This window comes from Chenopodium album, chromosome 20 (genome assembly GCF_948465745.1).
Source record: "Chenopodium album chromosome 20, dcCheAlbu1.1, whole genome shotgun sequence".
Classification (NCBI taxonomy): Eukaryota; Viridiplantae; Streptophyta; class Magnoliopsida; order Caryophyllales; family Amaranthaceae; genus Chenopodium; species Chenopodium album.
Window position 1 is genome coordinate 26095274 of NC_137853.1, and position 72089 is coordinate 26167362.

Below are 72089 nucleotides of genomic sequence, written 5' to 3' on the forward strand. Positions count from 1 at the left end.
TTTTAATAGACTTGAGGATTTCTTGGATGGTGTTAAGGGTTTTACCAAGGGTGATTATTGTGAAATCATTAATTTGGGATTAAATGAGCATTTTAGAGGAGTGGTTGATAATATGCTAAATGGTGATCTTGAAACTATGTCTTCGGATGAAGCTTGGGATTTCTATTCATGGTTAGCTAGGGATAATTATGATTGGGAGAGGGCCAATCATGAGACTTATGTTCAGGATTCTCATGCTTTTAATGTTGATGCTAATTGTCATGATTTGTCTAATATGAATTCCCACGATGTGCTTGATGCTCCCCATAGTGACTATGTAATGCATGATTTCAACTCCCCTCCCTCTATAGCTCAATGTAATGAGGTACATTCTAATGATGATGAAGTGCATGTTCTTTCTCATATTGCATCCGATTTTTGCATGAATTCTAAAGGTGTGTCCCATAGTTCCTTAGATGATTCCAATGAGCAAGCTCTTGACTCGTCTATCCATGATGATTTGGACTCGTTTAAGATTATGGCCCAAATATTTCTTGCATTTCAAACGAAAGCCCATAACCTTTTGAGTGAGTTCATTGATAATGCTTCATTAGAAAGAGATGAGTTTGAGAAGAATTTGCCCCCATTCACTCTTGGATTTGAGATGGTAGGACTTGAGAAATGTATGGGAGATGTTGTTTAAGATGATGAAGAGGAGGTTGAGGTTGAATCATTTGGAGTTTTTGAGCTTGAGGGAGATGTAGATCGTGAGGGTTCTTCATTTGAGGATTCCATGATTGATTTCCATGCCCTCATTAGTGATGTGAGACCTTGTGGTGAGGGAGTAGCTACCCCTTTTCCCCTTTCTCATACACCTTTCTCTCAAAGGTTTAACCATATCCCCTACTATCCTATGTTCCTCCCTTCTTTTCTCAAAGAACCGCTTAGGAATCCTCCTCCTATCCATGCTTTCGAAGCCCCCAACTCTTTTATTGTTGATGAGGAAAAGAGTTATAATTCCAATCAAAAAGATTTTTGTGAGGATAGTTTGCCTCCATATCTTTCTTTTTCTTCTTATTTTGTTGATTTTTCTTTTGATTCTTTTACTTTTTCTTTTCCCCCTTCTCTCAAACATAAAGTCTCCTTGTACTTTATGTTTGCTTGTCATATGAGCATCGCGTATGCTCTATTTCTTGATATGTTTGCCGGTGCATATGACAAGCTTTTGCGTTCTTTGTCGGGATATTTACTAGATTGGTCTCGCTTGGACGTTAAACAAGCCTTTGCGGGAAGTAACCCGTGTTTTATTGCTTTCATTTTCTTTTGTTTTTAGATTAGATTTTCTCTCATGGATGTGTTTGTGTTCCTTGCTAGGTACACAACTTGATATACTCTTGCGCATTGGTAATGATCAAGAATCAAGGAAATGTGCCTCAACTTACCTATCATGTGGAATTCAAGCCTTATTTGTAGAGATTGTGGCTCATATGAGGTTATTTCGGGTTTTTTGTGTGATTTTGCATTTATCCCATATCCGGTAATATCCTTCTTTTCCCTCTCTCTCTTACTTATTGTGACTTGAAGATCATGTGTTGGTAATGTTGGATTAATTTGTCCTTGTTTTCCCCTCCTTGGTTTCATCGTTTATGATTTGAGAGCTTGGTTTCATTCAAGCTTGGGGGAGGGTATTCTATCATGTTTGGTGGGATGTTGATTCATACATGGCATGCACGTGAGTATATGCATTTCCATGTTTTTCAAGCTTTTGGAAAATCCAAAAAGATTTTTGTTTACTTCAAGGCAAGTTTAGCAAAAATGTGTTTTGTTTGTTCTTATTTTGGACTTTATATCTTTTGGATTTGTTTACTCTTGAATGCCTTTCTTTCTAAGTGGTTAATGTGTGCACGGTTTGAGAGTGTCATTGGTTGACTCTAGGATATTACATGCTAAGGTAGCCGGGTTAAGAACTTTTAGGGCGCCATGAAGCCTTAGTTCACGGGTATGTGGTAAGATGGTGTTGCTCTCTATAGTGGATTTGGCACCCTTAGTTGGTATTTGCTTAGTTATAATCCCGTGTGAGGTAACATTGTTCTAGCCTTCATCACTTTGTTGTGTGGCGCATTTGGATCCTTAGCTATGCATGTCTTGATCCTTGTTTTGACTTATAGCTCCCAATATCGTGGCCGAAGCACTCTAGGGGAGGAAAAGGGCACTTCTTTCTCATTTTTCTTTATCTTCTTTTTATTTTGTTACAAATTTGATTTTCTATTTTGCATAAACCTACTTGCTAACCAATTTTAGCCTTATGTTTCCCGCTCTTGTTTAAACCACATTACAAACCTAATGGCCTATGTTTACCAACCTTTTAGTTAGTGAAGCATTGGCATGTGAGGTTTGAGTTTTGAGTTGTTGATCATAGACAAGATGCACTTTGAGATTTGGTTAGAGTTGAGCTTGTAAAGAAATATGCAAATTTATGAAAATCAAGTGAAGTTTCAAGAAAAAGCCGTCCAAAGTTTAAAAGGCAAGGACAATGAATAAAGTTTTAAAAAGTGAAAAAAAAAAAAAAACAAAAACAAAAACACCAAAAATATTTTAGATGGTTTCATTTTCTTCCTTAGTTTAAGCATTGAGGACAATGCTTTGTTCAAGCTTGGGGGAATTGGAATATTGTGTGTTTGTGTTGAATAAGCTTTGGGGAATGGCATTATTGGTATTTTTGTTTGATATTTAGTGAATTCTTGAGTGTTTTTGAGTGTCGGCCGCACTTTTTGCTTCACTTAGGAAATATCACCAAATTTTAAATTTTTACCTCGCCTTAACCCTTAGCCTTACGTTTCAACCAATAAAAGACCCTTAGACTCTAGTGGGTTAGGTCAAAAGAACGGTGGAGGGAGATAGACTTCAAACCTATGGAAAGAGTATGCATAGTTGAGACGTCGGGATTACCTTCTCAAAGTTTTTCATTTCTTTATCTTTTTTCGGTTCCTTCGTGGAATCTTGAGAAGCTAGCTTAAGGGTTGATTTGAAGCTAGTGGAGAGAACGTGGCCCGATTGGTTGGGGCTAGGGTGGATTGAGTCCTAAGTAGTTCTCTATGCTTAGCATGTGTTATGTTTCAATCAACCATTGACATCTTGGAACGTGCATACATTTGTCCATTTAGAAAGGTTTGCATTCATTAGTACTTGTCCTTATCTCTTGTCCATATATGAGCTTGTGTTTTGCTTTTTCTTTTCGTGTTTCTTTTTCTTTACCTTTGGTTTTGTTGCCTTGCCTTGGTTTTTGTCAAGAGTTGTGGGTTAAGCTCTTGGGAAACCCTCACGAGACCTCACTCGTCCTCATAGGCGACTTTGGGGTTTTAAGGGCTTGTTGTAGCTAAAAACAACCGTGATTCCTACGACAGTGAGTTAGTGTATATTCTTTCTCTTTGTTTCTATTTTTGTTTCTTTTGCTTTCAATAATTCCTTCTCGTTCTCTTTTGTCTTAGCTTTGCTCGAGGACGAGCAAAGGTTTAGCTTGGGGGAATTTGATGAGTGACATTTATGTCACTCCTAAGGAGTTGTTTTAGAGTCTTTTCCGTGTTTATTTTCCCTTATTTTCCTTTTATTCTCTTGTTTTCTCTTTAATAAAGTCTCTAGTTTATTTTGGTAATTTTGGAGTGTTTTTAGTTTATTTTCTTTATTTTATTAGTTTTAGTTTATTTTCGTATTTTATTTTATTCTATTTGCTTGCGTAGTTTTAATTATTTTTAGTTTAGTTTTATGTCTCTTTTATATTTTCTATTTTATTTCATTTTATTTTATTTATTCCTATTTTATTTATTTTATTTTATTTGTCGTGGTTTTGTTTTATTTCGTCCTTTGTTTATTTTCATTTTATTTATTTCTATTTTATTTATTTTATTTTATTTTATGTCCCGATTCTCCAATGTGTATTTTTGGTTGTGTAGGTATGTTTTCGGGTTGAAGCACGGATTTCAAAGTCAAGTGGTTTGCATTGGATGTTCGAGGTCCGAGGTTCAAGGTCCGAGGTTCAAGGCAAATGCACAAGCTGCTGCTCTTCCCTAAGTCTGCTGCCAGCCTAACCATCACCACACCCTTCACTAACCTTCACCACACACACTCTTCACCTCACTTCCCCTGCTCCCTCACCCACACAACAACCCACCAAACTCACAACACCAATAACCCACTACACCAGCCACAATCAGCAGCAACACCACACACACCAGCACCGCTGCTGCCTCCTTCCACCACAATCAGCCACACCCAGCAGTCACGCACCACCAGCTTCACCAATCACAGCCACCACTACCCCCTGTTCTCACGCACACCACAACCAAGCTCCCCTGCTCCAATACACCGAGCTGTTGCGCCCCCTCACAACACCACTCACCAACAACAACCACCAGCACCACCAACCGCAATAGCCGCGCCACCGTTCTCACTCACCAACCCCACAACCACCAGCAACAGCAACAGCAACGAACATAACACCAACAATTGCCACGCCATACACCCACAGCGCCATCCCCATGCAGCCGCACCTAGCAGCGCCACCAAACCACCTCCAATCACCACCATTGAACCACCGTCAGCTAGCAGCGGCCTCCGATCAGTAGCAGCCAACAAATCGCATTTCGCTCCTCCAATCATTCAATTTGCAGTACCCTTCGGAGCGGACGCTCACTCCTCTGAAGCGGCCGCTCCATTCTCGATTCAATTTCACCAATTTGTGGCAGAATATCAGAGCGGACGCTCCGATGAGTATGAGCGGCCGCTCCGAGTTTCGCGTGTAAGATTGTACGGATTAATGAAGTTGAGCGGCTGCGATTCCTTCCATTAATCCAAAGGCCGAGAATTTTGTGATGCTAGATGATGATGATGTTGATGAACGATGCTGATGATGGCTGAAGAAGCGTGATGTCTGATGATGGAAGTAGAGCAGCGAAGCAAATCAAAGCAGGGGAATTTCGAGGGTCTGATGGATTTGGGGGGTTTTGGGTTTTTATTGTTTTCTTTTCTTTTTATTTTTATTTTCCTTTTTCCTTTCTCTTTTATTTTTCTTTTTATTTTCTTTTATTTTCTTTATTTATTTTTCTTTTTATTTTCTTTTATTTTCTTTATTTATTTTTCTTATTTTCTTACCTTAGTATTTATACCCATTTTCTAGGGTAATTAGGAGAACTTTTCAATCACCCATAATTTTATTCCACTCTCTAATTTAGTTTTAGGAGAGCTTCTCTCTCTAGGTTTAGATTAGATTAGAGTAGTTTAGAGAGAGAAAGTAAGGGTTTTTCCATTGATGAACTTGGATATTGAAGAAGGAGCTTGATTGAATCTTTGCAAATCTTCATCTTTAATCAATGAGCAATCTCTTACTCTCTTTCTCTATTTTTGTATTTAGTTTTATTTGCTTATTTTGATTTTTCTTCATTGCTTGTTGATCATGTTGATTCTTGATTATTTGTTGATTAATCTTGTTATTATCATGATTAGTGAGTAATTTTCCCCATTGAGGGGATGGTTGTGGTGTAGTTGGATCTTGAGCATGTTCTAGGTTTAGAGTTGATTTATTTGTGATTAAAGTCTTTATATGCTTGATATTCTTTAATCTACTTGCAAAATGCATGTTGTTAGTTGATTAAAGGTGAAGCTTTGCTAACAAGGAACGGAAGTTGACTTAGTTAAGGTTCATTAGTATCGATTGTTATTTAATAGTACCTCCTAGTATATGGTTCTAATGTGGAAACATAGAGGCTATGTTAGGAGAAGCCAATTGACCCCGGAAGGCGGCTAGATTGGATCTTTTATTTCGATATTTGAGCATGTTTAGTTCATAATTAATTCAACTTCTATGCTTTTGTTTATGTTCAAGTGAATGCTATACCTAAACCATTTCCCTTAATGTTTTATCTCTAGTTTTAGTTTGTTTAGACCCTTAGTTTACCTTCCCTTATTCCGGACTAGCTTAATTGTTGATAGCATTTGGTAGTGTTTAATCGTTCTCTGTGGTTCGACCCCTATGCTTGCCTTATACTCGTATTAGGTTTGTTTAGGTGTATAAATTGTATTTGATCTAGGTGTAGTCGTTTGACGACGCGATTATTTCCTTGTCAATAAAACATCACAAAGACACTAGAGTAGACAGAGGACAAAGAGGCTAAGGAAGAAGAATGCAAAGTAAACCACTAGCATGGAGGGGAACCGAGTAAACCATAACCAACCTAAAACAACTCCCCCAAGCTATAAATGAGCCACCCCTCCCCCAAGCTAAACCCAACCATAGGGCAAACACAAAACATAGTCATAAAGCATGCATACGGAGAGGGGTAGCCAAAATGGCTCACTCGGCACTAAAGTAGGGGGTAGAACTAGTACTCCCCCCACCTGATGAAACAACTTCTTTCCCCTTAGCCCTACCCAACCTTGTAAGGGCATCTGCAGCAAAATAGTCAGACCAATCATCAAAGACAGGGGGCCCTGAACGACCCCATCTCCCCTCTGTCTCAGGGGAAGGGAAAGGAGCAGGGTTTGCTGGATCATAAGTCCAGTCACATCCTCCCGGCCTCCTGTAATCATAATCCCCCTTAGAGGTCCCACGAATGGCACTATGTGCCATATGCGGGCCCTCCCAGTAGGGATAACAAAGACGGGGCCCCACCGCCTTGTCAAAAGGCTCCCACTGTGGGACAGGGCCCTCTTGGACCGGGAGATAAGGATAATTCACATAAGGCTCAATATCCCCCCTTGAAACATGAAAGTCATACACCCTCCTAGCATGATAATCATAACCATCCACAAAGCAAGAATTCCCCATAGAAGAAGAATTAGACAATGCAATAGAAAGGGCATCAATCTTGGCATGCAAACTAGATAAATCATGCAAGGGAGGGGACGGAAGAGGAAGAGGAGAAGGAGAAGAAGGTCGAGGGGTACCTTTCTTTGATGAAGAGGCCTTAGACTTTGGAAGAACGTTACCCGAAGAAGGCACGGCTCCCCGACGAAAAGAAACCGGAATGTCTCTCTTGGGCGGCTTCCAAGGATAGGGCGAACTCTTGTCTCTCACCATCGACCCTTCATAGGGAATGAGGCACCAATCGGTTGTTCGAGATACCTTCCAAATAAACAAATCATCCATAATAGTGCGCTCGATGAATTTTTGATTGATTAAGGCAAATGTCCCCAACAAACAAGACGGAGACTTCTCTCTAGGATGTTTAATCTCCACAAGATCTCCAATCATGGAAGCATATTTCTTGTTAAGTGATAGCAAGATTAGGGTGATCATACCCCCAATTTGAATGCTCCCCGAGAGGAAGAAACCGTCACGAATATCGATGAAGCGGTCAAGCAAATGCCTAGCAAAATCAATCACATCGAAGTCCTCCAACATATCATCCCTATATCGATGAGCCAACCATGGCCAACTTAATTGCTCTTGAGAAATAGCTCCAAGAGATTCCTTGGAGAAAAATGCATAAGTTAGCATGCGGCTAAAATAGCGCATCGCTCCATGGACAATTGAGGCCGACTTGGAAGTTTGGTCACAATAGGTATCTTCAATAGAAATATCATCCCACCAATCGTTCTCATCATACCTATGGTCGCGATGGAGAGCCTCATAAGCCGGATAGATCAATGGCCTTCCATCAATAGGCTCCGGAAAGTTGAACATCTTATTTAGGAATGAAAGAGGGATGGAATAATCCTCATTGAATACTTGGAAGGTAAGTGTTGGACATTCGTTGTCATCACCATCCTCATGTACCTCGAGTGAAGAAAGGAACTCATAAGTGAGCCTTGCATATGTGGGAGCATTAAGATCAATGAAATGCTCAAGACCCAAATTCCGAGCTAACATCCTCACATCTTCATCTATCCCAAGAAGAGTAGTAGTGTCTCTATCATAAAATCTTGTGGAGTACAATTTCCTTGAAAAAAGACTTTCAAATCTAGCCTAATGCTCTTGGATCGTGAATTTGATGCCAAAGGTTTCTTTGATGGAAGAAGGTGGATCAATTGTGTTCCTTGATTTTGTAAATTTAGCACGCTTGGCTTGTCTTGAACCACCCATCTAAAAGATAATGCAACAAGAAAATGATTTCAATAGTAGGAATGGTGTGCTAAAATTAATCATGAACATGGGGAATAAAAGGTCAATATGACATGAGTTTAAGCAAAATTTCAATAGCGTTAAAGAATGCATAATCAAGGCATCACAATTGACACAAGTATTACCCCAAATTACAACAAACAAAAGCAACTATACTCCATACTACCAACAACCACTTTCTTCATTATCACCATCAACATCAACAAAATACCCTAGAACTTAAACATATGTAAATCCAACAAGGTTCATGCCAACATTTGTAAATGCTCAAGTAAAATCAATATCAAAAATAGATTCCACAAAACCATCATCAATAATTCCACATTCATCATCATAAAAACAAGAGGTAGTAATGGTGGAGAGTATGAGGGTAGTACTAGTCATGCTCAAGTATGAAAATTGAAACTTTAGCACATAAAACATGCAATTATACTTTCAATTGATTGAAAATCTCAACAATTAAGCAAGAAAAACACTACTACACATAAACATCTCCAACAATCATACCAACAAGTTTCAATTAACAAGTACCCAAAGTTTTCAAACTAGGAGTGAGAAAATTACCTTAAAGGATGTAGATTGAAGACTTGGGGAGCAAAGTAATGAGAATTATGGAAAATTTGATGAGAGTTTATGAAAAATATTATAAGGAGAATGGAGAGCAACTATGAGCAATCACAATACCTAAGGAAGAAGGAGAATGAAATAGGAGAGAGAGAGGATGGTGAATCGGGTTAAGAGAGGAGGAAAAAGTGCTCCCCCGAATACCCAGCCATGTGCGGCCGCACAAGAGGGGTGTGCGCCCGCACAGGGCTCGTGTGCGGCCGCACAAGGCTTTTGTGCGGGCGCACAAAATCTGGGATTTTTATCCCGATTTCCTTCCTCCCTCATGATGTGCGCACACCCCATGATGGTGATGAGGAACCATATGGGCAGTAGCTACACTTCATATTGGAGAAAGAAAAACATGAAAATCATGAAAATAAACACAAGTATTCACCATTCTCCACACTTACCCACCTTTCAAACTTAAGAATTGGGACAAGTTTACCTCAATATTGGCATCAAAATTGTTGGAATTAAACTCAAACCATCCTACAACATCAAACACAACAAAATTAGATCTCAAAATCATCATCAAAACCAAAAGAAAAACCAAAAGAAAAAGGAAGAAAGAGTTAGAAAACACGGGTTGCCTCCCGTGAAGCGCTTAATTTAGAGTCTTAAGCTAGACATCCTCCACCTCATTCAAAGTGGATCATAGAGAGTCATGTCATGAATGACCCCCACGAACACTCCATCATAATATCTCTTTAATCTATGTCCGTTGACCTTAAAAGTTCTTGAAAAATCCAAAGGAGAAATTTCGATAGAACCATTTGAAAACACCTCTTGAACAACAAAAGGGCCGGTCCAACGAGACATCAATTTTCCGGGAAAGAGTTTCATTTTCGAATTGAAACGAAGCACCTTATCCCCCGGAACAAACTCTTTCTTCTCAATAAGCTTATCATGCACCTCCTTAGTTCTAGCTTTATACAAGCTAAGCTAGCACAATCATAAGCATCCAATCGAAGCTCCTCTAACTCATGAAGATCTAACCAACGTTGCTCACCCGCACTAGCCAAATCAAAGTTGATCTTTTTAATAGTTCAATGAGTGCGGTTCTCAAGTTCAACCGGAAGGTGACAAGATTTCCCATAAACCAAGCGATAAGGAGTGGTGCCAATAGGAGTTTTGAAAGACGTTCTATATGCCCAAAGAGCATCATCAAGCTTGTTTGCCCAATCTTTCCTACTCCTAGCAACCGTCTTCTCAAGAATTAACTTAATTTGACGATTGGATACCTCAACTTGCCCATTAGTTTGAGGATGATAAGGAAGACCAAATCGTTGGTTCACTCCATGCTTCTTCAACATCTTCCGGAAAGCATAGTGCACAAAGTGTGAGCCATTGTCACTTATAACCGCTTTGGGGATGCCAAACCTAGGGAATATTATCTTTTTGAATAATTTCATTACCACTTTATGGTCATTAGTGGGAGAAGCAATGGCTTCCACCCACTTTGACACATAATCAACGGCAACAAGGATATATTGATTCCCATAAGAAGATGGAAAAGGACCCATAAAATCTATACCCCAAACATCAAATAGCTCCAATTCAAGTATTGGTTGTTGGGGCATCTCATTCCTCTTTGAAATATTTCCGGTCCTTTGACATTGATCACAACTTTTGACATACTCCCAAGCATTCTTAAAGAGGTTAGGCCACCATAACCCACATTGAAGCACCTTAGAGGCCGTTCTTGAAACACCCATATGACCACTGCTAGGATCCGAGTGGCACATCTTCAAAACATTAGGTATCTCCTCATTTGGCACACATCGGCGCAACAATCCATCCACACCTCTTTTGTACAAGATTGGCTCATCCCACACATAGTGCCTTGCTTCTCTCTTAAGCTTTCTGTTTTGATTGTTGGAAAAGGAAAGAGGAAACTCCCCACAAGCAAGAAAATTCACCAAATCGGCAAACCATGGGAGCTCTTTCATATTGATAGCATACAAAGAATCATCCAACATCCGGTCCTCTATAGGAGACCCATCGTCTTGAACTTGAAAATCTTCAAGTCTAGACAAATGATCCGCAACAACATTTTCAGCACCTTTTTTATCTCGGATCTCAAGATCAAAAGATTGTAGCTCAAGGACCCAACGAATCAACCTCAGTTTGGATTCTTTTTTTCCAAAGAGATACTTCAAAGTCGCATGATCGGTGAAAACTATAGTCTTAGACCCCAACAAGTAACAACGGAATTTCTCAAAAGAATGAACAATAGCCAAGAATTCCTTTTCCGTTGTTGTGTAATTTCTTTGAGCACCGTTGAGAGTCTTTGACATATAATAGATGACATGGAGCTTTTTGTCAATTCTTTGACCCAACACACCTCCTATAGCCGTATCACTTGCATCACACATGAGCTCAAATGGCAAATCCCATCTAGGGGCTTGGACAATAGGAGTAGAAGTCAAAGCTTTCTTCAATTTATTAAAAGCTTCCAAGCAAGCATCATTAAAGACAAAATCAACATCTTTTTGGAGGAGATCATTTAAGGGCTTAGCAATAAGAGAAAAGTCTTTGATAAACCTTCTATAAAATCCGACATGACCCAAGAATGATCGAACCCCTTTCACATTAACCGGAGGAGGCAACTTCTCAATCACCTCAATCTTAGCCTTGTCAACCTCGATGCCTTTATTGGAAATTTTATGACCTAGAACAATCCCTTCTTCCACCATGAAGTGGCATTTTTCCCAATTAAGCACCAAGTTGACTTTTTCACATCTCTCTAAGCATCTTTCAAGATTTCTGAGGCAATCCTCAAATGAAACACCTCCCACGGAAAAATCATCCATGAAAACTTCCATTTCCTCTTCAAGCATGTCCCCAAAAATGCTCATCATGCACCTTTGAAAGGTCGCCGGAGCATTACACAACCCAAAGGGCATTCTTCTATAAGCAAAAGTACCATAGGGGCATGTGAAGGTTGTCTTTTCTTGATCCTCGGGGTGAATAGGAATTTGAAAGAATCCCGAGTATCCATCAAGAAAGCAATATAATTTGTGCCTAGTCAACCTTTCAAGCATTTGGTCAATAAAAGGGAGAGGGAAATGATCCTTTTTGGTTGATGTGTTTAGACGTCTATAGTCTATACACATCCTCCATCCGGTGACCGTTCGAGTTGGAATGAGTTCACCTTTCTCATTCTCAACTACGGTCATACCCCCCTTCTTAGGAACGACATGCACGGGAGAGACCCACCTTGAGCTTGAAATGGGGAATATAATTCCCGCATCCAAAAGCTTGGTGATCTCTTTCTTAACTACTTCTCCCATTTGGGGGTGTAGTTTCCTTTGTCCTTCAATAGAAGAAAGGGTGCCTTCCTCAAGTGTTATGTGATGTGTACACAAGGCGGGGCTTATGCCTTTAAGATCATCAATTGTGTACCCCAAAGCACCTTGGTGCTTTCTCAAAACACCACATAACGCTTGAGCTTGGCTCTCACTCAAGGATGCACTAACAATGACGGGATATGTAGAATTAGGGCCTAAGAATTCATACCTAAGGTGTGATGGTAGAGGTTTTAGCTCTACCATGGGAACACCTTTACCTTCTTTGGTTGAGGCCACTTGCAAAGCATCTTGACTTGATATCCCCATGCAAGTTTCTTCTCCACTCCCTATATCGCCTTCATTAAGCAAATTTTCATACAATTGCTCTTCCTTAGTTGAGATACCTATCTTTTCCTTGTTCAATAAAACACACTCAAGAGGATCGTTAGATGTGAGCAAGTACTCATGCATGGAATTCACAATATTATCAAGCACTTCAACTCTCATGCAATTTTCTAAAGAAGAAGAAGGATATTTCATTCCTTCATTCAAATCAAACTCAATTTCTTCCTCCCCTATCTTAAGAGATATCTTAGCACTTTTCACATCTATCATAGCCCCCGAGGTAGCAAGGAAAGGTCTACCTAGGATGATAGGTATTGTAGCATCTTCATCCATGTCCAATACTACAAAATCAACCGCAATAACAAATTTTCCAACCCTCAAAGGTACATCTTCTACCTTTCCCTTAGGAATCTTGATTGATCTATCGGCTAATTGCAAGGTAATTTTTGAAGGTAGAAGTTCTCCTAGACCTAACCTTTAACCGAATATGGCATAAGGCTAACACTAGCTCCTAAATCACATAAGGCATTATCAATTTGGGTCTTGTTGATAGCACAAGGGATGGAAAAATTTCCGGGATCCTTCAACTTAGGAGGCATCTTATTCATGATGATTGCACTACAATGCTCGGTAAGGCTAATGGTCTCCGCCACATCACAAGTCCTTTTTCCACTCAAAATTTCCTTGTGGAATTTAGCATAATTTGGCATTTGTTCAACAATATCGGTGAAAGGAAGAGTTAAATGAAGTTTCTTAAGCATCTCTACAAACTTCCCAAATTGCTCATCCAACTTATATCTATTATATCTTTGAGGATAGGGGAGCCTTTGTTTGCAAACCTCTCTCTCTTTCTCTATCACCTTCTCTACTTGTTCCTCACCAACATTTTCGCTCAAAGGGCATTCATCACCTTCAATTTCAATGGAATTCTTACTAGTTCTCTCATTGGCAACACTCTTCTTAGGTACACCTCCCTCAAGGACCCTACCACTTCTAGTAACAATGGCATCCATAGGGTTCCTAGAATCTAGGCTAGGTGGAGTCAAAGAAGAAGAAGAGTTTGCATACTCTTTGAATATACTAGTCAATTGAGAAAGTTTTTCACTCAAATCCTTGTTATAAGCCAACATGTAATTAAATTTCTCCTCATTCAAAACCATACACATTTCCATAGTCTTGGCTTGCTTTTCAATGACACTTTCCAAAAATTCTCTAGAAGAAAATGATTGGTCACGGGAATTATCATTTAAACCTTGAGCATTTGGAAATAAATCTATTGGGGAATCATCTTGAAAACTTGCTTGAAAATATCCCCTAGATTGATTATTCCAATTACCCCTTGTTTCATTTTGGCTCCTTTGTTGACCATAGTTATCATAACCTTGGTTATGATCCCCATGTCTATAGCCATGACCATGACCATCACAACCATGATGGTTATAGTTACCATGAATCTCTTGGCATTCATGATTTCTATAACCTCCATTTTGGTTATAATCATGATGATTCATATGATAATTCCTATTTCCAATATTCCTTTGAACATCATTTCTAAGTTCACAAGCATGATTATTGACATAATTCATGTGTTCCATTTCACTTCCATCACATTCACTACAAGAAACATTTGGGCACATAGAAGCATTATGATCATTCATTCCACATAATTGACATGGCCAACATTCCACAATCATGCAACAAGTAGAAAGATTAGAATTAGAGTGAGAAGATGTACCTCTCCCCTTAATTTGGGAGGGAAGAATTGGAGCTTGGGAAAGAGGCTTCTCAAGCTTTTCCTTGAGGGACTTAACTTCTTTCCCTAAATCCTCAATCAAAGTGGTCAAGTCATTAATGACACTAAGTTGTTCGATTGAGTAACCCTTGCTTGTTGGTTCTCTTTCCACTTCTTGCCAATTCATATAATGACGAGCCACTTCATCAATAGCATCAACCACTTCTTCTTCCGTCTTGTTCATGATTGGGCCTCCGGCTCCGGCATCCAAACTTGCTCTCCCATTAGCACTCAACCCACCATAAAAGATATGTATGATTTGGTAGGTAGGAATCCCATGGTGTGGACACTCCCTTTGATAATCCTTAAACCTTTCCCATGCTTCATAAAAGCTCTCATTAGGCTTTTGCTTGAACCTTTGAATCAAAGCTCTTGCTTCCGCCGTTTTCTTTTGAGGGTAGAAACGGAACAAGAAAGCTTTGGTGACATCATCCCAAGTTTTCAAGGAATTGGGCTTCATCTCTTTATCTAGCCATTCCAAAGATCTTCCTATGAGGGAGAAAGGGAACAACTTAAGGCGGATGAATTCTTGAGGAACTCCATTGATTTTGATTGTGTTACAATATTTTTCGAACTCCTTAAGATGGTTCAATGGGCTCTCGTTCTTTGCCCCCCCATATTGTCTCCTCTCAAGAAGAGTGATCATTGCCGGCTTTATTTCAAAGTCATTCTCCGGATATATAGGTAGAGCTATCGCGCTCTCATGCCTATAAGCCCCGGGAACTCCAAGCTCCTTCAAGGTAACCCTTGAACTACCTCCCATGACTTGGGATCTACACACACACAACTCAAAGACAAAATTAGTAGCACGGCTACAAGTGTAGCCTAAGTGTAAAATCTTTTTGTATTTTTCAAATAGAGTGGAATAGACTCAAAAACAACATGCAAACACAACACCATTCCCCGGCAACGGCGCCATTTTGATGTGGCTAAGAATGGTAGGTCGTTGGGCTACCTCCTTGCCCTATCAAACAATATTTATAGCTTAACCAACCCCTAATAGTCTAGCGGCAAGTCAAGGTCGAACCCTAGAGAATGGAGAATGAATGCATGGTGCCAAGATTAAGCTATTCCGGAATCTAATAGGGGTATTTGGTATGGTAGACACTAAGAATAGACTAGGAAATGAAAAATACTAGTATTAAATGAATGCTAAAACACTAGGGGAATGGATCCACATGCATTAACGATGAAGTTCAAACAACTTGGGGAATTAACCGATTAAATCAAACAATGTGAGGGAAAACCGAAATTGCAACCAAGAGAGTCAATCAAGCTATTCTCCTAGAGGTCTAATTAGCGTCAACTACATCAAACTCTAGCTAGGAAACGTCACAAGATAACTCAATCGAGTAAATGTAAGCCACAAATCAATGGTCCGTATCAATGTGAACCTACAATGCAATCTAGTGTGAATAACAAGGGTGATCAAGCCTAATCAAGCACACACATGCACAAAATCAATCAACCAATTTAATCACATTATCAACTCAATCAATTTCCCCCAAATTAATCTCAATTCATCATCAATACATGCTTCACCACCACCCTAGCAATTAAACTACTCACAATCCATAAAGAACATCAAAATCAAAACTAAACTAATCATCATTACCAAATTCAACAATTGAAATCAACAAATTCAATCAAATCAATTAAACTATCAATTAACCAAATCAAGCAACAACACTAACGAAATCAAGCAATAAAACTAATGAAATCAAACTTTGAATTGCATTAAAGAGTAAAGAATCCTTACAAACTTGATAGAAATCCAATCAAATGAAGCAATCTTCAATCATCATTCATCAAACCCACACTTTCTCTCTCTAAAAATGCTAAGAACTAGTGTTTTTCTCTCTCTAAAAATCTAAACTAATCTAATAATCTCCTTCAAGATCTCTTTTTCTCTCTAAATAAGGAAAGAAATAACTATCAAAAACAAAAGGAAGTTGGGAAAGACGTCCAAAAATAGACCCACGTTGGTGCGGGCGTTCGGAGGAGAGAGAATAGTGTGTGCGGGAGCACACTCAGGGATGTGCGCCCGCACACTCAGGGATGTGCGCCCGCACACACCTGATGTGCGGCCGCACACGACAGATGTGCGGCCGCACATCACTCTTGTGCGCCCGCACACAGCTGTGGCATCCTCCTTTCTTCTTTGCCCTTGCTCACGAGGTGCACGCATCCTAGATGATGATGATGGAGGACAAGATAGGCAGCAACTTCCTTGAATTTCTTGAAGAAAATGAGCCATGAAGAAGGCATAATCAAGACCTTGAAGCATGCTCCTTGAACCCCACATCGACTTGAAACTTCTTGCACGAGCTTAAAGCATGAAAATCAATGGAAAACCATGGAAAGGAGAGCCGGGAATCCTTGGACAATCAATCACAACCTACAAACAAAGGAGAAAACGCAAATAAAAGGGAAAAATAACAAATAAACAAGAAAAAGCACAAAATAGAGAAACTAACTACAAAAAGCATAAAATGAAGAAAACAAGAATAAAACTAAGGAAAACGAAAGAAAATAAATAAAAATCATCCAAAAAGGAACCAAATGAGTGCCAAAAATGTCACTCATCATCATTTTCATCTCCATACACTAAGAATTTTCCTTCACCCTTTCGCAAGGAATTTAGGAATTTCTAATTCATATTCCAACGTTACATTGGATTTCGATTGAAATCTATCATAACTTGTTCTTTAAAACACGTGAATCAAATAGACGAGTTTAGTTCATGGCATGCATGATGCATCTTTTGCGAATTGCATAAGGATCATCACTCAAAATCTTGTTTTCATCAACCTTTCTCACGGTATTGAATCATTAAACAACGTGCCATGTCACATGGGATTGAAAACTCTTTTCAAAAAAATGTTGAACCTTATAAGAATCTTATCAATATAAGCTTCTTAACCAAATCTCAAACATCCTTTGAGACCTATCTATATAGATCTTGAATCCCAAATGTACTCATCTTCTTCTTCAAGATTTTCATACAAAATGCATTACCCACCACTTGACTCTTCAAGCAATGAATTTTTTTTTTTTTTTTTTTTTTGGTGTTTAGAGAGCCACAAGGGCAGGGGTGAGAATCGATCCCAGGATCTCCTGTTATCGGGAGGGAGCTTTAACCACTTGAGCTATCCCTCACTCTCTCAAGCAATGAATAGTAGAACACCAAACGATTTGATTATCTCAGAAAATTAAGAAGACTTCATAGCTCCCACTAAACATCTTGTATACACAAGACCTTTTCTTCATTTTACAAGAACACCAAACGATTTGATTATCTCAGAAAATTAAGAACATTAACTCCCTGATGCTTTCATCAATCCATTATGGATCTTTTATGCATCCCTAGGATTATTGGATCTCCAAACTTTTGATTGTATCATATACAAATCTTATTTCATGAACAATTTCAAGAAAGTGTTTTGAAATCCATCTACTAAATCTTATAAGGTAGAAATCACTAAAGTATCTTTAATAGATCTTTGCAACATGACTAATGTAAAAGTTTCATCGTAATCATAGTTATACTATGAATTAGCTGAATCATTTAACAAGTCTTTGCTTTAGTTAGAAAACATTTTTCTTTCTTGTCTGCTTTGCTTTACAATGGGTTTCATCTAATTTAGGCAAATTATTCAAGTGTCATACCCTTGCTTACAGACTTAGAATCTATTTCAGATTTCCTGGTTTTAAACCACTTGGAGTCATAAGTTGTCAAATCATCTTTATTACTTGCATAATCATCATGCTCCAAAATAAATTTTTTAAAACTCTTAGTCAATATGAAATTAGATTTCTTTGTCTAAGTTTTACATATGCTAGTCATCATTGTGGGTTTTTATGCAACAACTGAAACTCATACAACAACTTTGTTTAGTTTTCAATGAGAAACGACAATTGAGGATGTGCACTTGGAATGTACTACCTTCGACACATGGTTATTAATCCCATTACACTTAATGAGACCACGCGTTGTCATTCGTAACACACTAGTGGAAAAATTCTTATTTGTAACAAGCTATCCGTAACGGGCATATGAAATTCCGTTACAATTACATCATTTGTAACGGGCAAATTTAATGTCCGTTACGAAAAAGTTGTGACGTGTGCCAAAAAAGAGATATTTGTAACGGACAGATTGGTGCCCGTTACGAATAAGTTGTTAATCGTAACGGACGTTATTTCGCCCGTTACGAATAATCAACTAATCGTAACCAACATCTCTGCCCGTTACGAATAAGTTATTATTCGTAACGGACGTTGTCCTGCCCGTTACAAATAACCAACAATTCGTAACTACCTAGTCTTGCCCGTTACGAATAAGGTTTCAAAGTAAACCCTATTTTTCACTTTCCCCTTTCTCACTCTCGATGTCAGTCAAAATTTCCCCCCTTTTCTCTGCTCTCCCGCGTCCTCACCTCCCACCTCCCTGGTCCTCGTCCTCACCTCCACTCCTCCTCCATTGTTGCGCACCTTGAGTTTTCCATTAAAGCGCACTCTTGAGTTTTCCATTGAAGCGCACTCTCACACTCTGAGTTCTCCATTAATGCGCGGTCTGAGTTTTCCATTGAAGCGCGGTTTGATTCTCCATTGAAGCGCACTGAGTTCTCCATTGCAGCGCAATGAGTTCTCCATTGCAGCGCACTGAGTTCTCCATTGAAGCTCGGTCTGAGTTCTCCATTGCAGCGCACTGAGTTCTCCATTGCAGCGCACTGAGTTCTCCATTGAAGCTCGGTCTAAGTTCTCCATTGAAGCTCTGTCTGAGTTCTCCATTGAAGCGCACTGAGTTCTCCATTGAAGGCAGTCGGAGTTCTCCATTGAAGGGTAGTCGGAGTTCTCCATTGAAGGGCAGTCGGAGTTCCCCAATTTCTTAACCCTTGTTTCCTGTAAGTTGCTTAATTGCAATTACTTAGTTATAGGTTTGGGCAATATTGAAGCCTTTTTGGCTTTATATGCTCCCAAAAGGGGGTAAATGGTCCTATTACATTGATTTCAATTCATAGAAACCAAAATATAAGTTATTTATGGATGTTATGTGTTTTATTTCTATAATTTGGACCAATACATGAAAGATGGGAAAGATAGAAACCCCTTAGGCAATATTGAAGCCTTTTTGGCTTTACATGCTCCCAAAAGGGGGTAAATGGTCCTATTACATTGATTTCAATTCATAGAAACCAAAATATAAGTTATTTATGGATGTTATGTGTTTTATTTCTATAATTTGAACCAATACATGAAAAATAGGAAAGATATAAGTCCTTTGGGAAATTTTGAAGCCTTTTTGGCTTTATATGCTCCCAAAAGGGGGTAAATGGTCCTATTACATTGATTTCAATTCATAGAAACCAAAATATAAGTTATTTATGGATGTTATGTGTTTTATTTCTATAATTTGAACCAATACATGAAAAATAGGAAAGATATAAGTCCTTTGGGCAATATTGAAGCCTTTTTGGCTTTACATGCTCCCAAAAGGGGGTAAATGGTCCTATTACATTGATTTCAATTCATAGAAACCAAAATATAAGTTATTTATGGATGTTATGTGTTTTATTTGTATAATTTGGACCAATACATGAAAAATAGGAAAGATATAAGTCCTTTGGGCAATTTTGAAGCCTTTTTGGCTTTAAATGCTCCCAAAAGGGGGTAAATGGTCCTATTACATTGATTTCAATTCGTAGAAACCAAAATATAAGTTATTTATGGATGTTATGTGTTTTATTTCTATAATTTGGACCAATACATGAAATATGGGAAAAATAGAAACCCCTTAGGCAATATTGAAGCCTTTTTGGCTTAATATGGTCCCAAAAGTGAGTTAATGGTCCTACTTTCATTGATTTCAATTCATAGACACCAAAATGTAAGTGGATTATGGATGTTCTGTGTTTTATTTCTATTCCATAATTTAGACCATAACATTTATTCAAGTGATTTTTTCTATTATGGATTGTTTTTATTTCGTAATCTCATTTGTATGCTTTTTTTTTTTTTTTTTTGTGTTAATAGGATTATTGTCCAAGGAAAGCCCCGTATGATATTGAAGATTTGAATGTGGTTCGAGAACAGTGGGCGCACTACTTTAGGACAAAGTATCTAGTGAATGCATGACTATTTGTTTAGGTAGCTCATTAGTAATGTTATTAGTGTTGCTCGTTGTATATATGTGTTGGATAAATATACAAGTTCTTATTTGTAATATTATACTAGAATTTTTATATTATATCGTATTAATTTTTACAAAAGTTGGTATAATTGTTTATCTACAGGAACAGGTTTATTATAACAGGTTTTAATTTTAATATATTAATTATATATAAATAAATGCTGCCGAAATTTAATAAAAAAAAAATATAATTTAATGAATATTTGTAACGAGCATGGAATATGTTAGTTACGAATAACGAGTTATTCGTAACGGGCGTTTATAGTGCCCGTTACAAATAGAGTGTTATTTAAGTTCAAATAAAGAACTATTCGTAACGGGCACCTAAAATGTCCGTTACGAATAATGTGTTATTCGTAACGGGCACCTGAAACGCCCGTTACGAATAACATATTATTCGTAACGGGCAAAATGAAATGCCCGTTACGAATAACCTATTATTCGTAACGGACATTTCATCTGCCCGTTACGAATAACGTGTTATTCGTAACGGACACCGCCCGTTACGAATAATATTGCCCATCCGTAACGGCCGCATACGTAACGGACGCTGCCCGTTACGGATGGGCCCTTTTTGCCCGTTACGGATGATGTTTTTTCCACTAGTGACATGAGGTGAATCATGCTCATATTGTTGCTGTTATTCGATTACTTCTCGAATTTCTTCAAGATTTTCGAAATCATTTTTCTTGAACTCTTTCAAGGCTGTCAAACTTTTCAAGATTCTTATACTCCCACTTGCCTTTTGAGGAGGCACATTTTGCATATGGTGAACCAATCATGGTTTGAACCAGGTTTGTTTGTTGTTTTTCTCGAACTCTTTTGAGATTTACACTACTCCCACTTAACCTTATGGAACAATTTCCATAAGGGCACCTACTTGAGCAACAAACATTTTGTGCTAAGTATGGTTTGTGTAGTAGTACCCCGTGCTCTATATAGGAATCGAACGTGTATTAAACGGTTTAATACATCTTTTATTCCTTGCTTTGTAGAAAGACTTTATAAGAACTTTTCTTATCCATATCACATATGAAGCCTTTGCTACATTATGATTTAACCTATGTAATTTTTGTTTAGTTTTGTAGCTTATCTTAAAAGTATATCCCTTGAACAATGGTTGGAAGATAGGTAATTTACATCCATTATCAAAATATATCTCATATAGATTGATAGCTTCCTTCATAAACACTTCACAAGGTTTACTTTCGGAGTTTGTTGTAAAATGTTTTCACAACTCTTGGATGTTTATCAAGATCTTGGCTTAAATTCTCATTATTACGATCACATCGCAATATTTTGAATGTGTTGCCAAGTACATGTCTCGACTTAAATTTTCACAATTACAATCATATTGTAGTGTAATCATTATCTTGTCAAGTTGATACTGAACTTCATACTGAAAATTTTGAACTTTTCAAAATTTTCACTTCCATGCTTCAACTAAGCATAAGTAATGATCGTATCACAAATGAAGTTTCATTGTCCGTCTCTAGTCTTTAAACCTTTGGTTTTCTTACATCGATATATATTCGACCTTGAGTTCACATCATCATTTCTCTAAATGGTGACTTTGTTAAAATTTCAAATTAGAATGATAATTACATATATCAATGGATTCATAATTCAATGATATGGAAAGTCCATCCCTTTGGATCTTCCGCATGCAATTTTCATTTTCATTCGAATTAATTGACATTTTAGAGACAATTAATATATATAGAAATGGTTTAATTAATTCTATCATATAGAATTTTAAACCTATTTAGCAATTCAAAACACATTATGACTCAATGAAGCATAGAATAACATTTATTCCACGTTTTGAATCTTCGATGTTTAGTCATTACTAACATTGAACGGTGTTTTGATAATGGCAAGAATGAATAACATTTATTTAATTCTAGCCGATTATTAGTGGTGAAATACTGGTTCTACTTGTAAAGTTGCAACTTTTGCTTCCAGACTTGTAGATTCTACTTGTAAAGTAGCAACATTTGCTTCTAAACTTGTAGATTTATTCCTCCTTTAGCTAATTTCTTCCTTTAGTTCAACTACACTGTGCAATGAGTGATCTAAACAAGACATCATATGTCCAAGAAGTAGCAATATGCCAAATCAATTTCTATACTTCTTAAATTGGAACATTTCCATTCTTTTACCTTCCAACTATATGAGGTAGTTTCTAATCAATTGAAATTGGTCCATTTAATTTGAAACATTTGTTGTTCATAACAACTTTTAGCATGTAAATAATTTTAGGTTTGAGAAGTAGAAACTTGTTTGCATTTCTTGGCCTATAACATCTTAATGAAATCCTCATATATTCCTAAACCTTTTCCATTTGAGCCACTTAGAACATTTCTCTTAGGTTCAAAATGATACCTTGCTCAACTACTTTAAGCACTTTTCAGGATTTTGCTAAGTCTATTTATATCATTATTTATTTGAGTTTAATCAAGTATTAAACTCTTTATAAAGTAGATGAAAATTACTATCATTTGATCAGCTTTTGATCATAGAGATTTCCAATCACTTTCTTATATTCAATCATATTGTAGATAAGAGATTTTATTGGACTTCTATACTTGTCTTTTAGAGGGTTTGTACCTCTCATCTCATTATATCCCTTGAAACACTTTTTCAAAATGAAGATGTGTTGATATTTTACTCAAACATTTTGAATAAAATTAAACCAACCTTAGACATGTGACATGGGTTTCTAAAACTTGCCTTTTAGAACCATCTTAACAAAATTAGAATATAGATTTATGGGTAATCTTTTAAACTTTTGAGAACGTTTTTCAACTTTATTTTCAATCGAGGAGATTAATTATAATAATAAAATTAGAACGATATGTTACTTATAAGTAAACGCAAAATTCAATTATGTTTATTAAATTTAAAGTACCATAAGCGAATTAAATTTGGTTACTTTAAAACACTCTATTCAATTTAAGTGATCCCAACTTGAATTAAGTGATTCCAAGATCCTTTATTCGTGCAATAATTGACCGGACTGAGGCCCTACCATCAACCATTACATTTTCAAGGTGAGTAAACTCTTTACTGATTACAACTCTTGTAACTCTTGGTTGAATAATTAATCATCACATGTTTAATTATTACCCTTAGCTTCAAGGTTCTAAACTGATCTTTAGGTAACCTTGTTGAGTATAACCAATTAAAATTGTAGAATGTGATCTACCCCCACTTCCCCAAGATATATTATGACGCTCTGCTGAGGCCGACCCATCATAAACGATCGAAGGTTTCGTAGCGTTTTTAATTGGAAAAGCTGCCTCAATATTGCTGGGATCTAGATTTATTATGTTGTGATTAAATAGTGAACTCTAGCGCATCATCACAAAACATCAATAAAATCTAACATGCATAAAATACTGAATGCATAAATAAGACATAGCATGACCCCTAATCCTAAGAAAATTAATAAAGTAAAAAGCTCCCACTTGAATCTTCATGGATCTCATCCACTTTGCTCCTTTGGGCCTTCACTTCACGGGCTTCTTGGATTAACTACAACGTGTAATTCTACTCTATTCTATCTACTACTTAAATAAAATAAAATAAAATTACAAAATACTTTATCGGAACGTAAACCGTATTAAGATTACAAAAATACATCACGATGTGCAGATCGTATTTAGCAATCTACTGGGCCATACTGGTCATTATATAGAAATAAACAACATCATATATTATAAAATTGCCACATAATAAATCACTCATCATGCTTTCCTAAACTACAACATCGAATGTTCACAATTAAGGAAACATGGCATCTAAATATCTCATATTTTAATTACCGCAATTAGATAATATCATATATTATTCATGATCATCAATAAAATATCATATATTCTAAATAAGTCATGAGATAGAATCAAATCTTATTTTAATCTTAAAAGATAAATCATATTTATCCTCAAAGATTATCCAAACAAAGTTAGGAAATTCTATCCTAATTACTAGCCAATCATAATATTTTAAATCAATTATATCCAAAAATAATTATGGGATAATCACATTATTTAAATCAATCTTTATCTGTTTGGAATATGCTCAGAATATTCTAACAAATTCTATCCAAAATTAACAACTTTAATTAAGGATAATTATCAAAAACCAACTTTTGAAATTTGATTTTATCCAAAATAAAATCATATTTTATTTTGAAATTATTTTTAAAATATAACAATTTTTTTTTTTGAAATCTGCTGCCACGTCAGCCAGGGGTGTACCCCAACCAACGCAGCAACAGGAAGCCGCAATGTGCGTTAGTCAGGGAGAGCCCAACCAACGCACAGCCGCAGCAAGGGGCAGAGCCCAGCCACGGCTCAAACAATCTGACCGAGAAAACGACCGAGATCGGAAGCCTGAGGAAACCACCTGACCAGGGTCAGTTCCCCTCTCAGTCGCCTTCCAGAATTCACCCTCCGCACATCGCGGCTAGGCAGGAGCCCAGCCACCAGCAGCCGCAGGCTGCAGCACGCGGTAGTGCAACGGTTACACTTCGCTGGTGCCGCCTGTCCTCCGCCCTCTTCGCGCACCCTATCGACCTCCTGGGCAGCCGCCATAGCCACCTGATGGTGGTTCATCCACCCAGCCACGGCTGCCCCCTCCCAAAAATTGATTTTTTTTTTTTAGTGTTTAATTTAATTGAACAACATTTGCAAAATTAAATTAATTAGGTCTTTTGAATTAAAACATAACTTTTATGCCTAATTCAATTTTGAAATTAAATTCACAATTCAATTTCAATTTTAGGGTTCTTCACAAAATTAATTAAAATTTAATTTAACTTTTAAATTAAAATATTGATTATACAAAAAAAAAACATATTTTATGTATAAAATCAATTCAATTAAATTTATGAAGCATAAAATTTTCGAAATTCATCAAAATTAAGAACAAAAATCAAAATTATAGGGCTTTATTTCAATCAAAATTTTCGAAAAACTAGGGCTTAATTCGGATTTGTTGAGCAATTAAATCATATTTAATCATATTCCAAAAATTAAATCTCCATTTAATATAAATATTGAACCATAATTAATTATTCTCCTTCCTAATTGAATTAAAATTGTGGATTATCAAAGAATTATTGGCAATATGCGTAAATGCAATAGGCTAACTGATCACTGTAGGGGTTTATAGGTACTACGCAGCGGAAATAAACATGAATCATATTCATAAAGCACCTAAACCAAGGATCATTGCATAACACATAAAGAACACATAATTGTACCTTTGAAGCGTGATTCCACGTGCGATTGAGCAAGAACAAGGGAAGATAAAGAACCTCAAGCGTGATTCCTCTACTTGGTCCATGGGCATAGATTAAGATCTCCACTAATGCTAGTTAGTCGCAATTGAACCCTTCAATTGACCTTCTACGGAGATGAGCGACATACCAACCAAGAACCACCATGAACCACCACACGCGCCACCAAGGGTGGCCGGCCGTACGGACGAGGGGAGGAGAGAGATAGCCGTGAGTTAGAGAGAGGATTAGGGTTTTGGGTATGGTTGCCTTGATGTCAAAATTCACTGTGTGTGAATTATGATTGCTTACTACAAACCCTAGGCATGGATCTTATTTATATATCTCATCTCTAAATAGAAGCCCATGTCAAAAGCCCAAAACCTAATTCCAATCTAACTATGCTAGCCCAATCCAATTCATGATTAGTTAATTGCTCATGAGGCCCATTAATGGGCCTCTAACTTGTTTAACCCATTACCCTTGTGTGTGACCAATATAGGATCCATTCTAAAAGGCTTTGGACTATTTGACTAGTCCAAAGATCATCTCTCATAATCCAGCAACTGAGGATGACGCCCCAATAGAATGAACTTATTATCTTCATAATAGTGATCCTTGATATATCTAGTAATTGCACTTATCGAAGACACAATTCCTTTAGAGTCATCACCAAGTCTAATAATATTTAAAGCAAAGTAAAGTTAAAGAGATTATGCACCAAAACTCTTGGAACGTATATACCTTGAGTATGAACATATGGGGGGAGTTAAGTGACTTTATATTTGACCTTAACTTCTACTAGGGGATATAGGACGCTGTACTTTCCATTTTATTATGCACAGAAATTCCGCCACTTACTAGTGGTTCTTTTATACTGACACAGTTAGCTCCCGTGTTAGTACCCTTTATTGGACCAGGTTAGAGGGAAACCTGTTCGATGCGTAATCAAGATAAATAAATAAATTAGTTATGTATTAGTTGGTCATTGAGTATGTTGTATGCTTGTAAACAGGTGCAACAAGGTAAGTTGTGTGATGATAGGGTGAAAACATGTTAGTGTGTTTTATTTACGCTTATGTACTAAGCATATTGCTGAAGAATGTGTATTTATATGTTTGTTTGGCCTTGTCTTTATCTTGGCCCTACGACGACTCATTCCTAATGGCGATTAGTGAGGACAAGTAGAGATGACTTTTTCTGGTGATGAAGCATATTCATGATGGGCATGGGTAAAGAGCGAACTTAGTTTTCATAAGTTTATGATGTGGTTTATTGCTTTAATTATTATATGATATTATGCTTGTGAGACTAACGCAAATGTTTCAAAGTATTTGCTCGGTTTTAATAAGGGCCTACAATGGTTTCAAGTTGTAGTTTCCTTTGTTTGACTTTAAAGTTGACTTGTTTTGAATGGTTTTACAGAGAATCTTCCGTTATGTGTCTTAGATAAATGTCTTAGTCGTTATCACGTGGCAATAATGCCTTAGAATTTCCTATCTCGTGTTATAAAAAGGATAAAACAGGTATTTTAAAGGAAAGGAATTTATAGGGTGTTACATACGCATCAATGGATTTCAAGTCGAATCAGTGCTAACTCACAAATCATATTCCTTCAGATGAAGTTTTTTTAATAAGGAGATTGTTGATCAAATATGCGATTTATTTAATTTTAAAGTGTTATGTACATTTGTTGGAATTCTTGATTTATTAGAAATTATATATAATTACTGTTTGGCTATAAATTATTAGAGAATTCCCTTTTCTTCTTGTAACAAAAAAAATTAAAAAAATAACCTTTATTTTGACATAGTGACCTTTTTATCAATATAACGACCCTACTTTATAATAATAACATTTAAACATAGGCCATGTTTGGGAGAATGCTTATTGGGGGTATATTAGCTTATTTGACTAACTTTAGCTGATTGACTAGTCAAACAAGCTAATACAAGTGTTTGGTAGTAAGCTTATTAAAAGAGCTTATTCCACTAAATAAGCTCTTTTTGAAAAAGCTCATTTTAGGAGCTTGTTCAATTAGCTTATTCATTAATTAATGTGAAATGACACTTATAACCTCATTTAATTTAAAATTTTATCTAAACTACCTATCCCACAATTAGCTTATTGGTCATTTCACATACTCAATTACCTTTGAGCTATAGCTATTTACCAAACACTTTTATAAAATCAGTTAATACAATAAGTTAGTTAAATCAGTTAATAAAATCAGCTAGTCAAATTAAAATCAGCTAACTCAATCAGCTTCAGGTTTCAGCTTTCAGCTTTCTCCCAAACAATGCCATAGTGATCCTAATAATAGTGGCCCATAATAAAATAAAGTGAAGCAGTTCTATAAGAGCAGTGGTGTGATATGAATCAAAACATGTTTACCATAGCTAAACTCATTTACAACATGCCTATTTCAACCAAAACAAAATATGACCTGCCTTGATTAGAACTCCACCTAAACAATTCAAAATATGATTGAACCAAATCGATCCTCTAGTTTTTAAAATTGACCCAAACTAAGTCATTATCCAAATAAACCATTAACCGTACGCATAATCAAATTGTCAACTCAAATTAGGCACTCGCATTTAGAGGTATCAAAAATTAATTGCTACAACCAAACATAAAAAACCACTCGATATAAATTACGACTTGTATAAATGAAACATTTTATACACACCCGGCTACGTGTACCATGCACCCAACTAATCCAAAGTTATATAGTTTTTGCTCTTTGTTTGATGATTAAATAAAAAACTATTATTAAAATGAGAACAAAATGTTCATGGGTGTCCCGTGCACCGGAGTGAATAGTAGATAACAATCATTTTTGTATAACCACAATAACTCTTTTTTTTTTTAATAGCAAAAATATTTCACTAATTAAAAGTCATACGACATTTACAATAGAGATTCGACGTTAACAAATACATAAGATATTGAATCACATAAAATTTTCCTTCATAACAACTACGATTGTCGAGTAGGTCTTGCATTGTAGAATATCTCCCGCTTATATCGCTGGAAAATACAGTTTGTTGGAGAGACAATCTAACGATTATTTGTAGTCGTGAGGATGTTTTCCAGTTAATTTATCTGTCTGTATTCGAAAACTTGATAACTTTTACCCCAACGAAATAATTTCATGATAATCCATTAGATATAATATCATTGATTCAAAACTAAGAAATTTCTCCCCCGAAAAGAGGAGGTAAACCTTGTCTTTTGAAAGAGGTCGAAAATCCTTTGTCTTTCTAAGAGATGGTAAACCTTTTCTTTCGAGGTAGAAAAGTTCATCCCAAAAGGAGAAAGCATTATTATAAACTTTAAAGAAACAAGGATTAAGGCTTTCACCGGTTAAAACCGATGGAAGCCCCTTCAAAATTTCGTATGGTATAAACACAATAATTTAATATGACTCAAATTTAAACCCACCCGATTCGATTCAACCTAACTGAACCCGACACAGACACCCAAATTGACCCCTCTACTCACATTCGAAATTTGACGCGTTTATCAAACCTTTCAAAATGTCCCTAAGACTCCATATCTCTCTTTTTAAACCGCTCCTTGACTTTGTACCTAATTTAGAAAGTGAAGTCATAGACTCAACGTCAAGATCACTTCCAGTTTCGTTACTTACACCTTGGAAGAAGTTTCGTTATTAAAAATTCACAAGTACAACAAGCAGACATATCTTAATTCAATTAGCCTCCACTTTATTTGACCACAAAAAATCAAAATTAAATGGAGTCAATCAACACCAACCTGCCTTCTGGGGACACCATTTAAAATGTTTGAACAGATAAAATTCAGACCATAAAATCTGCAACTATAAATTTATTGTTATTGTAAATTTATAGTACAAACACAAAAAATTGTTGATCAATTAGAAATGGGAGTACTGTTTTCAAGGCTTCGTGATTGTCTGAAGAAATGGAAGTTTCGTCATGAATCTGCTACTACTACTGCTGCTGAATCTGAAGAGCTTTCTGAGCTGTTTTTTGAGCTTCGTATTCTTCAGGTTGCAACCAATTTCTTCTCGGAAACAAATTTGTTAGGTCATGGTGGTTTTGGACCTGTTTTTAAGGTATTTTCAGGCATCTTCATTAGTAACTATTGTTATCTTTTATTTAATGATTTAGCTTTAGTTAGTTCGATCCAAAACCTAAATCTTCATTATTTTCTCAAGATTTTGATGAGCTATTAAATCATTACAAAATCATAATTTAAATGTCGTAACATATTGCTAAATTGGAGCATCTTGCCGGTAAAACTAACAGAGTAGCTATGTATGTAAATTATTTTTTGAAATATATAAAGGAATTTCCACTCCCGAAAACTGTATCAGAGTCGGAATTGAATTGAGACCTCAGTTTTAATTTTGAATTATTAAATAGTTAAGAGTTGAACTTCTCATTATTTGACTGTTTCATATTTCAAAGCAGTTGACAGGGATTTCTTATCAATTTTTTTTTTTTTTTTTTTTTTTTTTTTTTTTTTTTTACTTTTGATATATTTCAATGGGTTTGTTATATCCATTCAAAGCTTGGGGTTGTTTTATACTTTTGATATTAGGCCAATCAATCAATCAATAAAAGCCTTAATTCCATAAGTGGGGTCGGCTAACATGAATTAAATTTGATTATTCCGTGTAGTTATCGACATAAGTCTTCCTCCTTCATTCCTTACGATCTAATGCTTCATCCTCATATACTTTTGATATTAGAAAAAAAAAAAAGACAGCTAAATCTATACCAAAACTGTAGTCCTACAAATACAATAGGCATTTATCCAATTCACTTAATTTTTCTTATTGCAAATACTTTGAATTAATCTGAATATTTTGAAAATTACTTGTAGTTAAGAAATTGGCTCAATTGCCCTTATGTCAATTTATTGGTCCAAATCTAAATTTATTTGAACTTCCTCTTAGAGATGAATTGATCAAGACCTAATCAATATGGTCCCAAGTTTCATTTAGCATGCTTTTGTTTATACAACATAATTGTAAGGATTCTAAAGAACTAGAATTTTTTAACCAAAAAAGTACATATAATGATGGTTTCATTTGGCATGCTTTTGTTTATGCATTGAATTCCACATTTATGTAAAGCTAGAATTGATCCTAATTTCTAGGATAGAGAATAGTTTGGGTTAATCCGGAGATAATCTAAGAAGAAGAAAGGAAATCTCAAGAGTACATGATGCTAAATCATTATAACAGTGACTCCTAGAGAGAAACATGGAGAGGGTAGAGAATAAGAAGAAGATATAATTTTATCGATCATATCATCACATTACATCTTCTCATTTAGTTATAGCTCTTAAAACCAGTGCTATGATGAAATGTGCCCATATCTAAGCTATGACAAAGGAAAGTAACTTTTTTTGAACAAAGGGAAGTAACTGAATCAAAATGACACATGTAATGGAAAATTTCATGATTAAATCAAAATAAATAGCTGAACAAACGCAAAATTCTTGGCTGTAATCCGTGCATTTGAAAGCATATTTATGGGAATATTGCTGAATAGGTTGCAGCCTTGCCACCTCAGCTCCCCTGCACAACCACCTCTGGCTTAGAGCTTTCCTCATCAGCAGTTGGCAATGATTTACCTTTTCAGCTATCATGCTTAATTCCACCTCAGTACATACCCTTGAATTTGTATCAGTTACTGTAAAACCAAGCACTGTCTGAGTTAGTGGTTACGCACTTAAGATATTCTTATTCTTCTATGCTTTATATGAATTATTTTGCTGCATGTTCTATACTATAGGCTTATATTTTATACATCTATTCCTTGAATTCTAATGCATGTGTGGAACATTATGTTGTAATGTATGAGTAACTTCATAACTCCATTACAGTTTCCGATCTTTCCATCCTTTTGTTTTCCCCAATCCAAACAAGCCTTAAAAATCTTCCTTTAAGGAGTGAATTTGAGCATTATAGGGCAGTTTCTGGACTGATATGTAAAGGAGATGAAGGTGCAGAAATAATTTATGTTGCTTAATAACAAATCATTTTGGAGCAAATGGAAATATATATCAACAGGACTTTATATTCTTTACACTACTTTGCTGACCATGATTTTTATTACCTTTAGTCTGGACTCTGTAGACTATCCACCAGCTGCATTTTTATTTTTTTTTATTAGAGGCCTCTTCTGAATTATGTTGTTTATCAGTCAACAAAATTATTAGATTCCAATACTGCAATTGAAATTATTACAAGCAGACGTACTCTAGAAAATCTTCTATAGTCCTGCTTAAGCATCAACTAAGGCAATGATTGATCTTATTTGCTTAATCAATATATTACTTGCTGGGTCTGAGAAAGACAATTCTCTTATTCAGAAGCGGAAACATTAAACTCATCCGGCTCTGAACTTCAGGGACTGATGCCAAATGGACAAGAAGTAGCAGTGAAAAAGTTGTCAGTAAACTCTAGACAGGGTGTTACAGAATTCACCAATGAAGTGAAGCTACTATTGAAACTTCAGCATAAAAACTTGGTGACATTGTTTGGCTGCTGCATAGAAGGAGCTGAGAAAATGCTTGTGTATGAGTATCTTCCAAATAAGAGCCTTGATTATTTTCTTTTCAGTAAGATGCCTTTCTGACTAGAAAATTCTGCTACAAGTCTCTTCAGTGAGGCTGATTGCACTGTTTTGAGCTAATATAGTGCTAAATTTTTATCAGAGAAAGAAAAGACATCAGTCCTTGATTGGGCTACACGGTACCGAATCATAACTGGTATTGCTAGAGGACTTCTCTACCTCCATGAAGAGGCTCCGGAAAGGATCATTCATAGAGATATTAAAGCCAGCAACATATTGCTTAATGATCAATTAAATCCTAAGATATCAGACTTTGGTTTGGCCAGGTTATTTCCTGGTGAAGGCACCCATTTGGATACACTCAAGATTTCCGGTACTTAGTGAGTAATTAGAAGCATCCTTTCTTCACTTTGAACTACTTTTCCTTTGTATAGCTCATGATGCCCATGCTTTGGCTCTTTATTTGATCCATTCTTATATTTACTTAAATGCTGATTAAGAAACTTTGTCTATGATTGCAGCGGGTATATGGCACCTGAGTATGCAATGCATGGATATTTGTCAGTGAAGTCGGATGTGTTCAGTTTTGGGGTACTGACATTGGAGATTGTAAGCGGAAGAAAGAATTTGGTTGACGACCTTGGTGCAGAGAAGGCAGATCTCTTGACCTATGTAAGTTCTTATTCTGGTTATGATATATCTTGAAAAAGTCAGCATTATGTTGTTTGCACCTTTTTGTAGATTGCATTTCCTCTGTTCACTCTAAGTTACAACATTTGGATAATTGCACTAAACACGTTCTCCCCTCTGACCACTTTTTATTGATTAATATGTTAGATAAAAGATAATCATATGAGTTCTTGTTAAAATGTTAGATTAGTCTCAATAATATTTCACAACATCAAATTTTTATAATTTTAACTTTTCTATTTAGCGATATAAAGGGTCGAAATTATGCATTGACAAACATGAAAGCCAAAACATTACAAGTAAAAGAGAATGAGGTAGTATCATTTATTGCTTGAGAATTAGTGACACACAAATACAAATGTGCTTTAGCGAAGGTGGCCTGTCTATCATTTGATTATATGTAAGAGGTCCAACAAAATACTGATCACAGCGGAAAACGTTTATAGACTTAAAACCTAACATGAAGTTAAATGTGTTGCAGAGGTAAACACTGAATCTGCTAAATAATTCTACTATCAATTTCACAGTGCAAAGTTCTGATTTTGTCTAATCACACCTGATCTTAATAAAGATAGTTTTCTGATGAGGGCATGAGGCATTGTCAGTTACTACTTATTCTCACTATGTGGATCTTGCTCATGGTCTAGTCCTTGTAGGAAATCCGGTCAATGCAAGGCCAAATAAACTAAAGGCCTCTTAATTCTAAAATATGTATTTAAGGAGTATTCATTTATATGTGCAATACTGAATGCAGGTTATAGTTGACTGTTGACATATTGGTTTGTACTTCATACTTTATACTTATAAAACATCCTTAGACAACTATGTTACTGTTAGCTAGCATCAATGAGATACTGTAAGGGAGTATTAGCTGCTTCCGCTTTCTGAATAGATGTGAAATCTTTAGTTCTATATTTGTCTGTGCAGACATGGAAGCTCTTCCAAGAAGGGAGGACCCTGGAGTTAGTTGATGCTAGCCTTGGTAAGTGCAATCCAGATGAGGCGGCAATGTGCATTCAACTTGGGCTGCTATGCTGCCAAGCGACTGTTGCTGAGAGGCCAACCATGAGCTCTGTTCATCTGCTTCTATGCAGTGAGTCATTCAGTTTGCCTCAGCCAGGTAAACCTGGAACTCATGGTCGCCGATGGATTGCACCAATTAGCTCTTCTGCTTTCACCAAAACTAATCCTAGTAGTTCGTCCTCCGGTCTCACTAAGACTACAACAGGGAGCACTGCTGTTGAAGACTTTTCAAGAAATTCTATCTCTCTTTCTTCTATAGATGAAGGTAGATGATTTATTACAATATTTTAGGAATTGTAACAATTTATATGCTTGTAAAGCTTATTTAATATTTGTTTGTTAAAAATTAGCATCACTTTGAGGAAGTCATTATTTAACATCCATTACTGTTACACTCCTTTCCTTAATAACCCGTTTTCATAAATCAAAATTATCATCACTCCTTTCCTTATCTATATCTATAATTATTATATATTAAAAAGCGTTCCTAAAACAGAATATGTTCAACGTGCCACCTTTTTCAAGTTCGACATGTCAGCAATATCTTAGCCATTTTATTAATTGTGTTTTTTTATCCAACAAAATTATAGTTAACTTAGATTAGTTAATTTGTGTCTTATTATACTATTTGTTTCTATTATGTAATGAATTGAGTTTCACAAACAAAAAATGTTTATAGCAAGACTTAAACTCGAAACCAACAAGTCTTACTCTCTAAAGTCTAAACAATCGAATTTGATTAGCAAATTAAACACGTAAAAACAAGCAATTCGGGGCATCACTCGGGCCACACATTAGTTATACTGATTAAAATTTACTTTTACTAAATCGAACTTGCTTTTGCTAAACATAACTCAAGTTTAGTGATATTTGTCAAAAAAAAAAAAAAAAAAAAAACAAATTTTTGTAAGCGGCTGGCCATATGGTGCGGCAGGGGTTACTTGTATGGTGTTAATATAGGTGTTACTTGTTTCTGGGGTTACTTGTATGGGTGTTACTGGTTTTGTCAGGGGTTACTTGTAGGTGTTACCTGTATTCTGGGGTTACTTGTATGGGTGTTACTGGTTTTGGTCAGGGGTTACTTATAGGTATTACTTGTATTATGGGGTTACTTGTATACGTGTTACTAGTTTTGGTCAGGGATTACTTGTAGGGTGTTATTGGTTTGGTACGAGATTTTGATCTGGGGTTACTCAACCCATTCAAGTGTTCCATACAAGTAACCCCATAATACAAGTAACTCCAGAATTGAAACAAGTAACCCAGAATACAATTTTTTTTAGAGTTACTTGTACGATGTTACTGGTTTTGGTCAGGGGTTACTTGTAGGGTGTTACTAATTTTGGTCGGGGTTACTTGTAGGGTGTTACTGGTTTGATATAAGGCATACGTACAAGCAACCCTTGAACAAGTAACTCATACAAGTAACCTTAAATAAGTAACTCATACAAGTAACCCATGCATACAAGTAACCCTTAAATAAGCTAATAACTCATATTAAGTAACCTTTGAATAATTAATCATACAAATAACTCTTGAATTAACTCATACAAGTAACCCCTGAATAAGTAATCCATACAAGTAACTCCTTAAAAAAAACAAGTAACCCTTAAAAAATACAAGTAATCAGTAACTCTTGAAAAAAAATAAAACTAGTAACCCCTGAATAAGTAATCCATACAAATAACTCTTGAAAAAAAAAAATTATAAGTAACCCCTAAATAAGTAATCATACAAGGAACTCCTGAAAAAAAAAAAAAAAAAAAAAAACAAGTAACACCTGAAGAATAAGTAACCTTGACAATACCAGTATCTCCCATTATTTTTGCTGACTTGGCAGCAGGCCACACCATGTGGCATGCTGCACCAAAAAGGCACTGGAAAAAAAAATGTTTAATATTAGCATTAAACCTTTTGATACTCCCTCCGTGTTTTTTAAAATGATACATTTTCCATTTCCGGCCGTGTTTTTTTAAGTGATACATTTTCTTTTTGGGCAAAACAATACATTAAAATATTATATCTCTCTCCTCTCACGGTCCCCAGTTCCCCACCCAAACCCACTACTACTTTTTTATTATATCTTTCCTCTCACATATATTACTTTTTAATAAACTATTAACCCCACTATCTTTCTTTAATACTTTTTTAATACTCCACTATCCCACTTACCTCTTATTTTATTTAAATCAATTAAATTGTCTAAAACTATATACCGGTCAATATGTATCACTTAAAAAAAAGCATTGAGGGAGTACCCTTTTTCCCTCATTTCAGTTTTCCTCATCTCCCGCTAAAGAATGGAGAGAGAAAGAGACATAAACTGATGGGGGAGCAGCCCATCAGCAAACAAATTTGGTTTAAAAAATTCCAAATTTCTCCAATTATTATTTAATAATTCAGAGTATAGTTTTAGTAATCTTATGTCGTCACGAAATTCTATAATCATCAATTCATACATTTGATAACTCCCACCTAAAGCCTTCTTCTCCATCTCGAGGTTCCATTAATATTTTCTATTTCTACTCAACCATCATACAAAAGATTGGAGTAGAAATATTGCTAATTTTTAAAAGAGAGAAAATAAAACCCAAAAAAAAAAAAAAAAAAAAAAAAAAAAAGATGGCAAATTGGGAGTTGAAGAAATGTTGCAATCATGAACAAGTTGTTTTCTTGACTACCACAGCTGTCTGTACTGTTGTCATTCTTGCTGTAAGTTATTAAGTTACCCCTTTTTTCAATCTTTCATTTTTTTCATCTTTGAAATTTCAACTTTTAATCTAATAAATACACCATTTATTTTATCAATGATTCTATATTGATTGTTATGAATGAATTAGCTTTGAATTACTACTTGTGTTTGTTTTTTCTTTTATTTAGTTGAGTTTTATACTTTGATTGATAATAGAATTGTGAATATAGTCAAACAAAATTTAGTATGTACCAGTGTTCAGTACGCTATCATTGTCATTAATGTTATTATAATAGATTATTTTTAGAATGGTGGTTGAATCTTGACGTATAAATTTTGAATTTCAAGTGTCAAAATGTAGCATCTTTGTTTCCTTTTTTATTTTTATTTTTATTTTTATTTTTACATTTCTAATTTGAAGGTGGTGGGGTGGCGGGATGTCGGTTAGTTAAATTAATAAATAGACGTATATAGTCATGTGGTGATTGGTTATGGTCGAGTATTCCATAATCCTTCCTTTATGGAGTATTTAAATTTGACATCGAATTTTGTTTACATTATTGTTCTTATTAACTTTAAAAAGTTCTAGGAGACTTATATATACTCGTACTTGTTACATATTCGATTAATGACTCGATTTGGATTTTAGAGTGGTGCTTTGTGTTAATCATCAAAATCACATCTTTTGTTAAAGTAGTGTTGTCTTATTGAGCTGAATAATTGATGTGGTAAAGTTTAAAGCTTTAGGCCTTTAGCCTTTAGGTAAATACCTCATTTTTTTTTTCAGTGAATGAAATCAGAGAATGACTAATAAAAATACCTCCATTTGACTGATCTGATTAATTAATCAACTTTAATATATACTTCTTCACAATATGATAACTATTAAGTATTAATGTTTGTTCTTCACTATTTTCTTTCATTAATTTCCACTTTCTTTGACTAAAGGTGTGATTAGCAGCATTAATATACGAAACAATTCAGATCAAAACTGTAATAAACTTAAGAATTACTCCGTAAGATGAGCAAGGACATATTACTTTGTTGACTATTACTTTCAATGATAAATGAGGATATATGGAAGTTGATTGGAACAAGAGTTACATGAAAAAAATGTATGGCAATATGTGGTATTGTCTTGATTTGAAACATTAAGGTTTGCAGTTCCGTTGAGGTTTAGGTAGTTTAAGGCTAAAAGCTCATCCATAACGAAATCAGCTTATTTCAGTTTGTGACTGCACTTATTATGTCGTTGTAAGCATTGGAAGTTTTTATATACTTATTCATCTAGGGTGTTATAGTTTGTGATAGTGAGTACCTCGTGTTTGTAACTATTGCAGCTATGGAGAACGGTGCTACTGATGCCTTTTAAGCTCGTGACTGTATTTCTTCATGAAGCAAGCCATGCTATTGCTTGTAAACTCACTTGTGGTCATGTAAGTGAATCACTCGTAGTTGGTCACATTCTTACTATTCTTTAGTCACTGTAAAATATCATAAATCAGCTCGAGTATAAGCTTATGTATGTGTTAACAACTAATATTTGAATGAGAGGTAATCAAGTATGCAGATATCATTAGTTAACTTTTCCGCAGCAACTAAGTATTTGGTTAATTCTATTATAAGGTGGAGGAGATGCAAGTACATGCAAATGAAGGTGGCTCAACGACAACACGTGGTGGTGTTTATTGGTTCATCTTGCCTGCTGGATGTAATAACTACTATGAACTGAAACTTTTGCATTAAATTACAAAGTCATGATCTTCCTTTACTATTGAATTGATATGGGATCTTTTAATGGAATTAGGGTAGCTTTACTGTTATCATATGATTCTCTGCTGTTGAAAGATACACCTGCTGTTTTCAGATCTTGGCTCATCATTCTGGGGAATGGCTTTAATACTTGCATCGACAAATCTCTTGACTGCAAGAATCGCTGCAGGATGTTTAGCCCTTGCTCTATTTATTGTTCTTTTTGTTGCCAAAAATGTAAGCATCATTCAGCTTTGAGTTTCTAGAAATGGTAGATTCTTGTTTCAAATGCCGCCTCTAAAAGTTATTGTGCTGCAGTGTCTGATGCAACCATGAAAGTGAACAAAATGTGAGTGATTTCATTATTAATTTGTGATAGATGGTTCTGCATATTATGTGCTAGATATCCTACATAAGCTTACTTTCTTGTGAGAAAATCACTTTCACATGCTAGGAAAAGGCAAATCCTAACTGGAAAGACTTGATAAATACTAAATAATGACATGACCTTATTATCGACTTTTGTACAGTGTTAAGCTGTTAACTATTATTTGTATGGATACTAATTATTTCTTCTTCTACAGTGGACACTACGAGGACTATGTATTGGTATGCTCAACATTTAAGTAATCTTCATTTATAGCAGTAAACTCATCGAAAAAACGTATGTACAGAGTTACAGGTAGAAATGCCTAATAACAGTATTCTTATCTTGCAGGGTTTATTATTGTTCTTGCTGTAATCTGGGTCCTGCAAGAAACAACAACAATACACATCCTCCGTTATATGATTATGTTCATTGGTATCATTTCATTTTAAGTTGAATAGTTTTCCAGGTTTTTCATCCATTACTGGATGATATAAGTCCTATTAACCTTGGTTTCTCATTCAAGTGTCCTTCAATTTTGCAGGTATAATGAACAGCCTGTTCTCAGTTTACGGTAGGTCCAAGAAACAAATTCTTACTATACTCCTAATGCTACTGCAGATCAATTGTTTTGATCCGATCCAATTCTTGTATAGCTGATGTGCAGCGACTGATAGATCTATAAACTACAGATATATATGGTGATTTAATCTCCCGAAGGGAACACACTAGTGATGCAGAGAAGTTTGCTGAAGAATGTCCTTGCTTCTGCAATGGTGTGGGATGGGGTATAATTTGGTAAAGTTCTTTGTTTCTTGATTAGTAATCTTTACAGAGTTAGTCTGCATTGCAAATTGATTCGTTAACTATGTCTATCTGCAATTGCAGGGGGATAATATCGTTTATGTTTCTATGTATATCCATGTACTTAGGCCTTGTAATCCTCTCTTCAGGTATTCTACTGTACCTTCCATTTGAGCTCAGTTTTCCAATTAGATTAAATTCTGCAACCTTGATCTTTTCCTGACTTCTGCAGCTTAAGAAGAATCAGATTGCGGCAATGCCGCAGCTCACATACCAAATCAACAGCTTTGTGTAAAGGCTTTCATTACATCAGTCTCACTGCACACCTTGAAAGTCTCATTTTTTTTTCAACCCTTCTGTTTTTATTGGGTTGAAGCCTATAATACTTTGGTGGTTATTCTTATACAGCTGATTCGTAATATGAGATCCATATACAGTGCTTCCTAGAGAAGATCAGAATTGTATTAAAAATACTACGTACGATGTATATGCTGAGTTTCAGACCCATAACAGATTGAATATATGGTGCTTCCTAGAGCAGATTCCTATGTATGATAAAATTTGTTTCTAAAATTATTGCTCATATTTTACAGTTTTACACTATTGAGTAATGATTGAATGTTTGTTCAATCAGTTAAATTGCAAATTCAGTTAAAAGTATGATTAATGCTCTTATACAAGAAAGAAATAGAAGGATAACTGAAAGGGCAACTAAAAGAAGAGGAAAAAAAAAAAAAAAAAAAAGGGATAAGACACCAAGATTACGTCCAAGCTTATCAAAGACATGAATAATTACAAGTTTACAACCTCTACATTGAAGAATGAAGATATAGTACTTCCAGACGAGTACAAGAGTTAGCATAACATAATCAAGGAGAAATTTTTTTTAATGGGAATAACAATATCAACTATATTATCCACCTTTCCGACTTTCAACACTTGTAATACAAAAGGGACTTCTGGTTCTCCTCCCAGAAAGATCAACATGTAGCAAAGCAAAACATTTGTACATTCAATGCTTCTTTTTAATTGGATTACCTGCTGTGAATTAAGTAGTTGAATTTGTTTGGATGATTTTCCTAAAAATAGATCTAGTTGCTATAGTAAAGATACAGGAAAACAAAAATACAGCAAAGCACGAAAATGATATTGGAGGAATCAGTTTGCCGCGGTTGCATAATGTGGATGTCATTCCCAAAGTTGTAGATGCAAAACCAGTTCGTGACTGCCTTTCTCTTCTGTAAATAACCATCAAGAGAAAGAAAACAATCAACCAGCCATTTAATTTAGCTGTTAGCCTTAGCAACTTTACATAATTAACGTACGTAGACACAGCTGAACAAGTTGGGCTACCAAACAGAGAATAGATGCAGCAAAAGTTTAGCCTTATCCAATTATGAATGGAGTATTCAAAAGTTAGGAAAATTAACAAAGAATACAACTGAATAGAAGACAATTATAAAAGACAGTCGAAATTAAGAGAACAGTATAATCACCTTTTTAGTTAATAACAAAATAAGTGAAGAAGACAACAAAACGGAGGACAAAACATATAATAACCTTTGTAGTAAACAACAGAATAAGTGAAGAAGAAGAAGAAGGCAACAGAATGGAGGACAATACGAAAGGAGAAAGTTGATATTAAGAAACCACATCTTCCCTCTCAAGGACAAGTAGCATAAAATCATTTTTTTGCAGTAAACAATCTCTTTAGTATATCCTCTTTCTTTCATAGAATGACAGCAACACTTGCCATTTCCATTTGTACCAAACAAACTAATATAATATCTTTAAATGGACTCACTAATTTATAAATAAAAAAGACCTACTAATTTATTGTTGTTATTGTTATTATACTACTCTCTCTGTCCCACATTAGTTTGAACACTTCTCAGTTCTCATCGAACAAAGTTTTAGATGTGGTAGATTATCAATTGTAATTATAATGATATGGTAAATCTGATAAGAGTTAGTGGGATATTTGTATTGTTATTTTCATGAGAAATTAGGAGTGAAAAAATCAAAAAAGGACATAGTGGGCCAAAGGAAAGGTAAGATAAGACCTAGCAAATGGGTCATTCGAGTCACTTTCGGGTCGGCTAACATTCGGATCGGGTTAATTCGGGTTCGAGTCAACTTCAAGTCATGTATCGGGTCGAGTCCAGGTCGGGTATGTTCGGGTCAAGTCCGGGTCGGGTATATTCAGATCAGGTTAAATTTGGTCGGGTCATGTTTGGATGGATCAAGCTCAAATCAATAATTTTTTAGAGAGTATACTTCAATTTATGAGCTTAGCTACGATTGAAAATGAACAATTTGAGTTATTTTTGGCACAAGACATTTTTTGTTCAATTATAAGGTAATTCTAGTTTGGGGCATTTCTGGTATTGGGTCTGTTAGGGTCAATATCAGGTCTGTTCGGGTAACCTTTAGGTATCGGGTCTATTCAGGTTAAACACTTTGGGTCAATTTCGGGTCGGGTCGGGTCAGTTCGGGTGTCGGGTCAAGATCGGGTCAACTTCATTTTTGGGTCGGGTCAAGTTAATGATTTTGGGTTAATTTTGGGTCATGGGCCGGGTCAACAAGTCTGAGTCAGGATTGCCAAGTCTATAATATGAAGTAATACATAACTAGTAGAATCTTACCACCAAAAAAAGTGTTCAAACTATACATGGGTGAGAATAGAAAGAGTTCAAACTATGTTAAGGATGGGTGAGAATGGAAAGTGTTGTAGTATTCGGGAAAGAAGGGAGTATTTCTTAGCTCTCCATTTTGAAACCAATATATCCTTTCATTTCATATTTATTTTCCCATTGAAATAGCAAAATACTCAACTACTTCCATTTCCTTTTGTTTTGACCCCCCCCCCCCCACCCTCTTTTTTTTTTTTTTTTTTTTTTTGGACGTCCCCAAAATGTGTTCACACTTAAGCAACCACAAGGGATCAGCACTTTACTCACACATTCCACATCTGGCCCAACAATTTCTTCGCATTGATTCAGTCAACAAACCCCAATGGGGCAAACAAAAGGGAACAAAGGGAGTAACTCGTACCACACATACTACTAATATAACAAAACTAATGGCGCAGAAGCCAGATCTCTTTAATACTTCCTCTGTTTTCTTTTATTTGCAACACACCTTTATGGCACACACTTTAAGATTGAGATTAGGTAATGTAAACGGACAAATTAATCCAAATAATTTCTACACGTAGTACCTCACCCTTCTCTATTCTTGGGTTAAGATTACAAAGTCGCTGATTACCTACTCTAATCAACTTCTTAAAAAGCATGCCCAAAGGCTGTGTTGCAAAAAAAAAAAAATTAAAAAAAAAAAAAAAAAAAAAAGAGGAAGTATGTGTTAAGATTATTCTAGGACTATCCGGAGTATGTCAACAGATTTACATTGTAAGATTATTTCTCATTTACAGATACACATTAGTACTAAGTTTAATGTTTTACAGAACACCAGTATCCAGATTATTACATATTTTTTACGTTTTTTGTACAGGTTCTTGCACCATGTGTTTCCCTACCCTTGTTTCTACACAATTACAATGACAAAATTTGAAGCCATACAATTTCTAATAATAACAATAATAAATAAAAAAATTAGACAAAGCTACTGTTATTACTACCTTCATTAAGTATTATCTGCAACTTTTGCCAAAAAAGGATACTTCACATTTGCAACTTTAACAAAAGCTCAGTTTAGGTAACCTAAATAGAAAAAGAATACAAAAAATACCAATATTGCAGCTATCATAAAAAGAAATACAGGAATTGTTTTTAATAAACTGAAACTGATGGTAAAAAATCATTTTGTTTTTATTTATTTATTTATTTTTTTTTTAAATCAAGCAAAGATCTAAATGTCGGTCTTAATCCTAGAAAAATAGACTTCATGCCATTAAGAATCTGCGATAACCAACAAACTACAGGTCTGTCACTGTACATCATGCATGAACTGCATTAACTTGAAAAGAAATGGGCACTGAAGCAAACTTACAGCGATAAAGGAAATTTAATGTGATTTACTTCCTCCGTTTCTATTTTACTTGACTTACATTCCTTAAATGGAAATGTCATATTACTTAAATATTGTGCCCAAGGCTATGGGTCAAGTAAATAGAAACGGAGGAAGTAAACAATAACATATGCAAAGCAACAAAGCATATGTGTCACTAGAAAAATAAATAAAACTAAGCAATTACATAGAAAGGGAAAAAATCACAGAACTACAGCCAACAAACTTACCGAAACAATTGTCCTACTGACTTCCATAATGATCTCCCAGGAATCCCTTTCTGGTTTAATTTGTGTACAGTCTGTCTGCTATTATCTATAACACATGGAATAATTTAAGCATACAATCAGTTAAGACAGAAAGAAACAAACACCAACATGTAGTGCAGCATTCACATTAATGAGCTTTTACCATCAATAGAAGTTGAGTATTCTTCAGAAGATGCCTGCAGAGAAGCCAACTCTTCAACCAATTCCCTTTCTCTGTCACTGCCATCAATAATTGCTTGTTTAAGATACAATTTTAACCCTAAGGTTTTAACAGTATAGCACTGAAGACGTCAACTTTCATAACAACAGAAATATCGAGAAGGGAGCATCTAGGGCTACAGTATAGATCAAAGTGTTAGATTGTCTCGATATCTACTTTCAAAAGATTTTTTTTTTTTTAAAAAAAAAAAAATTACTAAAAGATAATTTAAGATATTCACAGTCAAAGTTATGAACTGATAAACATAAAATAGTGTAAGTAAAAAAAGAAGGGAGTACAATACAATGTTGGTCAATGCTAGTATGTTGTCTATCTTCAAAACCTTGAGTGAACTTGTCATATTTGAATTTTTTTTACTAGAGAAACCACCTGTATTATTTTAAATCCCCCCATCTACCTGTCCATACATTCTGACAATTTAGGGAAAGGGAAAAAGGGAAGAAAAAAAGGCCCACAACGGTTGATAAAACCTGATGAAGAGTGTGGTAAGATCCTCACATAAATCTCATAGCTTGAAAACTCCATCAGAAATAAAAATGGAAAGAAAACTTATAAGCGTTATAGGAAAGCAACTAACATATGTTCCTAATAAAATTCTCGTTATCTTTCAATTTAATTATGAAGACATTAAGATAATGCTACCTATATCTACTAACAACTAAAAAACATACAAAAATTAAATAATTAAAAATTTAATTGTTCCCCTGTACTGCTGAACATATAAATAAAATTCAAGGGTTGGGGGAAAAAAGGAAAGCATGGATTACGACAACATCAAACCTGATTCTTTTGGGGATTTGAATGTCCACAATAAACACATGATCACCCCTTCCAGAGCGCTCATTAGGTTTTGGAACTCCTAAAGATTGTAATTTTACAACATCTCCAGGCTGAATTCCAGAGGGAATATAAAGTTCCTTCAAACCCTCAACAGTTTCCACCTGATGTTGGTCAACATATTAGCATTGTAGTGAAAAAATAACATAGCTACATGCCTACTGCAAATCTTTACATCCTTCTAAATATATAAGTTTAAACATGATTCGATAATAAGAAGCAGAGAAAATCTGGAAATGTTTAATAAAGTAAAATTTATACTTCCTCTGTTTTTATTTACTTGCCACATAGCTTTGTGGCACGCATTTTAAAGTCGAGATTATACAATGTAAACGGAAAAATTAATCAAAATAATTTTACCCATGGTACCTAACCCTTCCCTATTCACGGTATTAAAATTATTCTGATAGAATCATTCATTTACCTATCACCTCTTAAAAGTGCGTATCTAAAGACTATATTGCAAGTAAAAGAAAATGGAGGAAGTAGGACATTGCTTTGATGGTGGGAAATAAGAATGATACAAAAAGTTGTATATTGTAAGATGGAAGATTCACTAGTAGTGCAAGTAGAGAGTTGGAAAATAGGGAATTTTATAAAAAAAGCTGAGGGAGGCCAAAGATCACTTAGGTGGAGGGAGGTAAGAATGATATAAAGAAAGTGGGTTTACATGAGCATATAGCATTCGATACAAGGGAATGGATGGAGAAGAAATGCGTCGAACGTTGGAGATAAACTCCTGGTTCATGTAGCCAGTCCCATCACATTGGGATTAAGGGATTAAGCTCCAGTAGTTTCTTTTAGTTTCTATGCCACTTAGTTTGCTTCCAAACCAAACAACTCAATCAGAAAACTTAAATCAGATTAGGCACTCACAGATTTAAAAGAGAGCGCCTTAGGCATTGATGCACTAGGAGATTAGAGCAGAGCGTCATTTTTTCTCTAGGTGAGGCACATTCAAAGAGGCACATCCGAGGCGTAAATGAGGTGCATCTAATGGGCACTACAGTCAAAATTCTTACTTCCTCCGTTCTTTTGTAATTGCATTATATAGATTGGGCACAATGATTTTTTACTTTTTCTCTCTCTTACTAACTAAACTTATATTATATGAAATTCTCTTTTGGTCCCCGCCCGATAATTTTTCTAAAACTATGTGCATACCCTAGTGTTGCAATTTTTATGAAACGAAGGGAGTATATCAGTTTGGATTGCAAAGTGATGATTATCACTTTTATCATGTTATTTCTCTTAAAAAATTCACTTAGAAAAACTTGTTCATGGAGGCTGGTAAAATTGGTGTGCATCTGTTTTATAGAATAGGGTTTTCTATGAGTAAATTAGCATAGTAATGGGGCTAATACTACCCATGGACAAAGTTTAATCTCTTCCTAGTCTTGTTGGTTTTTCCTTGCAATCTGTTTGTTATTCATTTCAGTACTTTTTTTTCCTCAAGCAGTGTAATTTCTAACAAAATTTGTTGACTACTTCATCAACATTTCATAACAATTATTTTTAAAAGAGGAAATGAAATAATTATCCTACATACATAGAAAGATCGAAAAATCAATTACATATGAATTTCCCCCAATCAGATCTTAGCATATATACACAGCCAACACAGGTAGGAAAATATGTACATACCTTGACCACAGTCCCCAATATCGCCTCAGTATAACTTATCTTGACTCTAGAGAAAAGATTGAGACCTTCTCTCCAAATTCCATGTTTTTTTTTAATACGGAGTACCAAGTACAGATCTCCGCGGATACCCCTGCATTAAAGAGCACCAAAACCTTTAAGTCAACCCAGCACTCTCTTTAATTTTCCAGCATTGGCATCAAAATGCCAATCCACTCCCACCCAAAACTTCCCAGTCCCCTGAACATCAGGAATACAAGACCTCATTAGCAAAACTGTTAAGTAAAGCAGAGCACTTGAACAAGAAACTACCAAGTCATATGTCTTCTTTCACCAAAAATACCAATATCAACTACCTTTTTTTCAGTTAAACTCATGAGTTTTGGATCAAAAGAGAATCCCTAAAGATATCATCACAGACTGGGAATACTTGTACCTGAATTATTTTTTCCACATATGAATTGGTGACAGAATATTGTTCCCTTTCTATATTATCATATAGGCAAGTAACATAATTTCCAGGTTCAACACTCACCCGTAATTATATCAAGACTAGACGGAGAAAATAAAATAATTATGATTTAATACAGAAAGGTAATATCGGACCTGTTTCTATCTATGTTACCCTCTCCTCGTAGTTGCATTGTAGCCCCATCATCAACACCTGGTGGGATATCTACATCAAAGGTCCGCTTGGATCTTATGCTCCCTCGACCACCACACTTTGCGCAATTATCTGTCACAACCTTGCCATCTCCTGCACAACTTACACATGTAGACACCTACAAAATGAACATAACATGCCAGCTTCTAGGGGACAAGAACATAATCTCAAATTTGGATGATCTACTGCTTACCAAAATCATACCAAATGCTTGTAAGACACACTCACATTAAAAAACTAACCAACATATAATGATGCGAGAACTGACAATACAGCATAAGCTTTTTGTGCACTTATGTTATGTCCACAAAATAGATACCAAACAATTACATTTAGATGCAAACAATATAGATGCATAAACCCTTAAAACCCCTGGCTACAGGACTCAGTGAAGCAGAGCTGCAGAGGCATTTAAGGCACACAAATCAAGATTATAAGATCATGTCATTACACTAATATAGCCTATGCCATCTGGACAGTAATCTCAAACCATTTACAGCATGTAAGCTTGCATTAATAATAAGGTATTCGTAGACCCAAACATATGATTTTTATACTAGCCATTCAGCTGCCACCAAGTACGATAAATATTCCTAATAAAGAAGAAAAAGGTTCATTTATTTTGGCCATCTCGTTCTGAATTCAATGAAATACATTTAAGTCTTAATATTTTTCAAGAAAATGGGAAATTATCTATGATAGTGCTATTACTTTGAAGTCATTTTTAAATATGACCAAGCTTTACAACAAAAATTCTTTTCCGAGTTACTAGACAGTTTGTTAGAAGCTATAATTACATTCAAGGTTATTCTAGGGAATGTTGTGAGGGTCATTTTGAAGGATGGCCTATAGTTACCATGGATAATTTCCCAATAATAAAATGATTGGAGGGAAATTTCTACATTTGAGACCCTACTTCAACTGCATTATTTGGACATTTGTAGCAGTCATTACCAGCCATTAAAGCATCGTTTCGCAATTTAGCATCATCATATCAACAAATATATATTATATCATACTCTAAATAAATAAATCTAATGCACATGCCTGCTGCTTCAAGTGAATTCTAGGGATGCACATAATATAGCCTTAACTCCAGAGAGGCTGGTTTTAACAGTCCCTTGTTTTAAAATAGCATAACATGAACTGCCTGTAGTAGTCCACAGACCAGAACATAAAAAACAAAAGACAAATCAGATTTTTTGTAGTCCATTAATGCAGAAAGTCACCTACCAGTGAAATCCAAAATATCCAGTCACATATAAATAATAATAAATTAAAATAAAAATAAAAATAAACTAAACATGTGTCCCTTCTTATAAACTCTTAACCCAGATCTCGGCAGCTCAACCCCTCTACTATCTCAAAGAAACAATCAACAGACAAAAGAGAGCATGATGTCAAATAAACTATCTCATAATAGATATAACGGTTTCCTGTAGGTGCAAAATAATTCACCATTAAGTAACAAAGAATATACTAGGTAATTGTAAGTTGTATTTACAAAACACAGATTTGAACCAGCTAACTAATTACCACAAAGTTGTATTGATACCTGAGAAACTACACCAAATGGTGTTCTCTGACTTTTCATAACCCTTCCTCTGCCTCCACATTTGGTACATGATTTGATGCAATTGGTCGATTTAGCTCCTGTACCACCACATACATCACATGTCTCCAAATAAGGAACTTCAATTTCTTGCTTTCCTCCAAACACTGATTCTTCGAAGGTCAAATTAACATCAGACCTACAAAAGAAAAAATAAAATAAAATAAAATAAATTGTAGGGTAGTAAACAGCAGACTCTGATAGAAGGAAAAGACAACCCAAAAAAGAGGTGGACGTTATACTTTGCACCTATATCTGAATCAATCAATTGTCAAATGTGAAGGTCATACTCAAAAAGTCAAAATTCAGAAGAAACCCTGATATCAATAGCCAATTATACAAGCCAAGAAACCATCACCGCAATCAAAGACAATGTCATACATGTCAGAGGCATCTTTTTCTCTATTTTGCCACGGTCCAAAAACTGGGAAGAAAACTGGCCGGGGGAAAAAGAAGATTATAAAAAATAGTAGTAAAAATAAAACCCTCACCTGTACAATATACTGCATTGACCTGTTAGGTCATGACTAAACCCGACAAAAAGTGACTACTTTCCTAAATCTCAACTTATTACGTATTTTGGTTTTCTCAGTTTCCCCATAAAAATCTGTATACCAAGGTCTTCCAGGGTTCCAATCTAATTAGCTTCCCAAATCCCAATTACTACAAACCCTATTTTCTGACTCACTAATCCAACTGTCTAGTCACTATCCTATAGATGGTGAGCTCAACAATCAGCAGAAAATGTCAGAAAGGGATGACAAGACTCCCAGGTGCTCTGTCACATTTTAATCATATTTGGGTCATATAAAGTCAGCATCTCACATCAAGGTGGCTGCTTTACAGTAGATTTCCTTTCATGAAATAATTTAAGTATTTCCCAGGTAGCAAAATTTCTTCAAGAATGATGGCTCACTCTAGCAACTAAGCGCATCATGTTGTTAGAAACAGACTGCAGACAATGTGCTGCTAGATAAATCACAGTGTTCTGATAAATTGGAAAAATGAAGGGTCCCCATTCTTCTCCTCTATTATATTCAAAGACGTTATAGAGGATATTATAATTAAGAAATGATATACAACCATCCACAGACAATAACTTAATATAAAGATCAATATGTTGAAATTCCAAACATAAATCCTGACAAAGGATTACCCTTAAGACTAATTTGAACAATAAGATAAGAGGAGATGAAGCAGTCACATAAACCAAATTGCAGTTAGTCCTAATTTGAACAATATGATAGGAGAAAATAAAGGAAACAAAATTGAACAAAGATAACCATGAAAAGTTGTTCCTTCTAACTAAGAAAAATCTCGGTAGTGTTGTAGTTTTCATATCAAATACAAAGTATTTTTTATCAAAATTTCAAAATGCCTGACATCAAGACTTATATATCAAAAAATAAATGTATAAATAAGTGAATTGCAGTAGTAGTTGAGGAGACAAATTGTAGATAACATTAACAATAAAAAGTTATGTTTTCAACCATGACATTTATAGAGCTAATTAGCTAAAGGCTGAATACAACATTTTTCCCAAATTCGAAAGCATCTCTTAATTGGTGCTTAAAAGGAAATAGCCATGCAGTAATTTGCAACAATTACCAGATATCAAGATTAAGCCTGCTTTTGCTTCTACCCATGCCTCGACCTCCAAAAAATCCATCTGCTTCACCAAATATTGAATCAAAGACTTGAAAAGGGTCCACCTAATTAAGGAACAAGTAAAGGTACATGAAACAAGTAGCACGTATTGATTAGGAAAATTAAAAAACAAAAAAAAAAAATGAGAATTTACATTAAGAGTTTCCTCTAATGTTAGATCACTTTAAGATTTCAATGATATTTTCTTTTTTATACTATATATTCCAGGATTTGACAGAAGTAGTTTCAACAATCCACAACAGTGTACCTGACAAAAAAGTCCATAATGCCTTTAAATGCTGTTTTTAATTTTTATGATTATTTTTTTAAATGGAGCCTACAAAAAATTACCTACAATATCTAATTATCAATATTCACAGGGTTCACACGTATTGATTTTGGTATCCATAATGGGACACATGCGACGGGTAACAAATTTTGGTCTCCGATCATTAGTCATCCCACTCATAGGGGAACCAAGTACAAAAACTTAAGACAAATAACCCATGATGTTTGTTCAAGAAAACTCTAGGGAAGGTTATGGGAATACTGATGAAGAGATTAGAAGTTATAACCTAAGATAATAAAATGAAATAAACTTTTCTGGACACTTTTTCAGGTAGCTGTGCTGTTAGTATCTTCGATTTTATCATCTATGGTTTTAAGCTGACAATGAGTTCAGAATACTCTGGCTGAGGAGGGGGGGGGGGGACAAATTCCAAATAACAATTATAGGATAACTTCCGATGATAACAATTATAGTAATAATGCTACTTCTAAGTTCGGGCCTGTAAATTGTTATGGAACAAGTTTATTTTTCGTAACTGAATTTTTGATATGGATGTGCCAATGTGTTTTAATTGTGAATTTCAAAGGCAGGTATGAAGAACCACATACTGTTTGCTCAAACATTCTTTTTCTTTTTAAAATTGTATGATGCATATTGACTTGCATAAGTTAAAGAGATTGCTTATCCATATAGAATGAAAGCCCCTACATGTAAAGGGTGAACCTAGTAGTGAGTGGATACATAGGTAACTGAATGTGCCTCCTAGTTTGTGCAAAGAACAGGGTTAATGAGTATATCTTCATAATCTTGTTCACTTGAAGGGAAAATTACTATTATCAAATGGTTCATTTATTCACTCTAAGTAATGACTACCAACTATAAATTGAAAGAAAATGACATGTCAACAATATCAAACCACAATATGTGTACAATATCTAGCTAGCTATTGTATCACACTCACAAATCCAATATCCTCTTAAAATAAGTGACCATATCAAGAAAGTGTAGCAAACATAAGCTAAATTATATTACAACTAAATCTTACTTCTTGGGCATCAAAGCTTGGACCCATCGACTCTCCTTGCAAACCTGCTTCACCAAAACGATCGTACAATTCTCTCTTCTCTGCATTTGAGAGTATCTACAAAAAAAAAAAAAAAAAATTTAAGTATTTGTTAGTGTTTAATCCAAAACCTACCATTTTTTCCACGAAACACATATCAAAAATCAGATAAATGGATATAAAGAGCTACTTCCTCTGTTTTAATTACTACCTCCGTTAACAGTTATTTACAACAAAGGGAGGTAGCACGAACTCCTAGGCAAAAGTTTTTAAACATGATTATTGAAATATAAGGGCAATACTTAATTAAGTATTAATCCAATTAAAAGAGGAAAAATTGCCAGAAATAATCCCACCTTTGGATTTTTCTTAAATAATCCCTCCTTTACCCCTAATCTGCTCCCAATCTGTTAAAAAGGTAATTTTTTTTTAGTTTTCAGGTACACGTGTCACCCTACAATTTGCTAAAATTTTAAATTAAAAAAAAAAGAAGGGGGAGTCAGCCAGCCACCGCTTTTGATCGCCGCCGAATTGCACCAAATCGAATCGGAGCTCGAGGCTAAGGCTAGGAAGAGTGACAGAGGCTGAAATCGTATCGAGGAGGCCGAATTCGGGAAGGAGATAGGGTTTTCGAGGGTGGCAAGAGAGCTCAAAGCTGGTAAAGGGACAAGGGAGGAGAAGAGGGTCGACAACGAGACGGGGGAAGGGGGAGGGAGGTCGGGATCGGGACAGGGAATGGTTTCGAAGGTGTTTGGTGGTTAAGGGAGAGGGATACAGTGGTCGGCGGGTTTAGGGGGAGGGGTACGAAGGTGGGGGCCTGTGTTTTCGAGGGTGACGTTGCTTGATTTCGTGAGGGCAGGAGGCGGGTTGGTTCTTCAGGCGATGGGGCGAGGGGGTTTAGACAACGCCGGCTCGGCGCTGTCGCTAGGGTTTTGTAACCGGGGCGACGCGGCAGCAGTGTCAGAGGCGGCGAGTTGGGCCTTGGTCAGGAGAGGGGGCAGGGCAGCAGCCTGAGCTTCCTTTTGAGAATCTCCCGCCTGGGTAGCCTGTCCTCCTCTAAGGAGGGGGTCTCATCTTCTGTCAGAGGCGCAGGCCACACGTGTCAAGTAACTTGTTATAACAAGTTACATGATCGATTGGGACCATTTAAAGCGGATTAGGGGTAAAGGTGGTATTATTTAAAAATGATCCATACGGACGGCCAAAAGGTGGGATTATTCCGGTCAATTTTTCCATTAAAAAAAAACACTAAACCACCAAACCCCTGAACCCAGAATCACCGCCACCACGACCTAATATACTGGTCTACCACCACCGAAAACCACTAACCACTGAAAACCACCAACACCCACGAATCAACTGAAAACCACTACCAAAACCCACTGAAAACCACCAAAATCCACCAAAAACAACCACCAAAACCCACCGAAAACAACTACCAAAATTACGAAAGCCCCAATCAAACCACCACCACCACGAATTGAATTAATCCCCATTAAACCACCGCCAGAAAACCAACACCCACAAACCTCACAGAACACCAACACACACGAACCGCCCCGAACCACGAACCACCAACACTTACCCACGAACCACAATACCCACGAACCACCAACACCCACCCAAGAACTAGAAAAATCACCCACAAACTACAAAAACCACTAGATTTACCGAAGAAGGGGGTAAACCACTAGATTTAAGCGACCCACAAACCACTAACAACCACTCACGAACCAAATGAGATATGAGAAATGAAGAAGGGGGTGGAAGATGAGAAATGAAAAAGGAGATGTGAAATGAAAAATTAGAGATGAGAAATGAAGAAGGAGATGAGAGATGAAGAAGGAAGAAGATGATGAAGTGAGGGATGAAGATGGAGGAGAGAGATGGTGGATTGGTGGGGAGATGAAGATGAATCGGATATTTTGGGGAAAAAACTTAGATAATTAAGTTAGATTAGGATTATAATAAATTTTAATTAAGTGTAGTATTATGTGTTAAAGATTTTTAAATGAGGGTATTTTGGTTATTTTACCAGGAAAGAAATAGTTTTGTTGCAAATAATAGTTAGCATCCTTTTTTAGTAAATGTTGCAAATAACTGTTAACGGAGATAGTACTTGCAACACATCCTTATGGCACGCATTTTGAAGTTGAGATTATACAATGTAAACCAAAAATTTAATCAAAATAACTTTAACACATGGACACATGGTACTTAATCCTTCCCTGGTGTTAAATATTATGATAAAATCATTCGTTTACTTTTACTAATCACCTCCTAAAAGTGTGTGCCTAAAAAAAAAATCACCTCCTAAGTCCTAAAAGTGCGTGCCTAAAGGTTGTGTTGCAAATAAAAGAAAACGAAGGAAGTATAAAGTAATATATTTAGTTGTAACTTAACATGTTTTCATCATACCACCCTATGTTTCCACTTTAATAAACACACAAGCTAAGGAATTATGATTTTAATATCGTTAAAAGAGTATTTTGTTCACTTACGGTTAATCTTGGGATGATATTGAGTATCATCATGAGATTCATGACAAAAAGATTATTCTAAGTGTTTCCTTAAGAATAGGGGGTAAATCTAGGAGACAAAATGTCCACGTGTCACAATCTTTTTGTTGTGATAGAGTTTTCATAAGCTACAATATAAACATGGCAATGTAGATAATGTAACTGATACAACAGAAAACTTATCATACCAATGACCGAATGATTGGGTCATGAGAGGTCCAAATATACTCAATCATACTTGTAACTAAAAGACAAAGTCAATCACGACAACACTAAATGTAAATTATACAATTACAAGATGAGGTACTGAAGTCTAGAGGGAAGCAAACAAGGTACTCAAACAAGTTATGACCTTCTATAGTAGGTAATCCTTTGCAAAAATAAAAGGAAAATAAATTTGCTAACACATAAATTAGGTATTGAGTTTTCCTTAAAAAAAAAAAATAAAAAAAAAAATAAAATAAAATAAAATTTGAATATCGAACTTGAAAATAAATGAAAATTAAACAAGGATCCCCTTTCTCTCTCTTCTCTTTCCTTTCTCCCTCTTCTCACAGTCTATTTTTGGTTCTTCTCATGGTTTTTCTCGATTAAGACCCCCCTCTTTCTCACTCCACTTCGCACATGTGATCGTTCCATTTAATTTTGGGTTCCTTTTTTCTTGTTCATCACTTTTGTTCGTGGTTTAAGTGGTCAAATTTGGCCATAAAAATTCCAAATTTGGTGTTTTTTATTGTCGAACCCATAGAAGATGAAATTTAAGATTAGTGTGTTGATATTTGTGGGTTTTTTTGTTTATTTTTTCGTAATTTTTTTTCTAATTATCTGTAGTTTATTTCGATTTTTAGTATAGTTTAATTTCTTTTTTTTTTTGTTTTTTGTGGGTTATTTTGTTTATGGTGTATTTTTATGTTGTGTTTTTGGTGGTTTGCCAAGGCCCCGTGGTGGTGGAGTGTGAGGTGGTATGCTGGTATGTGAGTGGGTATTGGTGCAAGTGGAGGGTGGTGGTGATTGATCCGAAAATGGGTGTTTTCTTTTTCTTCATTTTGTTGTGTTTTTGGTTTTATTTATTCATTTGAGTTTGATTCCATATCTTAGGTTATTTTTTATATTTTTTTAATTTGGGTTTGACTTTTGTTTATTTGTGTTTAATTTCAAAACTTAAGTTTGATTTTTGTTTATTTAAGTTTGAATTTTGATTTGGGTTTGATTTTTGTTTATTTAAGTTTAATTTTTGTTTATTTGAATTTAATTTTTTATTTTGGTTTGATTTTTGTTTATTTTCAGACATGTTTTATAATGAAAAGAGAAGTAACCCGTTGGAAGAGGTCACTGCCGGAAAAATTAAATTACCTCCAGTGGTAGTTTTAGACCTTTTAGTACCTTATTTGCCAGGGTCAAAGTTCAGTTCCTTAGTTGCTACAACTATCAAAGTCCAAACATTCAGACTCACAAAGTATGAGAGTAACATACAGCATACTATTCATATTAGCCACAACCAGTCCAAGATAAATTTTACATTGTTCAAACATCAATAATTCAGACACAAAAACCAATCTAGAAAATCAAAGTCAATTTAGAGTCCTCCAATATTTTCCTTCAGGTGGGACAAAAAGAACAAATCCTATCCGAGATCATCTTGCCTCGTTAGCAAACATCATGCACCATGATATATACAAAATATAATCATCCCGAAAAAGTAGGATTTTGCCTCATCACATAGAGTTTAGCATGGTCAAATACTTTGATCGGTTTCTATATGATCAATCCATACGAGGGTAATAATTAAAATAACAATAACACTAAAATTCTGGTTAGTTTCCAGCTTCCAGGATAGAGGAGGGTTACAATAGCTAGTGAGATAGTGTAAAACTTTGTCACATCACATGACATGAGCCAAAATGATTGAAAAATAGTACATAGTAAATAATTACAAGTTAAATTTTGCTTTTCTTTTTTCTCATTTACTTTACAAGTTATTATTAAATCACATTGAATATTAAAGATCCCACCCTCTAATTAAAACCCTAACGTATATATTTGTGCCTTTTGGAATCTTGAGAGATTCTATGGAAAATGAAATCTAATAATTAACAATTTTTTGTACTTCAAATCATAGTCATTTAGGATTTTTTGTAGGACTCATCTCGATTTTTAATTTCCAAATACTTCCTCCTTTTTTTTTTAAAGTTGCTACACTTTTATTTTCACGGTCTCCTAGACAATTTTTTAAGAAGAGAGAGATTAAGAGAAAAATAAGAGGGGTCAGTGTGGGTAGGAGAGAGATAGAGAGAAAGAAATGTCAAAAATGAAGTGTTGCAACTAATTAACAATTTTTTAAGAAGAGAGAGATTAATATTAAATTGTAATTTTTTGCTAAAAATTAAAATTGTAACACTTATTAAATTACGGCCGCATTTGGTAAGTGTAATAATTATTAAAACACGGAGGGAGTAATTACAATATTACATTGAAAATTGCAAACAAGTCTTTAGAAACGAAGGGAGTGACTAAATTTTTTTATTTTTAAATATACGTTGAAGCTTTTGTTTGCAAACTAAAATAGTCCCAAAAAACTACGTCCATTTCTATTTACTACTCACTTTACCTTATTCCATTTTTGCCAAACCTCTTTTATTATTACAACTATTCACACACTCAATATTACATTATAAACTTTTTTCCTTACATCCACTTGCCTTTATACTTTCTCTTTCTTACTTTATTCACCTTTTTCTTACACCCACTAAACTTTTTCAAAATTTCTTATGTATACATGGTAACTAAGTAAATAAACATTTTTAAAAATCATAAAATGAAGGTATTACGTCATGTTATATCATATGTTATGGAAATTAAAAGCCATAGTACTTGCCCCTGTTTGATCAAAAAGCTTGCACAAAAAAAATTAAATGAGCCAAGTATATGATAGAGTGAGTATAAATTTTCTCTCTATATTTCCCCAGCTAGTATATTTACATGTACTTGCTAATAACTAAATTAAAGCAAATGTGATTTTCTAAGTAGTTATACGCTAGCCAAACAAGTATTAGACTCTTAAAGCCTTCAACTTTCTTCACTAACAAAATTGCTCCGTCAAAATTTTCACTAACCAGCATGTATTTCCCAAAGCAACTATGAACATTTTCATCACAGAGAGAATCAGGAAAGCAAAACAACAAAGAGCTTAAGACACAAAATGAATTATATTACCAATATAGGTAAATAAACAGAAGGGAAGTAACAAGCGGAAAAGTACCTCATATGCAGCACCTATTTCTTTAAATTTGTCCTCTGAACCTGGAGTTTTGTCTGGATGGTACTGTTTAGATACAGAAAAATCAGTACTCAAAATTAGAGAAAATGCTGCAGCACCATCTGACACAGCAGAAAATATATTTGACAAGAGGAGTCTAATATGCTATCATGATGGTACTGATGACACAAAAGGACTAGATTGAGGTAGCTCAGCCTCAGACACAGTGATAAATGTTTCAAATAAGTTATGAATTTTCCTTTTAAAAGGGTCTAGCCGCATATAATACAGTCTGATTGCTAGAGTCTAGCTATCATTTTACATATTGACCAATCTTACTTACACACTGTTATCTATTTAGGCCAACAGCGAACTTTGGTAAAACTAAAACACGATAGTTTTGAAAATATACAGGTTAGTCTGAACAAGCCATTATATCCTTACCTGGTACCTTTTTGTTTTGCCTGTGGAAAGGCAATAAAACACTTTGTCTTGCAGTGATACAGTAGATTTTCTTTGCCAAAGGCTCTCATAGTTTGTCTGGGTTTATCGGATTACACTTTTAATTGTTTACATCATTAGCAAGTACAGGGTCTGGGAGACCAGGAATTGGGGCAAATTTTGTGATGAGCTATGCAGTCTGTTGTTAAGCAGGCACTTTGATTTGAGGAGTATGATCATATTTATTGTGGCTGGTATTCTTCCTCGACTTTCTAACACAAAAAAGTTGCTATCTTCAGTCACGGGGCTTATCATGTCTTACACAAACAGTTGAATTTTCTTTGAGCTGACAGTCACAGGGCTTTCCCTAGTGTTTCCCTTTCTAATTTAAGGTGTGATTGAAGTGTGAAACTTCTATTTTTGAATCTCGGGTTTGGTAGGATTTTGGTCCCCTCATAACTATTCTGAATTATATTTAAACTTAAATGGAATATCTTTGCACATCAAAACAAGCCAACTAAGAACACTAGAACAGTCCCAACCTTTATGTATAACAGTTATCAAAGATAACTAATAATTACGGAGTACATTATTCCAAGCTTTATTTTTGTTTAAATACATTTTTAGATAAAAAATGTTGCATTATCGGAGAGAAATAGAGCTGGCAAGTGACACAATACAAACCGAACACGAAAAAATCGGGTTAGTGTCAAGGGTTCACGACACGTTTTATTAAACGGATCAACACGACACGACATAATTAATTAAATAGTTCGAGTTAGTGTTGAAATTCCCAACACGAAATTAACACGACTCAACCTGCTTAAGGGGGAGGAGCCCAATATTTTATGGATTTAATGACAAATATATAGAATGGGGCTTACACTTTTTCATATAGCACGACAAAATGACAAGAACCGGACATGAAAAAAGTGGGTATTGTCAACGGTTTCTTATACATTTAATTTAATGGGTCAACACGATTATTAAATGAGTTGGATAAGTGTTAAGGTTTCCTGACCAGTTTAACTTAGAGCATGAGCATGACGGATGCGACACGTTTGCCACCTCTAGATAGAACATACTTCCTTTATTCTTTTGTTATTTAAACATGTATATTAACAGCTTTGGTACCTCTGTCACACCGAAAAATCAACAGATTTTTTTTTTCTGAAAAAGCAAAAGGGCTATAAATGATGCAGTTTGAGAAACTTTGTTGAAAAAAATAAATTTCACTATTCATATAGGCATTAGTCTTCCAATAGGCAAACCTCCTTCAGCCATCTTCAAAGGGCGCACTAATCACACCCCACCAGATGGTCCTTCCTGACATCACTAGACCCAAACCACGATTCCATCATTAACCTCCCAATCTTACTTGCAAAGTTTGGATGAACAATACTCCTCCACCGGCACAAAAGGACTGCTTCTTCCACTCGTATAGACCCTTGATGAACCCCAATGGTTAATTCTCAACTCCATTACTAAACTGCATCATTTTAGTATTTATACAAAAAAAAAAAAAAAAAAAAAAAAAAAAAAAAGGAGCAACTTAAAAGCCAATTTGCCCAATATATGATTTGGGTGAAAAAAAAATGCATTCATTATCATCTCTCTCTATTGTATCCTACCCCGTAGCAACCTTTAGATAAGTGACAAGTAGTTATGATCATGTCATTATATGAATCCACTTTAGAGAGGGTCCATTACTAGGTGATGGGCATGATTATCCCAAAAAGCTTATCATTTCATCAGTCTTAACAACAGTCACCTAATCCAGCAAGACATGTTCACATTCTAAGTTCGAGTTCGAGTTCCGAAATATATGAAGTATTAGTATTAGTACACTCAGAAGTTCAAAATGGCATTCAATTCCACAAAATACCAAAAACTACCCTTAAAAAAACTTCAAATGTGAATAAAATGAGTATTATGATTTATGAGTATTATGATTATCATAATCCAAGTACAAAACACACCATTATCAAACAGAATCAAAACCCCAATTGCATGCACCAAAAAAACTAGTTACAATAATTCAACAAAGAAATTGAAAGCAAAATTAGGAGAAAAAAGGAAACCTTGCGAGCAAGCATTCGATAAGAGCTCTTAATTTCATCCAAAGTAGCATTTCTATCAACATTCAAAGTAGTGTAATAATCAGCTTTTGAGGCCGCCTTAATCACCCCAAATGCTCGGCGTTTCGGGTGAGAGAAACGGTTAATTGGGTGTAGAAATTGCTTGTTTTTAAGGAGAATTTGATGACAAGAAGTTGTGATAAAATTTGAATTTGAATTTGATGGAAATAGTTGGGGATAGAAAGAAGGAATTGGGTGTTGGATTAAGCAGTTAAGGTGAAGTGCCTGCATTGCGTTTTGCCACTTCTAAGAGAAGTGAAGCACCGGGTTGTTGTATTGTGCGTCTGGAAGTAGTTGAAGGCTTGAAGCGAACCAAACTATCGTGCGTGCTGCTTCCCGATCTCTCGGAACGCGTATAAAGATTTCACTTTTGTTACCATCAAAACACACTATATTTTTTTTAACCACATCAAAACACACTTATTTTATTTTTACTATCCGTTTAAATTTGGGAAATTCTCATTTGTAATCAAAATTTATTATTTTTTTTTTTCTCAATGGTAAAGTGCGCAACTTTTCATTATCAGTGGTAATCAACAATTAATATTATTAATCAAATGGTAACTTTAATGATAATAAAACATCATAATTAACTAGAGTTAATTTTGGTTAAATAACAACCAATTGACATTATTACCCCCTTACCACCACAGACAATTACTCACGAAACCCCCTTCGAGGATTCCCCTGTTTCCCCTCTTTCTATCCCCTTATTTCTTTCACTCTGCCGCAACTACCACCAGCACGACCCACCTGTGAACCGCCTCCGTAGAGACCACCTGAACCACCTCCATTAACAAACCCCTGTCTTAACATCTCCACACGCAAATATTCTCTCTCCTAGGTCTCCCAATTTCAACCTCCCTTTGAAGGTCTCCCAATGGAGGTTTCCACCTCTTTCGCTATGGAGACTCTTCTTCACGCTCCCTTTCCTTCTCCTGCGGCCGCCTTCATCGTTGCGTCGTCCTCCTTTTCTCCGTCGTTGATCAACTTTCAATGTTATTAGCATCTACCAGAGCTTCATTTATTTACCCATTCTTATGTTTAGGGTTTCAATTTTCAAAATTCAACCCAATTAATTTTCCCATATTCAAACACCTTTCCAATCTTCCATCAAAGCATCTAGAATTGAATCCTAAGGGTAATTTAAGGGAGTCATTTTTGGAGTCTGAACATCTTTAGCCGGAGTTGGGGGAGTTAATCGCCGATAGGGAGTTGGATGGGATGGCGGTGGCTGCCTAATGGGGAAGGAGTTTTTTTTTTTCCTTTTCATTATTGGTTAGACAAAATTGGTTAGGGGTAATGAAATGGGGGTAGTTTGTGTCTTTTTGTAGTCTATGTAGCAAAACCATAGTTAAGAATTAGCAAATTGTTTAAGTTACCATTTGCTTAATAATACTAATTTGTGATTACTACTGATAATGAAAAGTTGCACACTTTACAATTGAGAAAAAAAATAAGTTTGTGGTTATGTAGACACCCATTTGTGTCTCCCCAAACCAAACCCAGTGATGAATACCTTTCACGTCGAACCATAATCGAATGAGGTGAAAGTGGTTGAAAGTCAAGTGTTGCGGTTAGTTTTTGTTAAAGTTCTTTCTTTCTGTTTTCGAAAACCCACTCTATTTTATGAAAACATCCATTCCAGTTTAGTTTGGTCCATGATAAGGGTCCAATAATGGTTGGGACTTTAAAAGACCTTTCCAACGATATATTATAAGCCCAATTTTGATGAATAATGAGGAAGTTATGGCCAAAATACTAAATTGGGCCCAAACCGGATTTTACCTACGACCTAATGATCATGTGGAGGGTCCAAAGGTTTAATCCTATTCCTAAACTAATTAGGATTGATTAGAATCTTCTATAAGTTTCTAAAATATCTTAATTATCCTTTTTTGAAAAGATAAGATCATTGAATTTGATTTGAATGTAAACTTTCCTTTATTAAAACTTTCCTAATTCTATTTGGATTTAAAGATGTTCAAAGATAGTCAGATATTATTTTCGTGCCTCATATTTTTATTCAAATTTTATATGGTTGGATAGATCTTGAAATTATCTTTCCAATGATATATTATAATATTAAATCCGAGCTATAACGAAAAAGATATGAAAGGAATACGAAACTCTATCCAAAACTGACACCCTTTCACTATTTGGGCCATATCTTTTTATCTACAAAATATTTTAATCTTATTCCAATTGTATTGAAAAGTAGACTTCAATAGATTTCCAACGACATATTATATGCCTTATTTGGACTTCTGGATTAAAAGATATGATAAAAACAAAATTCGCAAAAACTGCTGTCTACGAGTTTTATCTCGATTTGAATTCGGATTTCTTTTCTTATTCTTCGACCTTCTCTATTTTCTTATAAATAGAGGTCATATCTCCCCTTTTTCATTCATCAACTCTCATCATCAATTCTCATCTACAATCAACTTTCATCAATTCTCTCTATCAATTCTCTTTATCAACTCTCATCCTTAATTCTCTCTATTTTCTCTCTAAGCAATATAGCTTATTCTTTCTCTCCCTATTTCTAAACCAACCTTTTTACAAACACAATATTCCGCATTCACAAGATTTAGAATCATCTAGCCAAGTTCGAAGTTGCCTTCGCCCTAGACGTGCAAGGTTTGATAATTTCTAAGGGTTTTGGTCCAAAACTAGTCAAAACTTTATTTAATTTGATTTCAATTTAATTCTTTAGTTGTTATTTATTATTTTCATTGAAGTTTACTAACTTGTGTATTTTGTTATTAGAAAGAGGTACGAGGCTTCAAAGTAAGTAGATTAGCTTAGTCCCTATTTTATTAACAATGTAGAAAGCATGCTTATCATATATTGTTTAATATTCCTAGTATCATATTAGGATGTTTAATTCCTAGTATCATGTTAGGATGTTATTTAATGCTTTCTAGTATCATGTTTAGGGTGCCTTTAATCTTTTATAATATCATGTTATCATGTTAGTACCATGTTAGGTTTAAAGCTTTGATCTTTATCGTTTAGTGACATGCTAGGGTTTGTTATTAATCTTGTTAGTATCATGCCTAGGATCTTGCTATTATTTATTAAGCTTTATTATGCCTTATCATGCTATTATCATCATTATTGTTATTGATTTATTATCCAGTTGCTTGATATATTTTATTGTTATTGCTTGATCACGCCTTTTATGCTTGTTAAAGGGAATTTGTACTTGAAATCATGCTTAATAAGATAATTGATAATTTGGTTTAGGCTAATGTGATTTTAACTCAAGTGATCGCCAATAATAGTATTATTTGTGCATTAATATTCAACAAACATAGATAAACAGGGTAGGATTAATATGATGTTTGTATGTTATTCGAAAAGCGCGCATGAATACGAGCAGAACAAAGTAGAGGCCTATTTTATAGGGCGGGTCCTTTCTTTTGTAGATTGGATTCGTACCCTCATCCCCGGACCCTGTTTGGTTCAAGACCTTATGGAGTTGATGGTCCTTTTGGATTGTCTTTTGGGTTTACAAGTTCCTAAAACTTGTTGGCGACTCTTTTGCTCTCTTTTCCTTCCCTTTGGAACGCCACCATACTTAAGTGTATGATCATAGTGGGGTTCAAGTTTGGGAGCATAATGCTTGAAATATTCCCTACAGGTTACTATTGAGAATTTCCCTTTAAATGTTTATTTTACTTTATTACCACAAAAATCACTTTGTTTTAATACAACCTTTTAATAGTTACCGTTGCCATTTAGGGGCCCCATGTAGTTAACTACTGTAGACACCCATTTGTGTCTCCCCAAAACCAAACCCAGTGATGAATGCCTTGTGCGTCGAAACATAATCGAATGAGGTGAAAGTGATTCGAAAGTCAAGTGTCGCGGTTTAGTTTTAATTAATTTCTTTTCTCTCTGTTTTTGAAAATGGTTTTATTTATTTGAAAACGTCCATTTCAGTTTATTTTGGTCCATGATAAGGGTCCAATAATGGTGTGGTTGGATGGGGCTTGAAAAGACCTTTCCAACGATATATTATAAGCTCAATTCCGATGAATATTGAGGAAGTTATGGCCAAAATACTAAACTGGGCCCGGAGTTCTATTTTAATGCGGCCCAATGATCTAGAGGAGGGCCCAATGTTAATTATTATTCCTAAAGCTATTAGGATTAATTATAGTTTTCTAGAAGTTTCTAGAAGGTTCTTCTTAGTTCTAATGTTGATAGGATTAATAGTTAATTATCTTTAAAGGTTTTTTTATTTGGAATAAAATATTATTTTATTATCCTAAAAACGTATTTCATCTTCTGTACGGATTCCGTAGATCAAGTTGATTAAAGATCGGATTCTGTGTAAAGATAAAAACGCGCTTATACAGGCTGTCGCCAGACGACAAGTCTGTCGCCGCGCGACAGACCCTGTCGCCGCGCGACAGACATTGTCGCGTCGCGACAGAGTCCAGTCTTGGCGACAGCGTGGAGTTTTATTCCTTATCAAATTCCGTGATTTTCCGGATTATTTTCATTATAAATAGCGTCCGGATTCCTGTTTTCAGAATCATCAACAACAATCAATTCTTATTCTCTCTTGAGCACTTTATGCTTTCTTTCTCTCTTTTCTAGTTTTACAATATTCCGCATACACTAGACTTAGAGTCATCTAGCCAAGTTCGAAGTTGCCTTCGCCCTAGACGTGCAAGGTTTGATAATTTCTGAGGGTTTGGTCCAAATCTAGTCTAAACTTTGTTTAATTTGATTTCAATTTAATTATTTAATTATTCTTTATTGATTTTCATTGAAGTTTACTAACTTGTGTATTTTGTTATTAGAAAGAGGTACGAGGCTTCAAAGTATGTAATCTTATTACTCTCTTTCAATGTAGAAAGCATGTTTATTATTGATTAATTCCTAGTATCATGTTAGGATGCTTTTAATGCTTTCTAGTGTCATGTTAGGATGTTTTCATGCTTTCTAATATCATGTTTAGGGTGCTTTACTCTTTCTAATATCATGTTAGTACCATGTTAGATTTAAAGCTTTGATCTTTATTGCTTAGTGACATGCTAGGATTTGTTATTAATCTTGTTAGTATCATGCCTAGGGTCTTGCTATTATTATTAAGCTTTATTATGCCTTATCATGCTATTATCATGATTATTATTATTATTTAATATTATTCTTTATTATGTTGCTTGATATATTGTATTGTTATTGCTTGATCACGCCTTTTATGCAGGTTTAAAGGGAATTTGTACTTGAAATCACGCTTAATAAGATAATTTAAAAATTTGGTTTAGGCTAATGTGATTTTAATTCAAGTAATCGCCAATAATAGTCTTATTTGTGCATTAATTTCAACCAACATAGATAAACAGGGTAGGTTTAATATAATGTTTGTATGTTATTCGAAAAGCGCGCATGAATACGAGCAGAACAAAGTAGAGGCCTATTTTATAGGGCGGGTCCTTTCTTTTGTAGATTGGATTCGTACCCTCATCCCCGGACCCTATTTGGTTCAAGACCTTATGGAGTAGTTGATGGTCCTTTTGGATTGTCTTTTGGGTACAAGTTCCTTAAAACTTGTTGGCGACTCTTTTTGCTCTTTGTCTTTCCCTTTGGAACGCCACCGTACTTTAGTGTATGATCACAGTGGGGTTCAAGTTTGGGGTTATCATAGTGCTTGAAATATTCCCTATAGTTTTTGGCGACTCCACTGGGGAGGATTTCTATTTATATTCCTGAAATTTATTAAATTTTGGCAATTATTTAGAATGAGCGGATGAGACTCGAAAAATTCTAAGTATTTCATGTGCGTGATTTGATTAACATTATTGTCATATGCATTAAAAGGTCCTCATGGGAGCACCCCATGAGTCAATCCATAGGAATTTTACACGTAGGAAATTTGGGAAATATCTTTCATGACTAGAATCGAAAAGATAATACGAAATCTAGAAAATTCGAAGAACACAGAAACTTGCCAAGGCATGTAGGAACTAGCGTCTAGAAAACAGGGCTTGTCGTCCGTAAAAAGTTTCTGTCGCCTGGCGACAGTTCTGTCGTTTGGCGACAGGGACTTTTTGCGGCGACAGTCCCTGTTGTCTGGCGCCAAGTTCTTCCAATACCGAGCCAGGGTTCTGTCTTCTTGCTTTGACCTATTCTAGTGTTGTTGGCTCGATTTTGCTTATTGATTGAGTCGTTTTCTCACTTTTCTGAAACCCATATGTGTTCTACATATGGATATAACCCTCTGGGGGTTCCTGCTTCGCCTGCCCAATGGAGTATTCCACTATTTTGTGCAAAGCTCAGATTTGGGGACGTGTAAGTTTTGTGAATCTATCCAACCATGGCGTCGAGTCCGGTCTCATACCGCACTCGTGGAATCTTGTCCATTCGCTCCAACCCTCTTGGCAGGCTTGTGTGCAATGCATGTGGATTCTTAACCATGGACCTTTTTTGACTTAACCCATATCCTCGAACTTTAGAGAACTAGAGCCATGGTTAGGTTGCAAACTCATCTTGTGACTATGTGAACTATGTGTATCTCTTGCTTGAATATATTATATGTGCGCTAACCGTTTGTTTGACTTGTGTTCAAGACTAATAAATTGACTAATGACTAAAAGGACTTTGTCTAACTAATTAATTAATTAATCTTGAATTAATTAAAGACTAATAATTTAATCAATTCGACTTAGTACGACTTTAGGCATGTCCATTTAGAGTAAAATTACTGGAAACAGTCCAGATTAATGTTCCAGCAATGGCGCAGGAGTTTGGACTGTGGCGCTGCAATTTAGTGTCTGTCGCCTGGCGACAGGCTCTAAACAGTGGCGACAGTTCTGTTGTTTTAGCGACAGTCCAGTTTTCTTACTCGAGTCATCACGATGAGTCTAATTAATGGTCTACTAATCGAATTAATCAGTTTGTTAGTTATTTAAACCATGTTCAAGTCTTTAATTGAATTTAGGCATTTAAAAGTCTCATGGTTACACACTAGTAGTCAATGCATGTCACTTACATACACATAAAGCACACACATAACATGTTTGTCACGTTATAACCATGATTAGAGAGTCTTGAATGCGTATATTCCGTCATTTTTTTGGGAGGGTAAGTCGGATATTAATCCTCCAATATAATTTCCCTTAATACATATATAATATATACCCCATCATCAATTTTTTTTATAAACATAAAGTCAAGTCAATTAGAGTCAAATATTAAAACAAATATGGTTTAAATTACAGCGCGTGGTCAAGAAAGGAAGGGCGTTTAATGAAAGACAACACTTTCGTTCAAGTCTTACTTTTCGACAAACCAATCGGTAGGAAAAGGAAGGCTAAGAAGGCAATGGCTAGTCAAGAAGAACTTAATGAAGTCAGGGGACAGGTAGCCAACTTGGCTGAGATGTTGCAAAACCTATCACAGCAAATTAACAATCCTGAAAAACAGAAACAAATGGACCTAATCCAGGAAAGTTTGGGCAAGCTATCCAATGATTTCAGATTTCAAGAGATTAGCTCTCAAGGGGTCTCGGTGGATAAGGATCTCCTTCCACAAAAATTCAATCCCAACGACATCCCTAAGTTTAAGGCTATGGATAATCCTTACTTTCATTTAAGGGCTTTTGAAACTGTAATGGGTATTAAGGGAATAGATAGGAAAGCTTTCCATTCTGTATTCTCGTTGTCCTTAGAAGCTGTGTGTCAACAGTGGTACTTTTCACTTGATAAAGAAAAGACCTCTAGTTGGGAATCTATTGTGACCGCTTTCATTGAAAGGTACAAATGCAATATACAAGTTGAAACCGATCACAGAGAATTAGAAATGCTGAAACAAAAAGAAAATGAGGGTTTTACCTCCTTCTTCAATAAATGGAGGGAAACCACTGCAAAAATGGTTGAAGTGCCTAGTGAGAAGGAATCCGTTAGGATGTTCATTAAGAACCTCCAAGAAAAATATTCCAAGCATCTAAAATACCAAAGCAACCTAAATACATTCAAAGCAGTATATGACATTGGAATTAACATTGAGGATGACCTCACTAAACAAAAACTTGCTAGTAATAGCTCAAGTAGTGGCTGGAAAAATAAGAAGAACGACAATCCTTCTTCATCTAAATCTACCCACTCAAATAATGTTAGCACTTTTCCACTTAATGAAGTACTAACAATGAACAATAATCAAGGGCAAAAGAAACCATTTAGGAAGAATTATACTCCTATTGGCATGAGTTATGACACCGCGTTTGATCGTCTACATGCAAAAGGTCTCATAACTCCCATTGGACCATTTGGAGATCCACCTGTCGAAAGGAGAACGGCTAACTGGAACCCAAATGCACATTGCAAATATCACCAAGGAAGAGGACATCCTACAGAAAATTGTTAGAGGTTAAAGGAAGCTATTCAAGACTTGATTGATAGTAACAAGCTCCCATTACCCCCTGCAAGTAAGAAGCCAAGCATCAATACTGCACCACTATCAGATTCTTTGGCTATTTCCGACGAAGAAAACCAAGAGGATCCATCTAGTCTCATAGAGCCTATCGAGACTATTGAAGAAGAAATCTTTGAAGATGCTCTCGAATTCTCCGGTCAAGAATACGCGACTAAACAGGAAGTAGTGGCATTAACATTAGTACTTTCGGAATTAAAAAAGTTTATGTCGCAAACCTTCGAAGCTAGAAAAGAGCAAAACGAATTGCTTAAAAGAAAGAAACCCTTTTCTTTCCAAGTAATTGACACCCCTAAAAAGAGCACTAGGAAATACACTCCAATTGGGATGTCATACACAAATATGTTTAAAATGCTCTTTGAGAGTGGAAAGGTCCAACCCCTCGAGCCGTGACCATTTGAATCGTTGAAAAGGACAGACAAGTACTACTGCGCATATCATCAATCCGGGGGACATACAATTGAACAATGCTTTAAATTCAAAGATTTGGTTCAACGCTTGATTGATGAGAAAAAGCTAGTTCAACTACCACAGGATGCCACAATAAATGGAGTATGGGACAGTGATGATGAGGATGTTTACCTTAAAGACATTGAAGAAACTCCTCTATCAACAATTTATCCAGTAAGTGACATATGGGATGAGGAAGATTCACCTATAGATGTCCTCACTAGATCCGGGAGAGTACAACCTCCCATTTCAACACAACCCATACCTTCTATCCAACAAATTCCCATGCCTATCATAGAAGACAACGATGTAGTCAAACAGTTGAAAAAGACTAGGGTAGAGATGAACGTATGGAAGCTCTTAGCCACATCTCGAGAACATAGAATAGCAGTCATGGATGCTTTGGCTAAAGTAGGCATTGATTCGGATACCACTCCTGAAGGACTCGCAAACTTCCTCACGAGTGATCTCCCAAGTCCAATTAATCTAGTCACCTTTTCAGATAAAGATTTACCCCCGGAAGGTGACAAACACAATAAGGCTCTAAATCTCACGGTCATATGCAAGAGAATGAATGTCCCTATGACCCTTGTTGATAACGGTTCAGCAATTAACGTATGCCCGCTTAGAACCGCCAGGATGCTGGGAATAAGAGATGAAGATTTATCCCCATCAACCCAAGGAATAAGAGCCTATGATAATTCACGACGACAGGCCTTAGGAACAATCACTATGAATATAACAGCAGGCGCAATTGAACATGCCACTACGTTTCAAGTAGTAGATATCAAAGCTTCTTTCAACCTGCTACTAGGACGCCCTTGGCTTCATGATCTAAAGGTCGTCCCTTCATCTCTTCATCAACAAGTAAAGGCTATAGTGGGAGGCATTCCAATCACCATCGATGCTTCACCTATGAGGATCAAAACAATAGAAAATCCACTAATTAATGTGGAACATGATGAAGATGACGAAGATTTGTGGGGCTTTAGCGAATAGGTCTCCTTAATAGAGGAAGACGAAAGGACCCCTCTTCATTATGACCTCCACTCAAACATGGTGACGAATGCTATCCTAAGAAAACAAGGACACTTTCCCGGAACGACTCTAGGAAAGAAAAAGAGAATAGCTAAACACATGGTTTTTCCTGGCCTTCCTAAATTGGATACTTTCGGACTTGGTTTCGAACCAACTCGCGAAGACTTCAAATGGGCCCAGGAAAAATTAAAGGCACGAAGAGATGCCCGCATACAAAAAAGGGAAATACCCATGGACCAATATCCTTTCACTTTAAATGGACAATTTATAAGAGAAGGAGAGAATTATCCTTGTCATGAATTTCCCGAACCCTTTGTCGTGGATGGTATAAGGCAGCCTGGATTCGAAATCTTCCTGGATTGTTGTTTCCTAGACGAGATCCCAACTCCAACATATAAGGAAAAAGCACCTCCTTGTTTTGACTTTAATGTCATGGGACTCCTCTTTGGAAGGGAAAAGAACGAACCAAGGCATGTGGAGGATAATTCATCGCTTATCCAAGCAGTACTCCAAAGCGAAAATTTTGATCCTTCCAAACTTATTACTCCTGTAGAAGATCAAGAGCGTGGATGGCGCAAGACGGTGAGAATCATCACTACAAATGGAAGGGAGATTTCAGTAACCACAGGACAAGGACCAATTTTCGAAGAGTCGTCTGAGTCAGAATCTGAATTAGAGTCTCCCCCTATTAAGTCGTCTAAGTCCTTAGTTGTAGCGTCTTCCTATTCTTCTCCTACTCCTAGGATAGTTAGTAATCAAATCCCGACGGATATTTCTTTATTTGATGTAATGATTTCCGAGTTCAATAATATGTCTTCTTCCCCTTATCTCTCTTGTTTTTCTTTATCTAAAGATGACGAACATTGCTTGGCTAATGATGAAAATGACAAAGAAATTATTAAAGCAATGGAAACACTTGAAAATAAAACGCCAATAATTGAGAATACAGAAACGGTTGACATCTCAAAAGATCCAACCATTACAAGAGAAGTTAAAATCGGATTGACATTAAACGAAGAAGAAAGAACCGATTTAATTAATCTACTAAAAGAATTTATCGATGTATTTGCTTGGTCATACGAAGATATGCCAGGCATTAATAGAGAAATAGCTCAACACACTATACCATTAATTCCAGGAATGAAACCTGTAAAACAAAAGTTACGTCGAATGAAACCCGACGTAGCCCTTAAAATAAAAGAAGAAGTACAAAAACAAATAACTGCAGGTTTTATCCGGGTATCCAAATACCCCGAATGGGTCGCTAATGTGGTCCCAGTTCCGAAAAAAGATGGTAGAGTTCGAATGTGTGTCGACTATCGAGATTTAAACAAGGCAAGTCCAAAGGACGACTTCCCTTTACCACACATCGATATTTTGGTAGATAATACGGCAAACCATGCACTTCTCTCATTTATGGATGGATACGCAGGGTACAATCAAATCCTCATGGCCGAAGAAGATATGGAGAAGATGACATTCATAACACCGTGGGGTACTTATTGCTATACGGTAATGCCATTTGGACTAAAAAACGCAGGTGCCACTTACCAACGAGCAGCAACTGCCCTACTCCACGATATGATGCATAAAGAGGTAGAAGTCTATGTGGATGATATGATTGTAAAATCAAAAGACCGTCAAGGACATCCAATAGCCTTAAAAAAATTCTTCGAAAGACTAAGAAAATACAACATGAGGCTGAACCCTTCTAAATGTGCTTTTGGGGTTACTTCGGGGAAACTTTTAGGCTATGTCATAAGTTCTCGAGGAATAGAAATAGATCCTACAAAGATAAAGGCAATCATGTCCATGCCACCGCCCAAAACCGAAAAACAAATTCGAGGATTTATTGGCCGGTTGCAATATATAAGTAGGTTCATATCTAAGTTGACCACAATATGCGAACCGATATTTAAGAAGCTTAAGAAAAACGTACCAATTATATGGGACGATGAGTGTCAAAAAGCCTTTGAAAAGATCAAAGCCTATCTCGCAAATCCTCCCGTATTAGCTC

General features: G+C 35.6%; 3 protein-coding genes and 1 non-coding gene across 6 annotated transcripts; 3 read left to right on the forward strand and 1 right to left on the reverse strand.

Moving 5' to 3' along the window:
* Positions 1-14400: 14400 nt before the first annotated feature.
* On the forward strand, positions 14401-14506 carry LOC145599861 (small nucleolar RNA R71). The gene has a single exon (XR_014104116.1). It is a non-coding gene; the product is annotated as a small nucleolar RNA R71 (small nucleolar RNA).
* Positions 14507-29340: 14834 nt separating this feature from the next.
* LOC145598361 (cysteine-rich receptor-like protein kinase 43) lies at positions 29341-34285 on the forward strand. Of its 2 annotated transcripts, none has more exons than XM_081654705.1 (5): positions 29341-29707; positions 32016-32226; positions 32323-32560; positions 32702-32852; positions 33798-34285. In XM_081654705.1, the coding sequence occupies exons 1-5, from the start codon at positions 29513-29515 to the stop codon at positions 34164-34166; spliced, it is 1164 nt and encodes a 387-aa protein (XP_081510831.1). In that variant the 5' UTR covers positions 29341-29512; the 3' UTR covers positions 34167-34285. The 2 variants fall into 2 exon arrangements, with proteins under 2 accessions (XP_081510831.1, XP_081510832.1); XM_081654706.1 differs by having other exon boundaries at positions 29591-29707; positions 31978-32226.
* Positions 34286-36132: 1847 nt separating this feature from the next.
* On the forward strand, positions 36133-40042 carry LOC145598953 (uncharacterized). 2 transcript variants are annotated; one of them, XM_081655353.1, is made up of 10 exons: positions 36133-36605; positions 37926-38021; positions 38212-38296; positions 38453-38574; positions 38922-38946; positions 39056-39139; positions 39249-39278; positions 39397-39502; positions 39593-39657; positions 39741-40042. In XM_081655353.1, exons 1-10 carry the CDS (start codon positions 36516-36518, stop codon positions 39743-39745), a joined length of 708 nt encoding a protein of 235 aa, XP_081511479.1. In that variant the 5' UTR covers positions 36133-36515; the 3' UTR covers positions 39746-40042. The 2 variants fall into 2 exon arrangements, with proteins under 2 accessions (XP_081511479.1, XP_081511478.1); XM_081655352.1 differs by having other exon boundaries at positions 39593-40042.
* A 254-nt stretch (positions 40043-40296) lies between these two features.
* On the reverse strand, positions 40297-60452 carry LOC145598267 (uncharacterized). The gene is made up of 11 exons (XM_081654597.1): positions 60077-60452; positions 57558-57620; positions 51762-51857; positions 50389-50492; positions 48724-48919; positions 47111-47286; positions 46508-46637; positions 44807-44967; positions 43949-44025; positions 43768-43852; positions 40297-40746 (listed from the first exon to the last, which is right to left on the reverse strand). Exons 1-11 carry the CDS (start codon positions 60362-60364, stop codon positions 40557-40559), a joined length of 1566 nt encoding a protein of 521 aa, XP_081510723.1. The 5' UTR covers positions 60365-60452; the 3' UTR covers positions 40297-40556.
* Between the last annotated feature and the right edge of the window lie 11637 nt (positions 60453-72089).

What these genes read in the sequence shown, in the direction of transcription:
- LOC145598361 (XM_081654705.1), top strand. Translation starts at nt 29,513, where the DNA reads ATGGGAGTACTGTTTTCAAGGCTTCGTGATTGTCTGAAGAAATGGAAG. An exon ending in GTTTTGGACCTGTTTTTAAG is followed by an intron (nt 29,708 to 32,015) that starts GTATTTTCAGGC and finishes TCTGAACTTCAG; the next exon opens with GGACTGATGCCAAATGGACA. An exon ending in CCTTGATTATTTTCTTTTCA is followed by an intron (nt 32,227 to 32,322) that starts GTAAGATGCCTT and finishes AATTTTTATCAG; the next exon opens with AGAAAGAAAAGACATCAGTC.
- LOC145598953 (XM_081655352.1), top strand. Translation starts at nt 36,516, where the DNA reads ATGGCAAATTGGGAGTTGAAGAAATGTTGCAATCATGAACAAGTTGTT. An exon ending in GTAAACTCACTTGTGGTCAT is followed by an intron (nt 38,022 to 38,211) that starts GTAAGTGAATCA and finishes TTCTATTATAAG; the next exon opens with GTGGAGGAGATGCAAGTACA. An exon ending in TTCTTTTTGTTGCCAAAAAT is followed by an intron (nt 38,575 to 38,921) that starts GTAAGCATCATT and finishes CTTCTTCTACAG; the next exon opens with TGGACACTACGAGGACTATG.
- LOC145598267 (XM_081654597.1), bottom strand. Translation starts at nt 60,364, where the DNA reads ATGCAGGCACTTCACCTTAACTGCTTAATCCAACACCCAATTCCTTCT. An exon ending in ATCGAATGCTTGCTCGCAAG is followed by an intron (nt 57,621 to 60,076) that starts GTTTCCTTTTTT and finishes GTATCTAAACAG; the next exon opens with TACCATCCAGACAAAACTCC. An exon ending in AAATAGGTGCTGCATATGAG is followed by an intron (nt 51,858 to 57,557) that starts GTACTTTTCCGC and finishes TTTTTTTTGTAG; the next exon opens with ATACTCTCAAATGCAGAGAA.